Here is a 72,089-nt window from a genome sequence, read left to right on the forward strand (position 1 = left end):
ACCCCTAGAGAAAAAGGGGAGCTGTCAGGATCAGACGTCCCCGGAGATTCCTGAAGAGAGAGTTGATTTAGCACCTTCTGAGGTATGGTGATAAGGCTAGGCTGCAGCTGGTGGGGGAGGGAGGGCATCAGCTCCACAAAACCAGGTGTTACCTGAAGGGTTTCTTGCCACACCTGAAGAGGGGGTGTTGCCCAGCTCCCTCAGAGACACCAAGAGTGTAATTAAAGCTAAGGTAGTTGTTACTGTCTCCTCCCCATCCTATTTGCCCCTCCAGCTCCAAACAAAAATTTGGTTCAAGGACTTTGCCATGTTTTTTTTCTACTTGAATCCTCAGAGTTGCTGAAGAGCTCACTAGATAGGACACCAGTGGGCAGCTGCTCTTTACCCCTTGAGGGCTAACAGTCAAAGTGGCATTGATGGAGTCCACACAGGTTTGAAGGGCCCAAGACATGGCCGCCAGCTGCATTTACAAATGATATTCATCTAGACTTCTCTTGTGCTGGGTGAATTTGAGTGAGATAGGAGAACATGTGTCCATGCATAGTGTCTGAATAGGGGTCTGCAAGCTGGGTCCTCGATAAAAAAGTGCAAGGGCTGGAGATTTGATCATATATAATACAAAAATAGCTGGCATTAGTATATATGGATGTGTAAACACAAACAGATATACTTATAAATATGTTAATAGCAACAATAGCTATTCATAATTAATAGTATAATTATTAATTATTAATGGCCATTAATAATTAATAGTAATAATATCATTTATATAGCACTTTAAGGTTTGCAAAGAGCTTTACACATAGATAATTTTATCCTCCCAGCAACCCTGGGAGTTGATGTTATTGCTATTCTCATTTTACAAAAGAGAAAATTGAGGCACAAAGCAGCTAAGTTGGCTAGGGTCACAGGGCTAATATACATGCATATATGCACATATATACATGCTGTTCGATGTGTAGGTATATGCGTGCATTTACACATATAATACATACATTATATATACACATACATACATCTCTATACCTATCTGTTTCTCTCCCTCTTTTGGTCTTGATTGGTGGTTTCATCACTGCCCATGCAGATCACAACTTGACTCCTAGCCTTACGGGATCAACGAATAAATAAACATTTATTAAACACCTACTGTGGTCCAGGCACTGCTAAGCACCGATTACACGGGGACATGGAGAGTTCAGGTGACTTGCTCAGGGTCCCACAATTAATCTGTACCATAGGCAAGACTTGAGCCCAATGGGCCATGGTGGTCTCTCAGAGATATAAAACTTAAACATGCAAGGTGCTTTACAGACATGATCTCCTTTGAACCTCACAACAGCTCCGTGAGAAAAAGGATCACAGATCTTTTCACCCCTCATTTGACAAATAAAGAAATTGAGGCTTAGCAGAATCAGGTTATGTGCCCAGAGCCACACACAAAGTACCAGAGGTAGAATTGGAACTCAGGTCTTCTGGGGTCCAAGTCCAATGCTCTACCATGTTTTGGTTCTTCTCCCAGATACCCAGACTCTTGCTGGGTCATATCTTGTGTGTGTGTAAGTGTGTACATGTATGTATGTGCATGTGCATGTGTGTATGTGTATGCATGTCTTAAACTCTTGATGCCTGTAAGGTAACTGGGTGAAACTTCAAACATATCAAAGAGTATTATGGCATGTTGGTGAAGGACATTGATGAGGGCACAATTCTCCTCATGGAGGTCAGCAGTCTTTATGACCATGGCCTCTTGTTAGCCCTCTGGTAATGCCAGCAGAGCCCAGGAGAAGGAGTCCAGGCATTGGGTCCAGAGCCTACAGCATGATGGTGTTTAGAGCAAGAAGGGACCTTAGAGATCATTAAGTTCAACATCCTCTTCCATTGGTTTTTTACCAATGGAAGACTGAGTCATAGAGAAGTTAACTGACTAACCTAAAGATCACACATTAGCTAGATAGGACCTTAGGCATCATCTTGTCCAGTCATCTCATTTTCCTTATAAACCAAATCAAATGTGGCAATGTATGTAAAATGCTTGCAAATCTTAAAGTGTTATGTAAGTGTTAGCTGTTACTGCTATTTTACAAATGGAGGATATGACTGAGGCTCAGAGGAGTCCAGTGACTTGTCCAAAGTTACACAAATAATAAGTGTCAGAGCTGAGTTCTGAACCCAGGTCTTCAGAAGCCAATCTAGGACTCTGTCCATGGTACCATCCTGCTGAAATCTATGAGCCTCAGCAAGTCACCACTCAGATCCTCCTTTTGCTCATCTGTAGAATGGGAACCATAATGCTTGGATGGTCAAAGGTAGATATTGCACTGGGCAGTTGTGAGGATAGTTCTTTCTTACCTTTAGGAACATGAGCTATCGCTGCTGAGGGTCCTGGAGGAACGTGGAGTCTTTCTAGAGTGACCTAACTCTGGGACATCTCCTTGGAAGTCTGCATTCTTACCTGTGATCAGCAAGTCTATGGAAAGCACACTGAAACCTGAAAAGAAGAAAAATCATAGTCATAACTCATATTTCTATAGCACTGTGATTTCTGTGAAGTAACCCTATGAGGCAGCTAGAACAGGTATTTTATTTCTCCCTTTTTATTTCCTTTTTATTTGCCCCTCCTAGTTCTGTTCTGAATTTCTAGACCTCGATATCAGCTTCAGCTGCAGTCTCACCCTGGAACATCTCTCTTCCAGACTGCCTCCTTCTCTTTTTAGTGAGAACCTCCTAAAGCTTCCACTTTGAGGAGGATCCCAAGCTGGACAACCTTCCCTCCCAATTCTCATTCTGACTTTCTAGGCTTTGATACTATGCCCCAAGATGGATACCCTCCCCCTCTTCCCCTTTCCAGCCTCCTTTTATGTGTTGTCTTCCCCCATTAGAAAACAAAGTTATTGAGAGCAGGGACTGTCTTCCCTTTTGTTTAAATTTCTATCAAATTGAAATTGTTTCATAAATGCTTGTTGCCTTACTTTACCTTTCAATAGATTAAAAAACTGAGGCCCAGGGAGGTGAAGTGAATTGTCCATGGTTACAGAGCTAGTAAATTTCATAGACAGGATTTGAAGACAAGTTCTCCGACTCCAGTTCCAGCAGACTCTTCCTTATGCCATGGTTCCTAAAAAATGGGGAAAAATTAATTGATCATGGACTGAAGCTTAAGGTTTCTCATACATCATATGCTCACACAGAGCATTAAAAAATATTTTGGCTTCCTAACTTCTCACAAAAATATTGTCCTCTAAATTTATCATAGATTCTTGAAAGTGTTCAAAAAGAAATATACTTTGGTCTATTCCTTGTTCCTGTAAGCCTCGATGTTCTATTGTTAGCAGATGGCCCTAACACTTCCTGAACCTATAAACAGATGTGTGTGCAAGCATATACACATCATTATGCACACTCTTCTTGTATCTGTCTAACCGTTTATGGTTCTTTCCTGAGAAAGAGGAAGTGACAGACATCAAAGAATAAACTCAAACCTCACAGCCTTTATACACTGTGAGGCAGGAGTAGGTAATAAACCCGGGCAGACTGTCTTCCCATTGATGACTGTTGCTGCCTGAGAGAAGCATGCACCGTGCTATGCCTCAGGAAAGTTTTGCAGAGAATCTCATGAATTCAAGCAATTTTATTTTCCTTTTGCAGCAGTTACCAAAAAAGGGAGATTTATTTCATCATTGCTTGTAAAAGATCACTGGGTCAGAGCTAGAAAGGACGTCTGAGGTCACACACGTCCACTCACTCATTGTAGAGATATGGAAATGGAGACCCCCAAGAGGTTTAGGGACTTTCCCAGGATCACAAGCTAGTATTTGAGGCAGAACTTGAACTCAGGGCTTTCAGGGACTTCAGGTCCAGGACAGGATCCATAAAGCACTTTAAGTTTTGTAAAATACTTGACCACAAGTTATCTCATTTGATTTATATGTACATATAAGGAATTGTCCAAGGTCACCCAGGTAGTAAGTGGAAGAGTTGGAACCCTCTGATTCTTCACTCAGCATTCTTTCCCCTGAATCTGAACTCGGTTAAAAGCAGCCCCCTCTCTTCACTCCCTGCTGTTAGTAATGTGATTGCCAATCTCCTCTTTCTGCTTCAGTTACTGCATGTGTGAACCAGAGAGAGAATCTGGTTTAACATCGTGCAAACCTCTTTGCCAAGGGAGCATTGCTATATCTCATTTTGAGACCAACTGAGGCAACCCCAAACAGCACAGTCAGGAACAAAAGTCACGCGGCATTTCAGCTGAGCCCTTCCATGCAGCAAAGAAAGACACCTCCTGGGAGACCCAGAGGAGAACACCAGAGCTCTTCATGGAACTAGTCTCCTTTTTCTTCTCTTTTCATTTAAGAAAAATAAGATCCATATGGTGCTAATAAAATGAGCTAAAACGTGGTTTACAAAAGGCACACATTTCAAGAAAACAGAGACCGTGTAGAGCAGGGAAGGGGAAAGAAAGAAAACCTTCATTCAGCGCCTACTGTACGCCAGGCACTGGGCTAAGGGCTTCACAAATATTATTTCATTAGATTCTCACAACAGCCTTGGGAGATAAGTGCTATACTATCTTCATTTTACAGATAAGGAAACTGAGACAGGTTAAGTAACTTGCCCAGGGTCATACAGCTGGTAAGTGTCTGAGGCAGGATTTGAACTCAGGTCCTCCTGACTCTAGGTCCAGTGCTCTATCCACAGCTAAGCCACTTTGCTGCCTGATGCCATGAATTGTTTATTTACATTTTGACCGGCACAAAGTACTGATTTCCTTCCAGAGCAGTAACCTCTAGAGTTACTGTCCATGTGGATGCCCTCTCATCACTGTTTGCCTGGACAGCCTTTAAGAGTCATGGCTGAGTCCTTGATGATCCTCTTGTTTTTTCCTGAACACATCTCCTGACTCTAAGCATCTTCACTGGCTGCCCCAGGGCCTGGAATTCTCTCCTTCCTTATCTCTGTCTCCTGGCTTCCCTCGCTTCCTTCAAGTCTCCATTTAAATCTTATCTTCTGAAAGAAGGCTTCCCAGTCCTCAATTTTAATGTTCTCCCTCTGACATCATTGCCAATCCACCCGATATAGAGCTTGTCTGTACATAATTGTTTGCATGTTGTTTCCCCATTAGATTGTGAGCTCCTTCGGGGCAGGGACTGTTGTGTGTCGTTGTTGGTCGTGGTAGTGGTCTTCTTTGTAACCTCAACACAACACAGTGCCTGGCATACAGTAGGTACTTAATAATTCCTTGTTTGTAGAATAACTGAGCCAGAATAGCAACTGACTGAAAGAATTCTTTAATTCAGTTCAATTCAACAGACATTTGTTAAATACCAACAATGGCAGTCTGTACGCGCAGAGACCCCACTGGCTTTCTCAGCTGTGATGCAGCCACTATGTGAAACATGCTGGAAAGATGATTTCTGGGAGAATTATGATGATGTCTAAGGGAAGTGCTTTGGAAAGTCCTGTGGAACATGGTCAGACATTCCGTAACTGGTTCCAGCCGCCAGCCATGGGGTCAGGAGCACCCTTTCCCTAGCGGCTGCATTCTCAGAACTGTTTGTGTCTTCCAAAAGGCCCCAGTCAGCCTCCGCTGATTTACAGAGGTGATATGGCCTTAGGGCCTGCTTCCCCTTGGAGGCTGTATGGTACCCTAAAACTAGGTCTCAGTTCTTGGTCTTTTTGTCTGTTCTTTTTTCTGTTCTAGGAGAAGAGAATGGCTCTTTCACGACTGCATGAGGTAGAAGGGTCTAGAGAGTGTCTTGCCATTCTCCCATTCCAGGCTGGATTTTACAGGCAGCCCAGCATCAATGTCCCATGAGCAAGAACTGAACTTTTCTACCCCTCCTAGTACCAAATGAAGATGCATCCTATAGTGATGTCAACTTTGGATGTGAACTTGGTAGAGCCAAGGCTATGTAGGAAATGAACTGAGTTTTGAGCCTACTTTCCCAGAGAATGAGTTGGTAGAGGAGAAAGTGTGCCCCAGACGTACTGGGGAAAGCTAATGAATTTTAATGGTCAGCTATGTGATGGATGCCCCTAGGTCACTAGCAGTTAGGGAAGAGACCTGGAAGACCACCTGCAGGAGTCCATGCTTGGATCTTGAGTCTGTCTGGTCGGGAGGAGGAAGGAGCTGGGCAGGGGACACATCACAACCTGCTTTCATCTAAGTAAATGCACATTTTAATCTCCTTTTCCTTTTGAGCTGGATTTGCTATTTCATTGGCCGCAGGAGCCTCCTGGGCAGGAAACTCTCTTTCCCCCAACATGCAAATGGGTCCCTTCTCCTTAATCTGGGATCTTAGCTTCCTGGGGATGTGAGACATTAACTGACTTAATCAGGGTCATTTAGCCAATGTGTGTCAGGAGTTGAATCCAAATCCTCTTGACTCTGAGGTCAGACTTTCATCTATTACACCTCACTTCCTCCCAAGTCCAAAATATAGACAAAGAAATTCAAAGTGCTTGGGGGGAATGGTAGAATACCAATCTCTGGAGGTATCAGAAAAAGCCCACTGGGGAAAGTAGCCTTCAGAGGAAGACCATTTTTGTAAGGAGTCTAGGGATCCTAAGAAAGAACTCTCAGAGAACCCTTGCCTTCTAGAGTGGTTAACTGACTATTTCTTGCCATAAGTATACCAAAGCCCTCCTCTTTCCCCCAAGAGGATCATGTCCTCAGCTTCCTTAGCTCTGGCCTTCCTGTACTTTGTAGAGTTAGAATGTGATGGAGTCCAGTGTGTTGGTCCCCAAAGGGGTCATCACCACATGAGAAATCAACAATTACCATTTGCACAACAGCCTGGTGGGGTTGCTGTTCTGATGTGGTGCTGTCTGTCTTGGGTAATCTCTCTGTCCTCCTCCCCTTATGAAGACAGGCTGACATATCTGGGGCAGACAGAAAGCAGAGATGACAGCATGCTCAGACTTCCATGGAGGCAGCAGCTCCACAGGAAAGATCATTTGTGTAAGTTAAGAGAAGAAGACTCAAAGTTTAGATAGATTTAAAATTGTATTTCTTTTTTTATTTCAATCCAGTGTAGCAACCCAGATCAGTCAGGACTGTTAGATTAATCCTTAGTTCTAGACTTTTCAGTGGGTTTGAAAAGTATGTTCTTCTAATTTCATGCTATGAATTTAAACTGACATCCTCTCTCCCCAAGGCTTTGTCCTGCGCCAGTGAATATGACAACCTTGGACCCCTTGTTGAAGGATTCTTGTTTCCATTTTTCTGGGGGATCTGAGTCCTTCACAACTTTGCAGAAGTCACTTTATCCTTCCAGGGACTAGCCTCCAGTCTCTAGGGGTGGTTTCACAGATCATTGGATGGTACTTTTTGGACAAAATAATTCTCCTCTTCTCTCTTTCCTCTCCCCTCCTCTCTTCTCCCTCCTTCCCTCCCTCCTCTCTCTCTCTCTCTCTGTCTCTGTCTCTCTCTCTTCCCTCTCATCTCTCTGACCCAGCTTTTTTACATCTTCTGAGACACCCCACCCCCCCAACTCCATAGTCCCAGTGCTAACTAAACTTTATCCTGCTTGTGTTTGGAGAAAACAAATTCCACATGCACAGATAAAATGACCAATATGAGTAACACAGAGAAGCTTGAGACAATTTGCTTGAATCGATGTGGAATGCGATCAGCAGAACCCAAAGCAACGACTACAACAATGCAGATGAAAATGATCCTAAAAGGAAATGGAACTCTGGTGACTGAGAACAGAGCAGGAAATATTCCTTCCTTCAGCTGCAGGGGAAGAGAGCAGAAGATATGCATTATCAGAGAAGGTCTCCGTAGTCTGAGTTTCTGCTTCATTCCTGAAAGTGCAATGTAAAAACTAGCAATTACAGGGTAGAGCATTGCACATCCATCCAGATAGCTAGGATTTTAGAGGCAGCTAGCTGGTGCCATAACACACTGAATATTGGACCCAGAGTCAGGAAGACCTGAATTCAAATCTGGTCTCAGATACTTACTAGCTGTGTGAGCCTGGGCAAATCGCTGAACTTCTGTTTGCGTTAGTTTCCTTCTCTGTAAAATGGTACCTAACTTCCAGCATTGTTGTAAGGATCAAATGAGATAATAATTGTTAAGCATTTTGTAAACCTTAAAGCACCGTAGAAGGACTGACCATTATGAATGCAAACTAGCTACAGTAAATGATAGGGATAATAATAGCCAACTTTTAAATAGTGTTTTACAACTGCTAGCTAAAACCATTTTATAAAATGAAGGGGACCGGCCTCAGTGACCCCTGAGGTCCCTGCCAGGTCCAAATATATGGTCCTAGAAGCCTATGAAATTTTTAGGAAGACAATCTCTTGAGCAGTAATGACTCATCTGAATCTGTTTTTTTTTTCCTTTCCTTCAATACTTTTCTATACCAAGCCAAGGCATATGAATGCCTGCCTTGTTTCAGCGGAAATGATTTTTACAGAAGGGCTGGCTAGGTGCCTTGTCTGGAAAGAGACATTTCCTCATGAAACCAGGACATCTGAAATCAGATTTTCCTTACTCAGTAGACCATACACTCTTCCTATATAATGTCAGCTCCTTAAAGGTTAGAACTGGTTTTTGTTTGTTTGTTTGTCTTTAAATCCCTAGCACCTAGTACAGTGCCTGGCAATCACTGATGATTTAAGATTTATTGGATTGATTTATTTTTCCATCTCAAATCTCTTTTCCCTCCAGGTAGGACCCAGCCATCCTTTTAAAATGAACCTAGATTTTCTATTAGGTACTAATTCTGCAATCTGAGTGCCTTCTTTTGCTTTTAAATTGTATTCTTAAAACCCCCTGACCATTAATCACATCACTGACATAAAAGTTACGTGGGAAGCCAAGAGTGAGCAGGACCCTCTAGTGCCCTGCCTTTTAAATGTGTCTGGGAACTCCTAGGGGATGGACCCATTTTGCTGACCATGGCACTCTGAAGGGAAAGGCATTTCTCCCAGTGAATATACGGTAAATTACACAGCGAGTGAACGTTTTAAAATTAATACTGGCATTTCTGACCTGTCTTTGGCAGCTCTGATCCTGCTGAAAAGGAACCTCATTTATGAGTTAGGCAGCGAGGAAGGCCAGTGTTGGAGGCTGTAAAGCACTTTCCAAGCTTGATTTAGTATCGATTTCATGTCAGGCTAACTTGACTTTAATATTTAAACAAAATGTTTAATGTTTAAACAGCTTGATTTCCCCTTTTTTCATTTTTTCTGTAGCTTAACCTATTGTTAACCATGTAGAAATCTGGCACAGACTGCCAGAGTCTGACTGAGGTATCTTTAACTGGACTCTCTGTTCTGCCATCTTAATGGTGCCATGAAGCTCATTCCCTTCAACCCTTCCTTCTGGGTTTTCTGAACACCTCTCATTCTGCCTCTGAAGATCTGGATACAAAGCTTTGGGGGTCACACTTAGAACTAGAAGGAGCCCTGAGACACTTCTCCCCTCATTGCCCATAGTCTCTAACCTTTCTTTTGCATCACAGTAGTAGTTTGGTGACGCCTATGGACCCTTCTCAGAATCATATTTGTAGATGCATGAAATAAACATTCATTGGATTACAGAGGAAATCAATTCTATTGAACTTCAATTATTCAATTACATATTTAAAAAACAAGTTCATGGACCTCAGGTTAAGAACACCTGATCAAACCTAACCCCTTCATTTCTTGGGAAGACTGAGAAAGAACCCTGAACCTCAAGACAAGAAAGATCCTGGGCTTGATCCCTGCCTCTGACACTTAATCACCACCTCTCAGTGCCTCAGTTTCCTCATCTTCACAACAGTGATCTTTCTATTGACATAGTATTTCAAGGATTTCAAAGAGTAGTGCATGCCTCCCTGAACCCTGTGAAGTGGGCGCTATGATTACGTTAATCATAAGTGGTTAATCATAAAAATCACAGAGGGTTTTAAGTGATGTGCTCAGGGTCACTCGGGTGGTAAATGTCTGAGATGAGATGATGACATGTGGAAAGTGCTTTGGGAATCTTCCAGCACTCATTACCGTTGGAGATGACATCCAGGCAAATGAAGCCGCTTGTCCATGGTCACAAAAGGAGGAACAGGAAAGGCTGGAATTCTACCCTAGATCTCGAGCTGCTCTCTGCTCACCCTTGGGGCTCTTGCACACATATGTGAGCTCTGAGAAGTTTGGAGGCCGTGCTTTTCTGGTCTAGCCTGGTTTTATACATACTTCTAACAGATGGGATTACATTTTGCCCGCTGCATGAGATGATTTTTGTTAGAGTCTGGAGTTTGAGAACAAAGCATGGGCCCTTGTTGTTTATGGGGCCACCAATAGGTTTATAAATAATAATAATATAAAATAAATAGAATAGAATAGAATAAATAATAAATATAGATACAAACAGAACAAATTCCTGAAGAATCTTACGTAACTTAGCTATTGACGGTCACTTCTCCTGGGGACTTCAGGGCAAGGGGCCTGAACGTCCAGTCACTGAGTGGTCTCTAGATAGATTAGACAGATGACGGAAAATCGATGGATGGACAAAGATAGACACAGAAAGATTCAGACAGCAGATGGATCGATTGATAGATAAATAGATAGATGATTGATGGGTATAGATAGACAGACTGACAGACATAGAGAGTCATTCAGTCTGTCAATGGACATTAAGGTCCTACTCTGTGCTAGGTAAATACAGGTAGGTAGAGCATTAATTAGGTGTTTACTCTGTGCCAGGCATGGCACAAGGTACAGAGGATAGAAATACAAGTAAGGAAGACAGACCCTGTCCTCAAGGAGGACACTCTAAGGAAGGAAGACAGCTCATAGAGGACTGGGAAAGCAGAGGGGACAAGGTTTGTAAACGGTGACCTGGTTCCAGGCAAACATAAAGATGAAAGCTCTGCAGGCTGAGCCCAGAACAATCCCTTCACTGAGCCAGAGACCTCAGAGCTTTCAAACTCAGTTCAGGTTCAATGGGCATTTAAAAGCGAGCTGTGGCCCTGAGCATACAGGACCAATGGACCCTACCCCCCACCCCAAACAAGCCCACATTCCACTGGGGAAGGGAACATATTTCTTCAATCTCTTGAAGGCAAAGTTGTCCCCACCACTCACCTCCATCCCTTTCTGTCTTTGAGCCTGCCCTGAGCCTGCCCTGGATTCCTGGGGAGATGTGGGGGGGAGGCCTGCAGCCAGTTGACGTGATGTTTAATGTGAGTGTCTGCACCTCAGAAATGAGCAAATGCTACAAATTGGGGCTTGATAGATTTTTGTTGATTGTTTAGACATAAGAAAGTGTTGGGAAAATATCAGTAATGCAGATAAATAACAATAATCATTAAAAGTTAACCTTTTTTTAGAAGAGGATTTTTTTCAGAGTACCCACTGTTAAACCTTTACCAGCACACCTCAGGCTTCTCTACCTAGGCCACAGGCCCACTCCCACCTTCTCTGCTGCTTTCCTCCTTAGGATCCCCCTCCATCCATTCTCCAGGTTGTTTCTCCTGTCTTCCTGACCCTGAGAAGGTTGTACTCCTCCCCTCACTTCATGCGTCACTGTAGCTCCCAACTCCCCTCCTCACAGAAGTCTCCAACTCCTGATCCAAAGGGCTGAACCATTTTCACAAAAGAGGGAGAGGCATTTTAATGGCTAAAATAAGCACGGTACAAGATCCTCAAGAAGTCACTTTATCTGTGGTACTCTGGGCATAGAAGTTTGTCTCACTGGCCTCTATTTCCTCCTATGTTGAATGAAGGTATTGAACTGGTGATTTTTAAGGTTCCTTCCCATCTTAAATCCTAGAGAAGAAGGAGAGTTCTGTGTTAGAGATAGTGTGTCCTAAAGCTTTTTGGAATCAAGAGGACCTGAGCTCAGAATCTGCCCCTCACTCTTGCTTGCTTTGTGACCACAGACAAATCACCTCTGAGCTTATTTTCTCATCCGTAAAATGGTCCTGATACTACCTGTTGTATCTAAGTCATGCAGTTGTCATGAGGCTCACATGGGACCTAAATGCCTTGAAATGCTGCATGCTCCTGCGATTATTGATTGAATCCCGACTCTAGAGCTTATTAGAAACCTGATTCTGGGCTGGGACTCCTTGTACTCCCTCCCTCACTAGCTATTCTAAAGAAAATATTTTGCAAATCCCAGGATCACAGATTTATGCCTGTCAGGGACCTCAGAGGGGCTACTAAGTCCAATTCCTTCATCTTAACAAATAGGGAAACTGAGGTGGATGGATTAAGTGACTCTCCAGGGGTCATATAGCTAATGGATGTACGAGGTTGGTTTGAGTCCGGTAAGTCTACCTTGATGGGAGCTCACAAGCTTATATTCTCAGGCAGGATTAGAGTGAGAAAGGGCCTCATTTTACAAGAAAGGAAACCGAGGCTCAGAAAGCTTAAGTGGCTGGATCAAAGTCACACAAGGTTTAGGGATCAGAAATGGGATCTGAACCTAGGGCCTTGTGCTCCAGAGGCAGGGCTCATAAGAAAAGGCCTAAGAGAAGGAAGGGTTGGCGCAGGGAAAACAAAGGAGTAAAATCGAGTGATTGGAATGGAGAGGAAAGTGAGTCAAAAAGCAGCAGGGCTGGAGGGGAGCTCTTACTGCATGCCTCCCATTCATTAGCTGCTGATCTTTGGGTCTCTACCTCCTACCCCCCCAAATCACCCCAGCCATAAGCAGTTTGCTGTGGGCAAATCAGAGCCATGGTCACCCCCATGTGACTGAGCAGACTTGGCCTTGCCATCTTGTTCTCTTTCCCCTTCAAATGATCATGGCCAGGGCCAACTGCCACCAAGGCTCCCCGAGCCCTGCCCTGATGGATGACAGACTGATTTATCAGCCATAATAAGGTTCTGAGAAGTCTCCAAGCCAGTGAAAAATAAAGGTTTAATGACTGAATTACAGATTCTCTTTCTGTGACTGAAAATAATATCAGACCCCCGGCTCCAGTGCCAGACAGATTACATAAGCCCAAGTTAAGTGGGAGAATAAAAATGAGTGATTTTCTTCCTTGCCTTAAATACAGCATTAAACAGGATGCCCTTGAATTCAGCATAAAGTAATTTCCTTCTCCCCACTAACAGCTAGGGGGCATTGCAGATGCAAATAGAGTCAGTTTTGCATTTTTAATATTCTCCATCTCCATAATTCACAGCCTCAGCTTTGGAGATGTTATTGCTGCCTCTTCGGTGCATTTAAATTATTTTGACCCCTCTGAACTTACACTTTGAAGTTTCACATCAGCTACTAAGATATATGTCTTCATATATAGGGTAAAGGGAACTTCCTGGGCTTTCAGCTCTTGAGAAGAAGCACGAGCAAGTACATCGCTTCTGATGTTGACTCAGCCTGGTCAACTCTCACCAAAGTGGGCAGCTAGTTAATGGGGTGGCTTTTACAAATTGTATTTTGAAAACCAAACTGATAAGTTGCTGGGCTGGTGTTAAGTCCTGCCATTAAGGCTTCCTTTAGGCCTATACTTATCTTGGCCTTGGGAATATGCCCAGTACTTGACTGACTATCACAGGATGGAGAAAACACTCTGCTAGGTCAATACCACTTAATTTGGGTTAATTCAAGCCAAATCCTCTCTGCCTGTGGTTCTTTGCTTAGAGATTCTCTTTAAGCCACACATTCTCTCCAATGAATTGAGGCCTCAGGTGAAACAGATATCCTACTTTGTATAAAGCAAATGCCAGTACCAGTGTTCCCATCCCAGGGTTTCAGGACTGGCTGGGATGGGGTGGTGGGAGTGGAGGGAGGGAAGAGGGGTATTATAGTTTTGTGGATTATAATTTCTTAGAACCATCTAGGGATTGCTAACTCTCTCCCTCCTTCTTTCCCTCTCCCTCACTCTCCCCTTCTCCCCCCACCCCCAATTTTCTGGTTATTCTGTGATAATGCAGTGAGCGTGTTACATCGTGTCAGTCTTCAGGAATCCTTTGACACCACTTCTAAGATCTATAAAAAACACAAGAGCCGAGGGAATAATAACCCAGAAGGTGCTGTGCTTGATGAGCATGCCATATGACGGCAGTCATATTGGCTTACTGCCTTTTGAGAACCTGCTTCCATGATACAAAATCACATGAAGCCACCATGTAGGAAGGGAAGGGATGATAGAGTTGGGAGAGTTCAGGAAGGTAACTTCTCTTACTTTTTCCACTCTTATTTATAGGGCAGTAGAAATGACCATGGCATTCCAACAGTGTGAGATTCATGACCCCAAAACAGTATGGTGTGATGGAGTGTTGGTCTTGCAGTCAAGGGGAGCTGGCATTCAAATCTTCCCTCATACTGGGCAAATTACTTAGTTTTATAGAGTCAATTACTTACATCTATAAAATGGGGATGATAATGATAGTACATCACAGAATTGTTGTGAAGGTGTGGCTAGGTTAAATATATATGTACACACAAATATGTGCACACACGCACACACACACAATGCTTTGTACACCTCAAAGCCATTATATAAATGTTAGCCATTATTACAGTATTTTCCACAGTCCAAGTCCATGAACCATCCGCAGTTCTCATCTGGGGTCTCCAGTCAGCGTGCACGCACTCATCCTATTGTTTCAGCAGGGCATGTTATTTAATTCTTTGACTTTCTAGTTGGCTCTTGCTGTGGGGGATGGAGAAGAGAGGGGTCCACAACTCCAGGGATTCCACAAAGGGATGATTGTGTTTTAGAGGAAGGAAATGGAAGTATTTTTCTGACAGTCTAGAGAGCTCTCTGGGACCCTTGGATTCTAAGAAAACACAAGCTGTTATCTTTGGGACAAGATGGGATCAGCTGCCACTTCCTTCTTGAGACCAAGCTGTTTGCTTTGGACAAACGAGGGTAATAAGACACAGGGCTTCAGCTCCTCTCCAAAACCATATTTACATTCCACCACTAGTTTAAACTAATGGGGGGAGAAGGGTTCTGCTGGAATGATAGAATGTTTTTAAAGAGTTTTATTATTTTATTTTTCATATGCACATATGTGTATACATATATGCCAATACGTATGTGTATATAGAGACATATGTGTATCTATATAAGAGAGGAAACTCTCTTCTCCTTCAAATCAGCATCAGCTCTGTGTCTTACCAAGTCACTGAGATGTGAAGGCCCATAAGCATCATGAATTCACAGAAGGGACTTTAGAAGCCATCAAGTACAACCCCTTATTCTAGAGATGAGGAAACTGAGGTACTCATAGAGAAGTGACTTCCTCAGGGTCACACAGCCAGTAAGTGTCAGAAGTGGGACTTAAATCCAGGTCTTTCTAACTCCAAGCACAAGCTCTTTATCCACAAAACCATAATTGTCTATATGTATACAAAATTATTTTTAAAAATTAATTTTATTGACATCCTTTATTTTTACATTCCCTATATTTCCCAATATATGTCCCCCTTTGTCTTCCAGAGCATCATCCATTATAACAAAGAGTAAAAAAGAAGGGGAAAAGTAGTTCAACAAAACTGATTGGAGCACCACAGTATCTGACGTCATATGCAGCGTCCCACGTCCATCATCCTGGATTTCTGCACAGAAACGGGCAGATACCTTCTCTTGTCTCTTCTTTGGGAACAAGCTTGGTCATTATCATTTCTCAGCATTCAGTTTTGACTGTTTTGTGGTTATTCTTTTCCATCCCATTGCTGACCTTGCTCCATAGTTTTCCTGGGTCTGCTTACTTCCCTTTGCATCAGTTCATATAAGTCTTCCCATGACTGTAGTCATCATCTTCATTACTTCTTCCACAATAATACTCGTTATATTCATGTGCTGTAGCCAGTTAAGCCATTCCCAGACTAACAGACATTTCTTTCCAGTTTCCTTTCCTTTTTGTTTTTTTTTTTTTGCTACTACAAAAATTACTGCTTCAAATATTTTGGTAGGGAGCCTGGAGTAATGAATAGCAAAGTAGCCTCTGAGGTGAGAAGACTTCTATCCAAATCTCTCCTCTAATATATCCTAATTATGGGAATGGTCAAGTCACTCAAGAACACTCTCAGTGTTCTAGGCAATGTTCTAAGACTATACATTGCAGAGGAGGTGCCAAACTGCATGAGTGGAGAGGATTTCCTCACCTGGGAGTTGCTCAATGTACATATATCAATGAAATTACAGTTCCATTTTCTATCCTATGGGAGGGTTTTATTTTTGTTGCTGACCTCCTTGAGGGATATGCTTAATAGTGGAATCTCTAGATAAAAGAGTATGGGCACCAGCGTCATTTGCTTTGGAAACTGTATGTTGCTTTCCACAGCCATTGGTTTTTGTCCATTAACAGTGCCTTAGTGTGCATGTTTTTCCATATGTCCTCCAACATCCACCATTCCTATCTTTTACCATCTTTGCCAATGGGTAGGTTTGGGGTGAACCCTCAGAGTGGTTTTGCTTGTACATCTCATTATTTACAATTTAGTATTATTTATAGCTATGTGTAATTACTCTTTCATATGGTTGTTAATGGGCACCTAGGTGGCACAGTGGGTAGAGTGCCTGAGACCTGAGTCTGCATCATTCTTAACTGTGTGACCATGACGAAGTCTCTTCACCCTGTTTGCCTCAGTTTCCTCATCTGTGAAAGGAGCTGGAGAAGGAAATGGCAAACCATTCCAGTATCTGTGCCAAGAAAACCCCAAATGGGGTCGAAGAGAACGTGACATGATGGAAACGACTGAACAAGAACAAATGGTTACTAGCTTACATTTTTCTCCTTTTAAACTTTCTATTTGAGTGCTTTGGCTGCTTTTCTCCTGGGGATATTAAGGACTGTGAAGGGAACCAGAAAGTTGTGGCTGTCTATTGTCAGGGAGCGCACTTGTATAGGGGGCACCAAAATGCCCCCTAGCCAAGGGACTTTAGGAATCTGCTTTAACTAACATACAAAAAAGGGTATTAATAATGTATAACAATAAAATATAATGATAAAGGGTACTTTTAATTAGTATGATAACAAACTGCAACATTTTCTTCCTCTTAATGATTTGAAGACAGCTTTACTTTAGTAGCTTAGACATGATCCTTTGCAACCTTGCTTCTCCCTGTTTAGCAGCCCTGGGGCCCCTTTCCACAAATACTGGGAAGGTGAGCTTCGGATCCGGTTCTGCCAAAATTAGGACAAGTTCTGTGTCATTTCACCTTTTTCTTTCCATCCTCCCTCCCTCCCTCCCTCCCTCCCTCCCTTCCTTCCTTCCTTCCTTCCTTCCTTCCTTCCTTCCTTCCTTCCTTCCTTCCTTCCTTCCTTCCTTCCTTCCTTCCTTCCTTCCTTCCTTCCTTCTTTTCTCTGCCTCCCCCCTCTCTCTTTCTCTCCTCTCTCTATGTCTCTTTTTCTGACTGTCTCTGCCTCTCTGTGTCTACTATCATTGACCTTCTTGAGGACTTTTCTAAGATCTTTATACACAACCCTAATGCCTCATTCACTTGTTTCCCACTTACAACTTTGTGCTGAATGCTGCTACCTAAATAACCCACTGGCACCTCAAATTCAACATGTCTAATATGGGATTTGCCATCTTCCCTCCTAAATCTGCTATTCTTTCAAACTTCAGTCTCTGTTGAGCATGCCATCACCCTCTCAGTTTTCCAGGTTTATAACTTAAAGCTCAGGGAATCCCAGAATTTGAGAGTTGGAAGAGACCTCAGCGTCCAACCAGACTACTGCTTACCCAAGGGAAATTCATCCCTGATTCCTAGCTTGCCTTGCTCCATGTCCAATCAGTTCCTGCTGCTTCTGCCTCCACAGTACGTCTCACCTCCATCCCCTTGCCTCTCATATGGCCGTTCTCCTAGTTCAGGACCTCATCATCTTTCCCCTGGACTGTTCTTCCTAATGCACAAGTTTGACCAAGGTGCTCCCTAGCTCAAGCATCTTCAGTGGCTTCCTATCACCTTTAGTATAAAATACAAAGTCCTCCCCTTTGCTCGGTCCTTACAGCCCTCCACAATCTGGTTTCTCCCTGCTTTCCAAGTTTATTCCCACGATGTCCCTTCACATTCCATGCCTCCCAGTCAAACTGCTCCTCATTGTCCCCATGACTGGAATGCTCTCCCTTCTCATCTCTGCTCCTTAGAATCCCACCTTCATTCAAGGCTCAGCTCATGGACCTCTGCTTATTGGAAGCCTTTACAGAACCTTCTAGTCATCAGTGCTCAATCCCTCCTAAAAAATGCCACTTATTCTACTTGCCTCTATAAAGCCTGCATCCCCCATCATAATGTAGATTCTAAGAAGGCAGAAGGGATGTTCTGTCTTTCATCTTTGTGAACAGTGCCTGGCACATAGTAGGTGCTTAATGAATTTTTTTTCAATTCATTCATTCATTTGTATCTCTAGCACCTGTCACAATGTCTGACACATAGTAGGTGCCTAATAAGTACTTGTTTGGTTATAATAAATAGCTCAAAAATAAAGTTGTTCTACTCTGGTGTGAATGAATGGCCAAGTACAGAGGAAAGATCACTGGCTTGAGAACAAGGAGACCTGGGCTCAAATCTCCCCTCTGACTTGTACGATCCATGTGATCTTCATAAAACTACATTCCCTCTATAGGCTTCACTTTCCCTATTTGTAAAAATAATGAGATTGAACTAGCTGCCCTCTGAGATCCCTTCTAGCTCCAAAGTCACAATTCTTAAGCTTGAACTTTGACTAAGTGAATTGCTGTAAGCCAGGGATACCTGTGTTTCAGTTTTTCCATAGATCTCAGTGGTTGTATTTCTAACCCTTCAAAGATTACATCCTCATCCTCCTCAGTGGCTTAGAAACTTTCATTCTCAAAGAGCTTTCATCCTTTCCCGTAATTCAATCTCTCTATTTTCTATTCCCCTCACATCTTCTTGCCTCTTGCTAGCACTGAGATATGTAAAAATGTCATTTTCAAGATGCCACATCCCTAAAGTGCCTGTGACCTTCATGCCACCTTCACTGGGCGCCCAGCTCCAAGTCCTTGCTGCCCACTCACCGATCTGAGTTTCCTGTCACCCACAGGCATTCGTGAGCCTCTGAGGGAAGTATAGGTTTCATTTGGCATACCCTGGACACTGTATTAATGGGCAAGGACCACTTCACCTTTCATTCTTGAGAGGGAGGGAAGGATGGCAGATCTCAGAGCCAACAAATAGGATTCTATTTGGAAATTCTGTGACATTGGGATAGATGGTCAATGACCATGATGGAAAGGTCACTTTCTTCTTAGAACTCTGCCAATGCATGTGTCTGACTTCTGGAAATGCTGGAGTGCTGCACTGCACTTTCAAATGCTGATCTTTACGTAGAACCTTTGAATATTTATCATAACAATTGAACAACCCTGGCCCCTCCCCACCAACCCACACTGAACTATCCTACCTCTTAGAAAGTGTTAAGTGTATCCTGGACTTTTCACCATATTTTGTACAGCTCTTAGGAACTTATTATAGTCCAGTTTTCTTTTATTATTATATTATAAAATATTATTGGGGCAGCTGGGTGGTGTAGTGCATAAAGTATCAGGCCTGGAATCAGGAGGACTCCTCTTCCTGAGTTCTAACCTGGACTCAGACACTTACTAGCTGTGTGACCCTGAATGAGTTACTTCACCTTTGCCTCAGTTTCATTATCTGTAAAATGAGCTGAAGAAGGAAGTGATAATCATTCCAATATCTTTGCTATTTTTGTTGCTTTTCAGTCATGTCTGACTCTGTGACTCCATTTGGGGTTCTCATGGCAGAGATCTTGGAGTAATTTGCCATTTTACAGGTGAGGAAACTGAGGCAAATAGGGTGAAGTGACTTGCCAAGGATAACAGTAAGTATCTGAGACCAGATTTGAACTTGGGAAGAGGAGTTTTCTCGACTCCAGGCCTGGTACTGTATGCATTATAGCATCCCCTAGTGGCCACAAAGAGTTGGACATGACTGAAAAAAATTATGCTGAGTTCAGACTCCAGAGCATCTAATTATTGCCATACGACATTGAACAAGTCCCCTAAATGCTCATTTCCCCATTGATAAAGTAAAAGGACTCTGTTTAGATAATCTTCTTCCAGTCTCTAATGATTCCATGACTCCAAGAGCAGTGTTCTTTTTCATGATGGACTCTTGGCTACATGAATGAAGGTATCTGTACCAGCCAGCTCCTCCCCAGTACTAGGGTAATCATTCTGATTTGGAAGAGCAAGGCCTAAGATCTAGGGAAGCCACATTAAGCTTACCCTGATGGCGGTTTGGTGGAGCATCCCATATTATCTGCACTGGGACAAGACCCTTATCAGAATCATAACTGCCACCATTTGGGAGCCAGTGCGAAGTAGTCATGAAAGTGTATTTTAAAACAATTGTTAGGAGGTGGGGAGACTCTGATGGTGGCCTCCTTGGGGAGACCTCAGAGCACTGCCCTGCGAGGGAGGAGAAACTGGAGTAAGTCCTGTCAGAGGAAAGATCCCAGGACACCATTACTGTTTAGGGGACCAGAGGCAAGAAGGAACAGAAGACCTTGGCTGAGATCCTGAGACACAGCAAGGCTGCTTCTCAGAAGGCCATCCCTTCGGGAAGTATCAGAGGAGGGCTGGGAGCTCATCTAGTGTGAACCTGGGCACCTTCTAAGTTTCAGTGACCTGGGACATCTCCACTCACCTCTCTCTTATTACGCCCTCATCCCCTGTGATATTTTAAGGGAAGCTTGGCCTACTTTTAGGGTTCTTTCTGCTATCTTCTGATTTGTCCATAATGTGCCTGTAGTGATAAGGGAAAAAAAGTAACTGGCAAGAAAAATGCAGCGAAGCGTCCCTCATCACCTGGGCCAATACAGCTGTCTTTGTGTCCCGTCCCGCCCCCCCCCTCCCCCCCAGCTCCCCTGCAACTGCCACCAGTAGGAGAGTGAGAGTGAGCCTTTCGAGCCTTTCGGAGAGATGAGATGGAAACACCAGCGCTGCCGATATTTATTTCATGACTCTGCTGTCACTCACTGCATTAAAGGTTATTGTTTTAATGAAGTGCTTGAGACAGGAGAAATAACTTTGGCCTTCTGTTTTAATTGATGGATGGTGTGTGGAAAAATCAGAAGGCTTCGTTGAGGCCACCATTAAGACAGCAGATGTACGCAGCTCAGGAGAGATTTGTGGAGCGGCTTCAACCTTTAAGGGCTGAGAATAAATGGTGGTGATATCATTATACCCGACGAAGAGAAACTACAGCTCTTGTGCTCTCTCTCTCTTGCTCTCTCCATTCTCTCCCCTCTCCTCTCCTGTCCTGTCCTGTTCTGTCCTGTCCTGTCCTCTCCCCTCCTCTCTTCATTCTCTCCTCTTCTCTCCTCTCCAATCCTCCCCTGTCCTCTCCTCTCCTCTCCAATCCTCTCTTCTCTTCTCTCCTCTTCTTTTTTCTTCTTTCTGTTTCTCTCTTTTTCCTCCTCAATAGAAATGATTTAAATAGCATTCATTTTCATAAAGCCATTTGTGTCTAAATCAAAGAACTTTTTAAAATGACTGCATGGAATGAGGGGGTTGATAGAATGCCTGAAGTGTACTGTGCATGGGTGTTGGAGATATTTCCCCAAGAAAGGTGCCCTTAGAAAAGATGTTAGCAAGAGATATCAAGGCCACATTGTGCATTGAGAGGCAGGGTGATTCTCTCATAGCTCCAGGGTAAGGTTGTGGTGAATGATGAGACCCATGGCCTCATTACAATTGATCTTCACCAATTTCTAAATGATCTAGGAAGGTCTTGGAAATGAAACTGAACAAACAGAGTTCTTTGGGGGAATGCTACATAAACTATCAGAAAAAGAGGCAACTAGATGTTGTACACTTCCTGGCTGTCTGGCCCTGGGCAAATCACTATACAGACAGACAGACAGACAGACAAATAGACAGACAGACAGACAGACAGACAGACAGACAGACAGACAGATAGATAGATAGATAGATAGATAGATAGATAGATAGATAGATAGATAGATGGATGGATAGATAGATGGTAGTTAGATAGATAGATGATATTTAACTAAATGATAAATGGGTAGATAGGTGGATGATTAGATTGCTACACAGACAGACAGATAAACAAATAGAAAATAGATTAATAGGTAGGTAATTTGTTAAGTGCTTACTGTGTGCCAAATACTGTGATAAATTTGGGGGATAGAAAGAGAAGAGAACAAGGTCCCTGATCTCAGGGATCTTGAATTCTAATAGGGGAAGAGAAAACATAAAGGGGAAATCTCTGTTTGCCTCAGCTTCTTCCTTCATAGAACAAGAAAGCTGGACTCCCTGGCATCAGTTCTGACTTCATGGTGCAGCGTGAGCTGCTCCCTTTTTGCCTGCATCCTTCACCACTTACACCATATTCTTCAAAGTGAAACACACATGTGAGCTGTTGCTACTCAAATGTTACTTATTTGGTCTCTACAAACTACAGGAGCTTCCAAGAAATTTTCAGTTTAGGATGAAATTTGCTCCACCTCACTGTGAATTATGAATTGGAAATCTGAAAGTATAAAAGAAAATTAAAGTGAATAAAATTGTAAAAACATGGAAAATATGCATCTTTTGGGGTGACCAATTTCTTTGATTCAATATCAAATGGAATAATCAATGTAAATTATTCGACAAACTTGAAAGGATGGCTATCATCACCCTCATCATATTATTAATTATTATCATTATGCCACCTAGGCACAGTGGATCGATCAGTGGACCTGAGTTTTAACTTTGTCTCAGACACTTACAAGCTACATGACCCCAATCTCCTTCAGCGTCCATTTCCTCATCTATAAAATGGGGATAATAATAGTACCTATCTTACAGGGTTGTTGTAAGGATCAAATGAGATAACATATGTGAAGTGATGGCTATTATTGTCATCCAACAAGCATTTATTAAGCACCTACTAAGTGCCAGGCACAAAGACAAAAATACAAGAGTCTCTGCACTCTTGTGGGGGTTGGGGGAGGATTGGCAAGGTACATCTTAGAAATTCTCAGATGAATTTGGAATAAATTAAACACATTTTTTTTTTGTAACTTGGGTCTCCATGAGGGAATGAAATGACCATTGGAAAAGGAGAAAGAATGGTAGTGTTGGCCATGGGGATTTTGGAAGGCAGCTTCAGGATAATGCGGCTGGTAGAGTGGAAGCCAGCTTTCCTGGAGAGAATGTGAGCCTCCAAATGCACAGAACCTGGCTTGAGCTCCCTTGTTTACATTTCTTAGCAGGGTGACCCTGGACAGCTCTCCCGAATTCCCAAGGTCTCCAGCAACAAGTCATCTACTACATTATCATCATCTACGTCAACAACATCTACTTCAGCTTTTCTACAAAGTCAGAGACTGGTTGGATTAACTGAAGCAATTTCATGTCTTTGGGGAATTCACGGCACTTAGATGATCCCCTGGAGCACAGATTTGTAACCAGAGAGACCTTCACAGGTGAGCTGGTCCAATCCCCCTCATTTTATAGGGGATAAAGCTACAGCCCCCTGAACTGTTGAGGGACTTGTCCCAGGTCACAAAGACAGATAGGAAGGAAGGAAGGTGACTTTTCTCCTATTTGTATGTTTTAGAGGAAGTAAAGAAGAGCGAGGCTAGCTAGGTAGGACAACATCTTGGAAAATGGAAGAAAAAGGATATGAACCAGGATTTCTGAAAATGATCATTGCTATCTGGCAGATTCTGGAAAGATTAGCATAGAAGGATAGTGAAGGCCTGTCCACTGCCAAGAGGTGGCTCTAGGGTTGGTAGTGTTAAATGAAGAATGGTGCTGGACATTTTCAAAAGGCAAGAATCTGGCACTCCATGTGACTTATTGGGTGCAGGGTGCAGAAAGACTGAGCTTGACCAGATTTGGGGTAAAAAGACAGAACAGAAAGTGTTTTCAGAAAGGGGCCTGGAATCCATTTACTTGTGCTTATTCTAGCTGGCTTGTTGGTGAGGTTGCGACAAGATCAATGATTCGGAACTATTTAAAAGTAATTGAAGTCTCCTATTAAATATGATGATTTTGTAAGAAAAGCTCACTGAACTATCCTGTCATCCTGCTGGCCCTGATCTGGGGACTTCCCAATACTGGCAATACAAGGCCAAACCTAGCAAAAACAATGCCAGCAGGAATGTTTCCCATTCATCGTGTCACATGCTTTTGGAATAACATCCATCTGTCCAAAAAGGCCCAGTCTTGCTTGGACAGCAGCTTTCAAAGCCCTTTGCAAACTTTAATGTGATATAAAAGTGCTGGTATTCATTATTATTTGAATCCTGATTTCAAATTTCTTGGAAATTATAAATTTCCAAAATTACTATTTTTGAGACCATGAGCAAGTGATATAACCTTATAGAACATCAGTTTCCCAGTCTATAAAATGGGGACAATGGCTCTAATGCCTCATTGGGTATTAGAGAGAAAGCCCTCTGCCAACCTGAAAGTACTCTAAGGAAATGTTCAAATTGTTCATAGTTTAAGGGCAACCAGGACTCAAGTTTGGTATTTGAATAAAACTCTCCTTGTTGGTAAAGAGAATGGTTACTGAATGCTCTGAGAGGGAAAGGATGGGGGTTTTCAGACAAATTAGGAAAATAAGTGTACTTCAAGGGTTGGCTCAGGGAAAGAGAAGGAAGTGGGGAGGGAATGGGCAGGAAGGGGTGGAGGAACCAAGTGATTGGACTTGAGGGAGGAAGAAAAAAAATCTAATTGCACAAGTATTGGAAATGAGCCAGGAGATGTTCTGGAGCCTGTTTCTGCAGATATGGATTGTCTCCTTCTATTAGAATATAAGCTCCTTGAAGCCAGGGTCTGTCTCTCTTTTGTCTTTGTATGCCCAAAGGTTAGCACAATGCCAGACACATGGTAAATGCTTAAAAATGTTTTTAATTCGTTTATTTAGTCAGTCAGTCATATCCTGAGGAAATTGTGCTGTCAAGCAAAAGTCCCTTCTCTGCCTTTTGAGACCAGAAGGAAGGAGACCACAGTCTCCTTTGGGCAGGAAGGGAAACAAGCTTCCATCTTCTGGAGAACAGGGTAGCTGAATGCCAGTGGAGATGGTGTGTGGGAAAAAGCACTTGTTGGAATGACTTCTCCTGGGTGTCCTTCTTTATCTGTCTGTTTGTCTGTCTGTCTGTGTATGTGTGTATGTGTGTCTCTCCCTCTCTCCTAGGAATTTTAATATCTTCACAGCTTCCTGTCAAAAAAGGACAAACCAAGGTCACAAGAGTTATCCATTGCCGTTCTCCTTTCAGATCAAATAAGATAACATTTTTGAAGCTTTTAGCACAGTGTCTATGTTACCTTTCAGTCTTTTCAGACTTGGAGTTTTTTTTTTTGTCAGGGATACTTGTCATTTCCTTCTCCAGCTCATTTTATATATGAGGAAACTGAGGCAAACAGGGTGAAGTGACTTGCCCAGGGTCCACAGTTAGTAAGTGTCTGAAGCTGGATTTGAACTTAGGAAGATGAGTCTTCCTGATTCCAGACCTGGCACTCTATGCACTATGGCACCACCTAGCGGCCCCTATGTCTATAGGTGCTTAATTAAATGCTTGTTGTTTTTCTTTCCCTTCTACTTCTCCTTCAAAAAAAATAGCAAATATCATATTTCAGAATTCTTGTCAAAGATTTACATTTCATTAGAAAGGAGTCATTTTTGACACACGAGTAGGGGTAGGTGGTGTACTGAGTGAGAAATTTGTCCTCATAGTTTGTGATGGCTTGTGAATATTCCTTGATTATTTCTTTCTCAAAAGCAGAATTGTTTTTGGTTAGTGGGATGCAGCCTTTACCGGTGCCTACAAGCAAATACTCCCGGGGGAAAGAGTCAGGATTCTCAATCGATAGGAACTGTTGCAAACTTAATGGTTTCTGATAGAAGAAAGCAACCAGTCAGACAAAAGGAGAAAAGTGACCAGTCTCAGTACCAGGTGAGCATATATAGATTTAAAGGAAAGGAAATACTGGAGCACTCCCCAGTGCCATGAGAACTGACTCACCTCAAAAAGATGTCATAGTGGGATCCAGTGAGAACCTATCCTTGCCTCTTCTCTATCCACTCCAGAGTCAAAACTCCTTGGGTCAGAAAACTCCAGAGAGCTTGACATTTTTTACCTGTAAGTAGACACAGACTGAGTTTAATGGAAACAGGTAATTTGTAACTCAGACAAGCTTAATTCAGCTGTCTAATTTGCAATGAACTTGAAGATGAGCCAATGAATGCGGTGTGGGGCACAGGCAGCTCCGATACTTCCCAAACTTGCGTCTCTTCTCTCACCCCCAAATCAAACACAAATCTCAGTTTTTCCCCAAGTAGATATGTTTGTACCTCTACACCAGCACCAATAGGGTCAGGTCATTTTAGGCTGAAAGGATCCCTGGATGTTTTTGTGATGATCACCCTAAATGAACATTTCTCCAAATACTGCACATATTAGTCATTCTGTTATGTGGAAATGTCTATCTATTGCAATCACAAATGTTGCACATTCATTCTCTGTGCCAGCATCCCAGAGCTGCTGATCACCCTAAATGGATATTTCTCCAAATAGTTCACATATCTAGCCATTCTGTTATTTGGAAATATCTCCCTATTGTAATCACTAATGCCGCACATTCATTTTCTGTGCCAGCAACCCAGGGCTGTTAGCGGAGGGGCCTCCATCTGTAAGAAATCAAATAAGTCGATTTCATGGAAATTGAGTAAGGGGGGTTGGAAATCACCCTTTTCCCCTCCCCAACACTTTCCAAATTAGATCATCCTTCTGTTTTATATAAAGTAAAACAATGATTTTGTCAAATCTTGGAGTCAGTACAAGAGAAGGCAGTGGTAAGTAAAGAGATGACAGATAAAAATTTGTGTATATTTTCTTTGATTCAGTCCTATAATTTTATCAGTGCAGGACAGTGACCTCATCTGGTTTTGTATAATGACACACTCAGAGTTGTCTGCTGATCAGCTGTGTTCCCATATGGGACAACCTCCACAGCTTTAGCTGTGGGCATAGCCCTAGGTGAAGTTATAAATTAGGTTAGATTTACCTCTGGGGCTCTGGGCATCTCCTGCCCCCCAGCTGCAGGTGCCCATCACATCACAGGGGTCACAGAGAACTCTGGACCATGATCTTTTCTTCCTCCCTTATTCATCCATGTGCACTTAGAGGCAGTATTGAGTTGTGGACCAGGACTTCTGTTACATATTGCTCAGTGACTGTGAGCTGGTTAGTCACTTAACCTTTCTGAGGCTGTTTCTTCATTGGTAAATGAGGACAAGAATATTTACACAATAACCTGGCAGGCTTGTTGGGATGAAAACACCTTAAGCAACTTAAGCATTATATGAAAGTGAATGAGTGATGATGACGCTCCATTCCCCCAAATGTCAGCTCTCTTCTGGTAACTGTGTGTGGTGGGAATTTCAAGAAACAGAGATAAAGTTTCTCACTCAAATGGGATTTATTGACAATATAGTGATAGATTAAATGGACAGACTGGCAAAGAAATAGTTAACAAGACATATGCTCAGTCTTGCTTCTCTGTCTGATTTTATCTGATTTAAGAAATCAAAGCCACACATGCAGCTTCAAACCAGGCATCTGAGTTTATCTGGGAAGCAGGCTGGTTTTGGATGGTCCAGAGTTGTTAGGGGTTGTGTGGTTTTACAGTGAGATAGAAAAATAAAGAGTGAAGCCTTGAAATGCACTAATATAGAGTGAGAAGACCCTAGGAGGCTCCGAGTACAGATAAAATTTAATACTGGGATAAGGATAATTCCTTTAGATCATACAATCCCATCAGTCACTCCAGCTGTTTCTTTATGCATGTTTCCCTGCTTCTTCCCAGTCTAAGGAGCCTACATCAATGGTCACCTATATCAAGGAGTTTAATCAGATAAATCTGCTAATGCTTTGCTGGACAATATGCTCTATCTCAGAACACCTGATGTTTTTGACCAATTAAAGCTGTACATCTCCTTAAGCAGGCCATGAAGAAGTGACCCTGGAGACGGTAATGTTAGGACTGTAGTAAACCAGGAGGGGAGATGGCATTGGCTGCCTGCTCTGCTTATGCATAAGGCCAGTCCTATGTTGTTAACATCCATGCAGAAGCATGGCTAAAAGGACTACTATTTGACTAATTTGACCAATATTTCCTCAGGGGTCTGCTGCAGTCACTCCTCTTAAGATCTATGACTTTGGCCATTCTTTGTAGAATCCTTTCTCTTGGCAGCTCCATTCCTTTTCTCATGGGGCTGCATTGTCTTTCTGATTGATGTACACCAGGAGGGTTGGTGCTGTTGCTCTAAACAGCCAGAACATAGTATTGGAGAGTACATTTCAGTCTATAAACCTCATTTTTCTTCTGCCTGCTTGGTTGTCTTTCTGAAGAGATTGACCACCATCTGCATGTGAAAAATCAAATGGGTGGAGGATAGCTCTTGACCAGATTTTGACATGCAACGAGTGGGCATGTTTACCTAGCTTTATGCCTGGTACATCTTGTTGTTCAGTAGTTTCAATCCTGTCTGACTCTTCATGACCCCATTTGGGGTTTCCTTGGCAGAGATACTAAAGTGGTTTGCCACTTTCTTCTCCAGCTCATTTTACAGAAGAGGAACTGGAGGCAAGAGGAGGCAAATGACTTGCCCAGGGTCACCCACCTAGTAAGTGCCTAAGTTCAGATTTGAACTCAGAAAGAATCCTCTTGACTCTAGGTTTGGCACTCCAAGCACTATGCCGCCACCTGGCTGCTCTAGTACACAGTTGGCACTTAATAGAATTACTTGGTAATTAACTATAGGTGGTATGTTCTTGTAAATGAGTGGTTGGTGTAAACCAGCTGCAACTCATGACTAATAACTTGCTTGGGAAAAGTTAGTCAGTCAGTGAGCATTTATTAAGCACTTATGATGTACCACACATCGTGCTAGATCTGCAGGTACAAAGGAAGGCAAAAACACAGTCCCTGTCTTTAAGAAGCTTACCTCCTAGGGGCACAAAAGGAATCAAGAATACATAATAGCAGAAACAGAGATGGGTCAGTCATGTAGCAAGCGCAGGACAGCCCAGGGATTACATAGGTATGCATGAAATATGAAAAGACCCCGAGGAAGATCTGCAGCACATTGGGAAGGTTCTCCAACGAAGAGTTGTAGAAAACCAGCCAAAGAATAAATAAGAATCCCAAGGAATAAGAAAGTGTGGCTGGTTTGTAGTTGTTCTAGTGGTAGAGGAAAGAATCTCACCTGCCTTGGTGAGATCACAGTCTCCCTAAAACCGGGAACTGAGGAGATAACTGTCTTGTTTAATCTCTCTCCCTGATCCTCTTACCCCATCACATGAGTCTTCTCTGGTATCTGTGCTGTTTTCTATCACATGTGACATATGCTCTGCTCAGGGAGCTCTGAGCTCATTTCAAGTAGCTTTAGTTCTGAGACCTTATAGCTTGGTGATCACATTTCATCATCTGACTTAACTTTTCTCTTGTCTGGCAAGGGCCCACCAATGAACCCTGATGAGTTTCAAGAGGGAAAAAAAACCTCCCCAGGTTCACATGTAAATTCCTTTATGAACCTGATTCCTATATGATGACCAGAGAAGACAGTTTTGGTGAGCTGTCGGGTGGAGTTGGAACCAGAAGAATCAGAGATATTCAAGGCAGAGTAATCATCTACCATTAAAAACTGATAGATTTCGACCTCCTTTACCCTGTCCCCATGCAATCCTTAACTCTGTTACCACATATAATAGAAAATTGCCTCATTAGGTAAGTTCTTTTTTTTCTGTTTTAAATTTAAACTTAACTTTTTTTCTTTTTTGTAATTTTTTATTTTAAACTTAAATACAAAATGAGAAAGGAAAAATATATTACCATGTACGCAGCAGAACATGAGAGGATTCGGTATAAAACAATAAATTTCCATTTCAAGAAAACCTATATAATAACTAATACACATTGCTTTCAAAGTTGCCCGACTTTTCTTTGTTTCCTTGTTAGTTTTCTTTTGTCGTCTGCTGTATACTTTTACTTTATTGTCCTCTCTTACCCTCCCCCAAGAAGACTACATTTAAATGTGAATACACACACATATATGTACACATACATATACCTAGATATTTATAAACATGCACATGAATACACTCATACACACATATAGAAGGCTATACTATGCTTATTTCCTCCTATCATCTGTTTCTCTGAAGGTGGATAGCATCTTCCTTCATAAGTCCAAGTCTTTCCATGTTTTTCTAAATTAACTAGCTCATCATTTCCTACACAGACATATTCCAACCCAATTACAGCCTCTCTGAGAGATTGTCTATGAAAGTTTCCTTCCCAATTTTCTGCATTCCTTCTATTCTTGGCTACATAGGTTTTATTATACAAAAAATTTTGATCGAAAATAATCAAAATTATTCATTTTACACTTCCACAGTGCTCTCACTTCATAATGTATTTTAAGGTCTGATACTAGATCTACTTCTTTTATATCTTTTTTCCCTGATTTCTTTGAAGTTCCTGACCTTTTCTTCTTCCAAGTGAATTTTGCTATTTATTTTTTCTGATTTGGTAAGATAATCTTTTAGTAATTTCATTGGGATGACATTGAATAAATAGATTAGTTAGGTAAAATTGTCATTTTTAAAATCATGTTGGTTTTACCTACCCATGAACAATAAATATTACTTCAATTATTTAGATTTGAGTATATTCATATAAAAAGTATTTATATAGTTCCTTTGTCTGTTTTGGCAGGTGTGCACTCAGATATTTTATACTGTTTAGTTATTTTGAATAGTCTAAAACAATATTGAATAATAATGTTGACATATAGTGCAATTTCTCTATTTTTCTCTTTTGATTGAATCTATTTTAACTTTAACATTATCTGAAATCATGATTACTGCCCCTGCATTTTTTTTTACATACTAATTTCTATTCCTATCCTTTATTTTATCTTTGTACTTCTCATTTTTATAATGTTTCCTGAAAACAACATATTGTTGAATTCAAATTTTTAATCTGCTCTCTATTTCCATTTTATGGGTAAATTCATCCCATTCACATTCTAAGCTACAATTACCTGTATATTTTCCTTCTTCCTATTTTTCCTTACTATTCATTTCACCCTACTCTATCCCTCTTGCTCCTTCTGTGCTTTACTTCTGTCTGCAACCTTTTCCTCCTATTCCTTAACCTAGCCACTCCTCTAAAAGTCCCTCCCTTATCCACACTCCCCACCCTATACCTTTGCTGTCTTGTTTCTTTCTGAATTTAGAAGACTTTTATGCACATATATATACATATATATATGTTGTTTCCTCTTTAGCCTAGTCTCAATGAGAGTAAAGCCCTCCCCTCTACTAACTTCTTCTACATTGATTGTTCCCTTTATGCCTCATTAGTATGAGATAATTACTCCTTTTAACTCTCCCTACATAGTTTCATATTTTGAGAATATCATACTCAGCTCAGCCCAAGCTTTTCTGTCAAAGCACCCAAGTGATGATGACAGTCATAAAAGGACTGCTAATGTTTTCATATATGAGAACTAAACAATTTGACCTTATGGAAAGTCTCTTATAATTGGTCTTTAATGTTTACTTTATATTTCTCCTGGATTTTATATATTGAATTTTCCCTTAAGTTCTGGAAGTTTTGTCACAAAAACCTGAAAGTCTTTCAGTTCATTAAATGTCCATTTTTTCCCATTCCAGATTATATTTTGCTGAGTAAGTTACCCCTGGTTATAACCACAGCCCTTTTGCTCTAAGAGATATAACATCTTAAGAGCTACTATCCTTCAACACAGCAATTTCTAGGTCTTGTGCAATCCTTATTGTAACTTCATGATATTTAAATTGTTTTTTTCTTATTGCTTCCAATATTTTCTTCTTAACTTGGATGCTTGAAACTTAGCTATGATATTCCTGTAAGTTTTCCTCCTGGGAAACACATTCCCATTGAAAAAATCATCATAATAAATCTGCATAGTCAAGCAAAGCTGACTGCATCTGCACTGACCACGTTCAAAAGCATGTGTCTCATTTTGCATTCTGAGGCCATCATCTGTCAATCAGTGGGGAACGTGCTTCACCAATGGTCCTTCAGATTGTAGTAGCATTGCCTTCATTGGCATTCTCAAATCTTTCCAAGTTGTTGCTATTGTATAAATTATTCTCTGGTTCTGCTTATTCACTCTGCATCAGTTCATACAAATCTTCTCAGTGTTTTCTGAAAGTCCCTTTCAATCATTTCTCATGGTTATCAATTGTTCAGGACCTTTTAGAGAAAAGATGAGGATGCAAATTACTTGAGTACAGAAACTTTAATTTTTCTCTTTGTGTCACTAGTGCCTAGCACTGTGTTCAATACATAGTAGGGGCTTAATAAGTACTTTGTGATTTAAATCTCCTCACCACCCTCCATTTGAATAAAGACAAAGGGATAATGGAGAAGAGAAATTCTCAGAGAACTATTTCCACATGGACCCAATAGGATCATAGATACTAGCTCCAAAGCCTCATTTCCATCTGTCTCAGGTCTTTCAAAGAATGATTCTACTTTTCTTAAATCCTAACTAGAAATAACCCAGAGGAGCTGGTGGAGTTACTCAGCTCTCTCTCTCTCTCCCCACAATTTGTCATCTTATGTACATTGATGATAATCAGAGGACTTGTAAAACCTATCTTGCCCCACCATTCAGCCCCACGTAGCCAGGTTGAGAAGGACAGGCTTGGTGGCATGAATCTGTCCTTGATTCATTTCTAGGAATGCAGACTGGGTCCCAGGCCAGGCTCTTGCAGCATGTTTCCTCCCCTTATAACAGAAGAGTCTTAAATAATGACAGTTTGCTCATATTTGAAGAGAACTCTATTAGTAAAGAATGTTGGCAAGTCTCAGACCATCAGGCCTTGGAAAAATGAGCAGCTGAAACTGATTTGAGATCTCCTCCAGGACTGACCTTTGAATACTCTTTACGAAAGACCATAAGATCTCATTTCAATCTCCAAACTGCTGGCTACCACATTTTGTCTTTTCCCTCTGCTGTTTTCTGTTCAGGGCTTGACACAATGATCTCATGCACTGAGAGCTCCCTAATTAGCTAGCTTTGAATAAGCATGTGGGAGCTTAACCTTCTCATCTTTTGAAAGACACATCATTACAGCTCTGCATTATGATCTGGGTCCAATATGCCACCAGCGAATCCAAGCCTTCACTTTTGCTCGGGTCTGGGAGGGAGTAGGAATCTCAGTCTTAGAAGTCTCAAGAGACCTGGATTCTAGTTCAGGCCCTGCTGCTCATTAACTATCTTGGACTAGTCATAAACTGATTAGGCGTCAGATTGTTTTATCTGTAAAATAAGGCTGATCAGAGAATCATAGACTTTTGGAGTTGGGAAGAAAATTCCCAGTGGCTACTGAGCCTAGCCCCAAACCAACGCAAAGATCCTCTCCTCAGGATGTTGAGCATGTGGTCGTCTGGCAGCTGCTTGACAGCATCCTGGGGAAGGGGAGATTTGCTGCTCCTAAGGTTGCTTGTTGTACTTTTGGGCAACTCTAATGATTGAGAAATATTTCCTGAACTCAAAACTTAAATCAGTTTTTTTTGCAGGTTCTGTTCATGGTTCCTGGTTCTGCCCTATGAGACCAAGCAGAAGACAGACATTCAACTGCTTGAAAATAGTTTTCATGATCCCTGAACCTTCTTTTCTGTAGGCCAGATGTTCCCAATTCCTGAAGTTAATCCTCATATGACATGGACTGAAGGTCTTCCTCTGGATATTGCAGTCCTTCACATCAATATTCTCTGAAACTAAGGTGCCTCAAACTGAATAGAAGCTCCAATGATGGTCTGACTGGGGCAGAAGACAGTGGGACAAGATGCTTTTCCAGTCCTAACTGCTGTCATCCTTTCTTTGTCATCTCTTAAACTAGGTCCTTGGTTAATCTTGTGTGGAGATTGGATGATTACAAGTCTGTCTCTCCGTGTGTGTCTGCACCTGACCACAGGTGTAACTTTGTAACTCTTTGAGGTGGGACAATAAAACTCTGGTGCTGTCAGCTTTCTTCCCATTTGAGTCTGGGAGTGCAACTTGAACATGTAAATGGTACCCAGAGGAGCCAAAAGAGCATTAGGCTGAATTATCTTCCTTATTGGATTAGGATGTGCAGACACCAAGCAGATCATTTATCATTTGTCAGGGCTTGGGACTCTTTTGGACACCCAGCTTTATTAAAGGCTGTTGATTAAATACTTTTTAGTTTGATCACAAAGCAAGTTGGCTTTGTGAAATCTCATTTGCACAAAAGGGATGCACCATATTTATCTTTACTACTTTGGGGTTAGAAAATGGGAGAAAGCTCTTCTTCCATTCAAGGCAGGAGCAAAGCATTGGTTCTAAACAAGAATATCTATTTTATTATCATTTTTAAAAAAAAGTTTATTTTGATTCTGAATTTAATAAACACTAAATAAATCAGATGTTTTCATGTGCAAAGTAGAACAGAAAAAGGATTGCTTTTTCTTTAAAATATATAACACATTCAACGTGAAACTTTCAAAGTTGTCTTCTTTATCTGTGCTTCCTTTTGACCTTCTTCTACTTTCCTTTGAGCAAAAAAAAAAATCTTTCAATAATTCTCTTTCAATAACTTCCATTGCACTACCCCCTCCAAATGGAAAAATAAAAAAGGAAAGGAAGAAAAGACAAACCATCACAACAAATTTATATAGTTAAGTAAAACAAATTTCCACATTAGTCATGTCAGAAAATGTGACTTACTCTGTACCTTGAGTCCATGCCCTCTTTATCAGGAAGTTGGTAGCTTGCTTACTCTTCAGTCTCCTGGAATTAAGTACATTGACCAGAGTTCCTAATTCATTCAAATGTCTCTTTCTTTACAATACAGGGCATCCCAAAATCTTAATACCTTTTAAAAGGTATTAAAGCTTAAAACTGCCTCAAAACTTTTCCAAAATATTTTGACTAGCTTTCCATATGGTTTGCAAAACATGTTTATCTGGTTGCCTCTTTTCATAGTTTGCATGAGAGCTGGAATGAAGCCCACCTCTGCCAGGAAAAAGAACATTTCTAAATGACCCAGGGTTGTTTCTGGAACAGAGTCCCCTGGCCTGCCCTGTTGGTCCAACTCCGAACTCAATCAGAGCACTCAGCAGAGGGACTTTCAGCAGCTGATCTAACAAGTTGCTGGATTTCCAGGAACAACACTGATTTTCTTCAATATAAGGAAAGAATTGTTTTTTATTAAAAATCACTTCTGCTTTATTTATTGAAAGCAACAATCGCCAAGTGAGTGGAAATGTGTGAGCCAGACAACCAGGAAGGTCTGTCCTTTGTCTCTAAAGATGTTGCTACTTACCTGATATTTTGTTTGAATTTTTTTTAAGTTCAACTATACTTTCAAAATTTTTCTAGAAAATACTATCAATGTTATTTCCCAATAATCCTACCCCAAACAGCCTTCTCTCATAATAAACATGTGGTTAAGCAGAATAGAGCCATTGACCATGTCTGACAGAAAATACTTCCTTCTAAGAAATTAAAGCTATCTATAGTCATATGAAAAAATGCTCTAAACCACTATTAATTAGAGAAATACAAATCAAAACAACTCTGAGGTACCACATCACACCTATCAGATTGGCTAACATGACAGAACAGGAAGATGATAAATGTTGCAGAAGATGTGGGAGAGTTGGAACACTAATTCATTGTTGGTGGAGCTGCGAGCGCATCCAACCATTCTGGAGAGCAATTTGGAACTATGCCCAAAGGGCTACAAAAATGTGCATACCCTTTGACCCAGCAATATCGCTTCTAGGACTGTATCCCCAAGAGATCATAAAAATGGGAAAGGGTCCCACATGTACAAAAATATTTATAGCAGTTTTCTTTGTGGTGGACAAGAACTGGAAATCGAGGGGATGCCCATCAACTGGGGAATGGCTGAACAAGTTGTGGTATATGAATGTAGTGGAATAAGAAATGATGAACAGGAAAACTTCAGAGAGGCCTGGAAGGACTTATATGAACTGATGCTGAGTGAAAGGAGCAGAACCAGGAAAACTTTGTACACAGCAACAACCAGAGTGCGTGAGGAATTTTTCTGCATTGCAATGCAAGGACCTAAAAAGTTCCCAATGGACTCTTGAGGCAAAATGCCTTCCACATCCCAAAAAAGAACTATGGAATTTGATTACGGAATGAAGCAGACCATTTTCTTTTGTATTATGTTTTGGTTTGGTTTGTTTTATGACTTCTCCCATTCATTTTAATTCTTCTATGAAACATGACTAAGGTGAAAATGTATTTAATAGGAATGTATGTGTAGAACCTATATAAAATTGTATGCTGTCTCAGGGAGGGAGTGAGGAAGGAGGGAGAGGGAGGGGAAAAAATCAAAGATATATGGAAGTGATTGTGGAACCCTGAAAACAAGTAAAATAATTTAATTAAAAAAAAGAAAATACTTCCTTCCATACAGGTGAATTCACCATCTCTCTACTGAAAGGAAGGAGACAGATTTCATTACCTGTTTTCCAGAGTCAAAACTGACCGTGGAACTGCTTTTTCTAGGAGTGTCATTGGACTTGTGGCCATATGGAAATGATGCTTTAATTTAAAGAACTCATCAGACATTCTAGCTTTGTGACTCAGGCAGTCACTTGGCCTCTTTCTCAGTCTCAGTTTCCTCATTTATAAAAGGAGAGGGTTGGATGTGAAGAATCTTCAAGCTCTAAATCTATGATGCCATGTTTGTCTCAGTGTCCTGGGGCTCTAAATCACAGAGGAGTTGCTGCTTGACTTTGGTGGAAGGAGTGCCCACTCTACATGGTCCCCATGCTGGGGAATTTCCAGGTTCACCCAACCACCCCCCCAACATTCATTAAATACATGAGGCTCAATTTAATGGTCGAAATTTCACACAGTGAGTGGGAAGTACATCAGGATAGGTCTGTGCTTATGTAATTGAATCTCTGTTTCATCAAAGATTAGTCAGAAAGTCAAAAGTGTTTATTAAACACTTGCTAAGGCTAGCAAGGCAAAACCATGGTTCCTCCAGGAGCTCCCGTTCCAAAGGGAGATACCTTGTACATGCTGGATAGACATAGTGTAGATGGATGGTCATCCCAAAAACGAGACCCTGTGGTGGGGTGACCACAAAATGCTTACAGTCAAGACCTAGGATTTCAGTAGTTGACCACTTGTTGAATTTTAGGATATTTTATTCCTGGATTTTTTCTGGAGAATAATGGATGGGATTACCTAAACAGCATTATGTCATGAACCTCAGTCCCCAAGAAAGAGCCCTTTGGAGAAAGATATTCTATTTGTCACCAGAAGACTCCTGGCTCTGTCTTATTAGCTGAGTGATTTGGGGTAAGACCCCTTGGCTGGGCCTCAGTTTCCTCACCTGTAAAATAAGGGGCTTGACCTCAATGGTCTATAAGTCTCACACTCTAATTTCATAGGATTCTAAGGAAGGTCCAGAAGGAAGGATCTAGGCTTTCCCTTTCCTCTGTTTACCCTTGTGAAAGAGTGAGGAAAATTGTCCCTAAATCCCATATTTTCTCTGAGGAAGCACCTTTAAATAAATGAGACCCAAGGAGCAAGTAAGAGATTTTTAAAAGTCAATAGTCAGTGGTTGGTACCTGTACTGTCACTGGGTACTCATATTCCAAATGCTGGAGAGGATTCAGTCTTGGATCCTGACTCCAAGCCCATGGAGGGGGTGGGAGTGCAACATGGTGGGTTCTTTCTTGTCCCTATGGCTGGCCCACTTCAGGCTAGTCTTCATGGGTTCCATGTTCTAGAGCACTGGATCCTGGGAGTGCTGGACTCATAATCTGGAAGACCTGGGTTTGAATCCTGACTCAGATGAGCAAGTCATTTAACTTCCCTGACTCAGTTTTCTCAACTGTAAGCTAGATCCAATGACTGCACCTACCTCAAACAGTGCTGGGGAGGTTTCAATGGAACGTTTTTGGAAGCCCCTCGCAAAGTGTAAAGTGCTGTCTAAAAACCAGCCTTCACTGCTCCTTTGACTATGAGTTAGTTCCCAAATTCTGTTCCACTTACTTGCATTTGCAATACAGTCTCTCCTCCCTGAGGGGGCTACACCTTCCACCATCATCGCAGCTCCTTTGTGGGTGTTCTTTGAGGTCAGAGACTTTCTTTTGGCTTGTATTTCTACTCCCAGGCTTGGCACACAGTAAGTGCTTAATAAATGCTTATTGTTATTGCTGTTCTGCTTTTAGAATTCTCTTCCTTCAATAATAACAATAGTTAACATTTATCTAGCATTTAATATGTGCCTTGCACGATGCTAAGTGCTTTACAATTATTATCTCACTGGATTCTTACAACAACTCTGAGATCTAGATACTATTATTATCCCTGTTTTTTAAAGAAGAGAGAACTGAGGCCAACAAAGGCTAAATGACTTGCTCAGGGTCACCCATTTAAAAAGTATCTGAGGATGGATTTTAACTCAGGTCATTCTGACTCTGCGTGTAAGTACTGTAGCTGGTGTATCATCTAGCTGCCTAAGAAAGTGAGATGTCAGTGGAATTATTTGAATTCACTCTTTTTCTCTTATGCTCTTAGAGGAAAAAGCTACAGGTTGGATTGTTTTCTAAGAAAATGGTGATGTTCATTGGCTGACGCATATCTAGTAAATGAATGAAGGATGAACAAGATTGCCCCCTCCCCAAGGTGATGAAGCACGTGAGGAGAGAACGACAAGAAACGTGAAAGAAATGGACTCATTCAGTTACTGCTCAAACACAAAGAAGGATTGGAGGTGAAGACATTTTGAAAAAGAAATGTGTGGCCTGAGTCTCATGGGCTTTCACCCTCATACCTTTCTCACAACAGAATGATTAATTCAGAGGAGGAGAATCGTTTTCCCTCTTGCTCATTATTGTGACTCTAGGATCCTGGTTTTAAGAACTATGGGAAATATTTTTTTTTACTGACTACCCACAAGAAGCCTTAATTACATTCTTCCTTGAAAAATACGAACAGAAATTCGAACTTGGTCCAATCCACCACCAATGGAAAGAATGAAAGTCATTTCATGTTTATTAGATGTGTGGGGGCTTTAAAATCATGGACCAGGCATTTGTAAGCATCTTCAATGATTCAGACATATTTACCTTATTCCCAGTCAGACCCTGGGCAAATGAACTCAGAGTAGATGAGAGGCTGACCCATATAAAGAGCCGGTGACCTTCGCTGCCACCATCATGCCAGGAGAGAAGAAATGGATGATTACCCAGGCCTGAAAAGGTGATATGCTCAAAACATTCAGACTTAATATAATGGGCTTACAGCCATATGCAATGTTCTGGAAGGAATGTAGTGGGACCAGGCTAGCGCAGGTCTCATTGACCTGGAGTCTATGAATTTGTTTTTTTTATTATTTCAATATGATTGCTTTCCTTTACAATCTTATATGTTTAATTTTGTTCATTTAAAAACATGATTCTGAGAAGTTATCCATAGGCTTTACCAGTCTACCAAGTTTATGGGGGAAAATAGATGAACAACTCCTGTGCTATAGATGAGTTGGCAGCACTGAAATAATGATAAAGACTATGATGAAGAGGACGCTTTTGGTCTGGCTGGTCTGATGGTATGGACAAACCTCTGTGAAAGTCGGGGTCATGGAAGTAGCTTGCCACATCTGGAGAAAAAGGGGGGCCTGTCTGGAGGCAGTCATGAGAGCCTTTTTTCCTAGCTTTCCTAGGGTCCTAAATCTAGAAATGGAAGGGACCTCAGAGTCCATCTACTGCAACCCTCTCATTTTTAGAGTTGAAGAAACTGAGTCCAAAGAGAGATGAGGAGCTCTGTCTGGTGTCATTTAGATAGGAAGCATCAGAAGTGATTCTGTGATTCTCAGGAATGGGAATTGAACCCATGTCTCCTGATTCCTGAGCCAGCACCTTACCTTGAATCATTCATCTTTTGGGATGAGAATGTCCTCACCATACTACACAGCTTCATTCTACCCATAAATGCAGTCTGATTTACAGTCATTCAACTCTGTATAAAGACCTTCTCCTCACAACTGGTAGTGGAGGAAGTCAACTTCCCAAGTATCAGTTGCCTGGACAGGAGGAAATATGGATTAGCACACTTCAGCCACTGGATCCAGCATCTCTATTGTCACAGCAAGAAAAAAGCCCTTTTGGTCTTCCTCTGCACTAAGAGGAAGAAAAGGGGACCTGATCGAACCCTTTTACATGACCCTGCTCAAACCATGCCTAGAGCACTGTGTTGGGAGTGCTAGAGTTAGGAACACAGACATTCACATCTCACCTCCAGCCCTTCCTAGCTGTTTTTGGGGCAGTCACTTTAATCTCTCAGAGCCTCAGTTTCCGCATTAATGGAAATGAGGATAATGTCACGTGCGGGACCTCCACGTGTGGGGTTGTTCTAAGAATCTAATCAGAATATCTGTGAAACCTTTTACAAACCTTCAGGTTTTATATAATGTCTATTATCACTGTTAATCATGTATCATTTTGGAAAAGATACACATGAGCTGAGCATGTCCAGAAGAGGGAGATGTGGACAGTGAGAGGCTTAGAGAAGGTTACAGATGAAGACAGAATGAAGGACCTGGGAATGTTTAGCCTGAAGAAGGGAAGCCTGGGGGAGTGGAGAGGGGGGAAAATAGCTGCTAAATATGGCCATTATGGATAACGCTGTAAATCATGCCCACATTGGAAGGATTTAGACTTGTTCTGCTTGACCTTAGAAGGCAAAACCAGGTGCAATGAGTGGGAATTCACAAAAGCAACCAATTCCAGTTCACCAGGAGGAGAGCTTTCCAATGGTGGAAAGGGCTCCCCCTCACTGGAAATCTTCAGAGACTAGAGTACCATTCATTAGAGATTATCTAACAGGTACGAGTTGGACTCAGTGGAAAAGGAAGTCCCTTTCATCCCTGAGGTTATGCAAATCCGAGGGGCAGGACTCCATATTCCCACATGGAAGTGCTTGGGGAGAAATATGCCCCACACATTCAAGGCATCATTATCCTCCCCACCCCACCCCTGCCCAAGAAGAGAAAGCCTGACTCCAGACCAATAAGCCAACTTCACCACTCTACACCACAACTGAAGCTTGCCATTGTGTTTAGAAGAAACCACAGCACTCATTACCGGGACATGCTGGTTTTGACAGCCCAGAGATGCTTTCTTATAGACTAGCCACAAAATTCTTAATTAGGTTCTTCCTAGAAAAACAGGAACAAACATGCACGCTGGGTCAAATCCACCATGAATGGAAAGAATTTTTCCAAGAAGTGGTCAGATACTTTGCAAGATATAGTATCTTCAGGCTTAACTCAGAGGAGGAGAGAACTCCTGGCACACATACTCTAAAACTCCATTGGATCTGAGATTTCCTTATGTGGATACTACTTCCAAAAACATTTGGGAGGGGTGGCTCTTTCATGCCTCACCATAGATGGAGGTGAACCTGTGTGACTCTGGACGTTTCTATAAGGCTGAAGAGCATTTGAGGCTTCATGTTGTTCTCAGCCCAGACAAGGAAAGGGATCCAGTGAGTAGTGATATCCCAAGCACATCTGCCTGCCAGTCAAGTAATAAGGTCCCCTCATCATCATCTGGTCACAGGAAAAGCCTGGGCTTGTTTTCTGAGGACCAGCCTAGCTAAATAGAGTCACTCATCACCAGTGAGCAGGATGCTTGTGCATGACCTTGGGCAAGTCACTTCATCTCTGTTTGCCTCAGTTTCCTCATCTATAAAATGAGGATAATAATAGCACTTCCCTATCAGGGTTATGCTGGGGATCAGATGAGATCATGTTTATAAAATGCTTAGCTCAGGGTCTGGCACATAGTAGGTATTTAATAAATCTTTCTTTCCTTCCAGTGAAGTAATATTTATAGGGTGCTTTCCAAACCTTACAATGCTATATAAATGCTAGCTGTTATTGTCATTATCATTATAATTCATGAAAAGTTGCTTGGGGCACCCAATGGTTAAGTGACTTGCCCAAGGTCACACAGCTAGTAAGCATCAGAGGTGGCACTTGGGTCCAGGAATTCCTGACTTGAAGGCTCCTCTCTTACCACTTCACCACACAGCCTCTTTTGAAACAAACATGTTTGGTTGATTAGTCGTATTCTATTCCTCATGACCTCATTCGGGGTCTTCTTGGAAAAGATCTTGGAAGGTTGTGCCATTTCCTTCTCTACCTCATTTTGCAAATGAGGAAACTGAGGCAAATAGGGTGAAGTGACTTGCCCAGGGTCACACAACTTGCAAGTATCTGAGGTCAGATTTGAACTCAGGTCCTTTTGATTCCAGAGTCAGTGTTCTACTCGCTGTACCACCTATCTGCTCCAGAAAACAAACATATTGTCATTTAAGAAGAGGTTGTTGAAATTTGAATTGGATCCTTGTGAAATATTTCTTTCCTATCTGCCCTTCCAAAATGAGCCCTCCTTCTATCTGTCAGGGATGTGAAGATGATTGTTTCATGTCTTGTAAGAGAAAGGTTCACTGCTCATCCCGGTACCACCACGTATCAGCACCAATGAACAAGTGTCTTTATTTGACTTCTTGCTTAGTTATCCAAAGCAGAAGGAGCTGGTCTGCTGGTCCAGCCAAGGAAACTCCCACTGCCAAAGCTGGACGCTGCAAAAGAGCACCTGTGCGGTTTTCAGGGGCGGAGACTGGATGAGGGAGAAATGAGAAATGTATCCCTCTATTGTTACAACATAATGATGAATTACTTTTGCTTTTTTCCAGCCCCAGCCTCCGAACCTCTGTTCACCTCCATTATCTGCTCTTGGTCTCTACAGGCACATTACCATACTAATTCATTGTGTTATACAATTTGAGCAGCCAAATGAGCTTACCTTGTGCCCTCTTAATAGTATTTGCTCTTAATGCTAGCTTCATAGGATGCATTTTCCAAAGCAGATGCGTCAAGGAAATGTTTCGAAACTCAATTTGGTTTTTAAATGACGAGTTGTCTCCCTAATTAGCTAGGTACAGAAAAAAAATCAGAGTGCTGTTAAAAGTGTATTGTGATCAACGACGAGCGCAGTGACAGAGAGGCCCCCAGTGCCCAGGGTGATTAGAGGCTTTGAGGAAGGAAGTCGTAGACTACAAATGAGTAGGCTCCAAATCAGAGGCATCATCCTTCCATTTCTGCAGAAAGTGATAGATGACGTGGGGATCAAATTACTTGGCTGGCTGGCAGGTGTGCTGAGATGTTACTGCACATCCCAAATCCTGGCATATCACTTCTTTGCCTGGGGTGAGGACAATAGCTTCAGAAAAAAAAAAAGACCAGGGAGAATACTATGAGTATTCTCCAGCGGTATTAATAGAGGCTTCTGCTTCATCCCTTAAAACTATCACTGTACATAAAACAAGCCAGTATATGCATGTGTGAACTTCGGCACTTTTTAATAATAAATCTAGTCTTGAAGTCCTACCTGCTCTGATCATGGCGGGGCAGGTCCACTTGTTTCTGTCAACTCTATGAATGGAGGATCATTTGGCTCTGCACACTGAAAGGCACCAGAGGTGGTTAGAGTGATCCTGCCATAGTGTGATTCAACATATGATGTCCACTGCTGGAAAAGATAACAGATGCCTAACCTGGTTTTGGGGGTGAGATGTTAATGTGTGTTTGCAGATATGGAAGTTTATGATTTCCTTGGTACTTTTTTCTCTTTTTCCCTCTTTTTTCACTATGGCTCCTCTCATGCCTCACCTTGGTGTGGAGGACGCAGGATCGGAGTTGGAGGGGACACAATGTAGACCCTCCTTTTGTAGATGATAAAACTGAGGCTCAGAGAAGTTTAGTGCCCTTCCCAAGATCTTACAGACAGTAAAGCTGTACAAGTGAGATATTGGTCCTGATTCCCTGAAGGGTATGTCACTTTAATAAATTACAAGAGATCCTGCCAAGGTAGAAAGGCTTGGTGTGTGCACCTGATCATTTTGGCCTAGCACCATCTTTTGTATGAAGGCTTGCTGCCCTCCTTCCCAATCCACCTTGTATTTGTACTGTCTATACTTACACATGTACTTGTTCTCTCCTGCCCATTAGACTGCAAGGTTCTTGCAAGTAGGTGCTTATATTCCTAGTGCCTACCATACTGTAATGCTTGTTGATCGAGTCATTGTGTATGATCCAAGGATCAGTCTAGAGAGCCCTGTTAACAGGCTGGACATTCTTTGTTCTCCAAAGACCCCCAATTTTCCTCACCCCTCAACATTTGCCCAGGCTGGTACACTGACTCCTCCTTCACTTACCTTTCTTCCCAATCTCTACCTATGGCTAAACAGTTGAGTGCCACACTACCCTCTATTCTCTTGGTGACTTGTCCTAGCCCTGCTCCCACCGTGGCAAACTCCAAGCTTGGATCACTTCATTCATTCCATGTCTGAATGTAGCTAGAGAAAAGGTCACATCTAGGCAAACAAGCTAACTGTATTCACCACAAATATGTGTCCTCTAACATCAACTAGGCTCTCACCGAGGATGAGGCATTCCTTTTACTCCTTCCTTGATTCTCTATCACACGCCCTTTGGTAGCTACATTAAACTTTCTCTTCACTCTTCACTTCCATGTCATCAACTGCCTTTCAGATATTTTAAACTGAATGCCCCATAGACATTTCAAACTCAACATGTCCAAAGCAGAATTCTACCTTTCCACTGCAAACTCACCCATCTTCCATACCTCCTTATTTCTATTGAGGGCACTACTATCCTTTCAGTCTCCCAGGTTTATAACCCTGGCTTTGTCTTCTAATATTCACTCTCCCTCTTCAGTTGGCCCTCCTCATTCCCTTATGACCCATTTTCTCCCACTCTGATGTCATTGACTCTCATGAAGCTTCTCCCTCTCTTCTTTCTTCTTTGGGGACTGGAGGGGCTAAGTTTGACTTATCAGTAGATAAACTCTGAACTCTGATCTACAATAACCTACTATATTTAAAATGCATTCTATATGAATTATTTGGGACCAGCCATAATATTGGTATGATTTCGCTCTGTGACATCTGTGGTGATATATGTGTGCTTGCACTGATGCTAGGCTGACTCAGAAAGAGTGCCTTAACTAAATGAAGCTGATTTGAACTCCTCATTTTTAGTGAGTTTTTTTTTGTCATATCATACACATTTCCTCACTCTCTTCTTCCCCACTCCTCTCTCCTCTTTTTAATTCTGTTGCTTTTAAAAATGAATATCACTTAGGGGGATATGCAAAAGTTATAGCTTTGTGGAGCACACTTCAATGACTTTTAGAGATATTGCAATGGCTGTTGCCATGGGAAAGTCACTCATTTCATAAGTCTTTCTAGCATACAATTAAACAAGATCAATTACATTGAATTGCAAAAGAAAGTATGTTTGACATTTTTTTAAAAGCCAAAAATGAACAAACAATTGCCACAAAACAGCCTGATTAATTCTCAGAAAAAAGCTAACGACTTTTAGAAGGAATTGGCAGTTAGAGAGGGGTTGTCACTGATTCCTCTACAGTTTAGTGCAGGCAAAAGGAAACAACTGAGGAACCACACCCACAAAGAACAAATATTTGCAATGAGTGTGGAAATTTTAAAAAGCAAGCTGTTGAAGATTAGAAAAATGTAAATTTTACTGATGGGCTTCACTTTTTTACTTATTTTGTTGTTGTTCAGTCACATTCAACTCTTCATGGCCCCATTTGGGGCTTGAGGCAAAGATACTGGAGTAGTTTGCCATTTCCTTCTCCAGCTTATTTCACAGATGAGGAAACTGAGGTAAGCAGAGTTTAAGTGACTTGCCCAGGGTCACATAACTAGCAAGTGTCTCAACTTGAACTTGAACTCAGGTCTTCCTGACTCCAGGTCAAGTGTTCTATCCACTGGCCCACCCAAGGCAATATATTAAAGACACTGTTCAAAAGAAGTCCAGTTGAGGCTGTTAGATCAGGACATCTTCATCCGATTGTAAAATGTCTACTCCTAAAAAATGTTTGAGTAATTTTTTTAAACTTCCAGTGGATCTGGAAATCTTGTTTCTGGGGAGGGGATGATGAACTCTGATAAATATATTGACATACTGAGCAGCAGAATTGTTCTATAATTATAGAAATTATTAAATGATGATTAATCAATTGATCAGTATTTATTAATCACCTAATATATGCCAGGCATTGTGCAAAGTGCTAGCGATATAAAAATAAAGTATGATACAGTTCTTACTAAAAATGAAGCCATATTCTAATGAAGAAAAGTATATGTAAAAATATAGTTAACATAGATAAAAAGTTAATACATATACATATATACATTTTGATGTATATAGCCATTTTCAGTCATATCTGACTCTTTGAGACCCCATTTGGAGTTTTTTTGGCAAAGATAATGGAGTGGTTTACCATTTCTTTCTCTAGCTATTTGCATTCAAAAATACCTAGTAAGCAAATACAAGGTAGTTTGGGAGAACAAGGTACACCAGCAGCTGGGGGTATTGGGAAAAGTCTCATGTGGAACAGGAACATCAAGCTTGAAGCCCCCAAAACTCCCAAATGTGGGTCAAATCAGATGACCAAGTATTGCAGAAATATTGAACAAAATAAATAAAAATATAGTACAACATAGATAATGTTAGTTTGTGGTTTTCTAAGACAATGTTCAGTGGTAGAGTCCATTTCCACTTGAATTTGACACCATTGATTATCCTCTGTGAAGTTATTCTCTGTGAAGCAGATAGAGGTAAGGAAGGTATACAGCCTGGTAGAGGGAATGACCCATGCAAATGCACAGAGATGGGAGATAGAGTTTTGTAAATGAGGAAGAATGAGAAGGTCAGCATACCACAACATGGCTTTGCACCATGTCTCCACCATGAAAGGGCCAGAAATGTGTCTAATTCATCCATTTCATCCCTGAGTAAGTCACTTTAACCTCTCAGGATGCTAGGCAGCTCCCTAAAACTGTAAGTTGTAGAGAAGGTGCCAACCTTCCCTAGTAGAGGAAGTTTCCTTACCTGGGAGTTTCAAGGTAACAATGAAATCCTAGGTCCAGTCCCTATGGACAGGATTCATCCCCATGTGATGAGCAAGCATGAATGTGTTGCTAGCTACACCATTAGAGGCAACAGCCACATTGAGGAGATCACAGATCCATTGACATGTCCACACTCACCTCCGCAACCTCACCATATCAGCCCTCCCCTGGTTTCCTCTGCCTTTCTCTCCCTAGAGCCTCAGCTCCACAGACTTAACATTTTGAAGATGCTACACCTCCTTCCCTACAAAGCCATTCATTCACACATTTCAAAATGCTTTAATAACTAACTCATTAATTCCTCCCTCTCCAACCCCCCTCCTCCACTTGACACACGGAGTTCTCTCTGAATGATATGTTGGTCCTTAGGCTCGATTTAATTTCACCCGCCTTGCCTGGGTGGGGGCCATCATTTACATTGGCCTCATTTCCCATGAATTATTACTCCGATTCGAACAAGTCTGAATGGCCCCATCTCCAAAATGACATCTCCCGGAAGAGAGCAAAAAACCTATCCAGAGGAGCAATTATTTTTTTCTTTTTTAAAAAAAAGAGGTTTAAGGATCCAATGATCTTATAAATAAACACAGCAAATTCAGCTGAGGACTGAGATGGAGACTTTGGAGCTAGTTTATAAAAACGTGGAATTGAATGAATTTAGGCAACTCTGAGAGCGAGGCAGTCACAGCCCCTCCAAGGAAAAGGATCATGGTGGGAAGAGGGAGATCTTCTTTACCCAGGATGTTCATTCTTTAATCCCCAGTGACCATCCCTCCTATGTTCTGTCATTTTGGGACCTTCTTCAGCAGAAATGTGGAGTTTCAAACATTTCTACCCAGAAACTACAAGCAAATTAGGAGAGCAAGGAATAGTTTATCTGTTAAATCTATGGAGAAGAATTTATGACCAAACAAGAAATAGTGAACATTATGAAATGCAAAATGGATAATTTTTATTACATTATAAAGTTTTTACACAAACAAAGCCAATGCAACCAAGATTAGAATGATGCAGAAAGCTGGGAAACATCTTTTCTGCCAGTCTCTGATAAAGGTCTCATTTCTAAAATATATAGAAAACTGAGTCAGATTTATAAGAATATAAGTCATTTCCCAATTGATAAATGGTCAAAGGATACAAACATGAAAAAACTTAAAGCTATCTATAGTCAAACGAAGAAAAATACAAAAATTACTATTCATTAGAGAAATGTAAGTTAAAACAAATCTGAAGTACCACGTCACACCTATCAGGTTGGCTAACATGACAAAAGAGGAAAATGATAAATGTTGGGGAAAATGTGGGAAAATTGGAACACTAATGAATTGTTGATGGAGTTGTGAACTGATCCAATCATTCTGGAGAGCAACTTGGAACTATGCCCAAAGGGCTATAAACTGTGCATACCCTTTGATCCAGCAGTACCACTTCTACATCTGTATCCCAAAGAGATCATAAAAAGGGAAAAGGACCCACATGTACAAAAATACTTACAGCAGCTCTTTTTGTGGTAGCAAAGAATTGGAAATCAAGGAGATGCTGATCAATTGGGGAATGACTGAACAAGTTGTATGTAATGGAATAAGAAATGATGAGCCGGTGGATTTCAGAAAAACCTGGAAAGACTCGCTGAGTGAAGCGAGCAGAACTAGGAGAACATTGTACATAGTAACAATAACATTGTGTGATGACTGACTTTGATAGACTTAGCTCTTCTCAGCAGTGCAAGGATCTAAGACAACTCCAAAGGACTCATGATGGAAAATTCGGTCTATATCCAGAGAAAGAACTATGGAGTCTGAATGCAGATTGCAGGAGACTATTTTCTCTCTCTTTCTTGTTTTTTCTTTCACATGGTTTTTTCCCTTTGTTCTGATTCTTCTTTCACAGCATGACCAATGTGTAAATATCTTTAACATGACTGTACATGTATAACCTATATCAGATTGGATGTTATCTTGGGGAGAGGGGAGGGGAGGGAGGAGAAAAATTTTAGAACTCAAAATCTTATAAAACTGAATGTTAAAAATGAAAAATAAAGAAATAGGTCACTTTTGAGAAAATTTAAAATATATATATATTTTCACTCAGGCTGGCTGGTTTCCCCGGAACAACCAAGTGCTATATGGTTTAAGCTGCCCTGACTCCATTTTTAGGAGCACAGGGAGAAGGATAATTTCCTAAACAACTGAAAGAGCAATTGAAGGGTAACTTTGTTGAGTAAGCAAGAATCAAAAACAAGTCGAGTCTTCTTCAACCTTTTCTCTCACATCCTTTGCTCTTGGTGCCCTTGGCAAAGGGAACCCCCATTGCTCCTTTCACCTCTTGTCCCATGGAAGGCAGGGGATGCTGGGATGGAGATTTAGTAGCTGCTGCCACTATATGTTAACCCCCCCCCCCCCCAACCATATGCGATAGATGTGATCTTGTCACAAACTTTAAATAACTTTCCATCTTAGAGTAGCTTGAACCTCCAGTAAATGCTGGGGGCTAGAGAGTGGGGGAGACAGCCCGAGGAGATTTACAACTCTTCCAAATACCACGTGGCATAGTAGGTAGAGCTCCTGGTCTAGAGTCAGGAAGACCTGAATTCAAACCCAGCCTGAGACACTTACTAGTTGTGTGACCTTCAGCAAGTCATTTAACCCTATTTGCCTCAGCTTCCTCATCTGTAAAATGAGCCAAAGAAGGAAATGGCAAACCACTCCAGTGTCTTTGTCAAGGAAACCCCAAACGGGGTGGTGAAGAGTCGGATCTGACTCCAGAACAAGAACAAAAGCTGCCCCTCTGATATAGCAGCATGCTCTGGGGTTCTTCTTAAACTGTCCTTCATACATTCTTTTTGAGGAGAGTCAGGCTCATTCATCACCGGAGGTCTGCACTTCCCATCTTTACTCTTACTCAGTTATTTTTCTTCCTAAAAATATATTTCTTAGTCCTCTAATAAAAACAACAAAGGGGAAATGGCCAGTGTTTGAAACAATTTATTTTAAATGACCTCAGAAGGCAAATAAAACAAGATGAAAAATTTTATTGGTTTTTATGAGGCAAAAAGAGAAAAGGCTCATGATGTGAGTGATGGTTATATGGAGGGCACTGATAGCGACCCCGCCTTCCCTGAACTAACTTCATCACGACATTGACCCTGAGTCAGCTACTGAGGACTGAAAGGAATGGGGGAGGGGTGTCGGGGAGGGGCAGGATGAAAGGCACTTTGTAACAAGGTCAATTTGTCGAGGTACAGATTCCTCTTTGACTCAAGCTTTTGTTGTGTTTGGGAAAGGGAAAGAAACTTCCTCCTAATCCCGTGGTCCTCAGAGATCTGAGGCAGGATAGACTCTGTCTTTGGGTTGGTTGTTCTTTAGACCTTGAGAACAGGGATTAGTTTTTTCATTTATTTGTATTTCTCTTATCTCCAGAGTTTAGCACAGTATCTGGCATAAAGTAGGTGCTTAATTGAGTAGGTGCTCATTGACTTACTCAAGATCTGCAGCTGAAGGAGGCAAAGCAATGTGGTTGGATTTGGCTACCTGTTTATGTGAAAATGGAGGTGTATTCTAAAATGGCATAATTAATATCAAGAGGAGGAACCCATATTGCCCCTCCATATACTACAGAGCTTCCCTTCAAGGCTTTTTAAACTTATCCCTAATTCTGACTCTTCTCTGTCTCTGTCTCTTTCTCTGTCTTTGGCTGTCTCTCTATCTCAGTCTCTCTCTGTGTGTCTATGCAAAGTCAGCAATTGGAGTCTTGGGGAAGAGAGAGAATTAGAGGGAGCAGCTGGATGGTGTCACCAACCTTGGAATGTGAGAGAACTCTGGCAAATGCACTTGGAGAACAGTTAAAGGAGATAGGTGAGGAGGACCTGGAGCAGCAGGCTGGGGTTAGGGGACCCTGGGGAAGAGTCTGTCTTGAATACCTGGTTGTTGCACAGTTAAGGAGTGGAAGGTTCAGACTGTGTGGAGGCAGGCTGCTATGTTCTTCACTGAATTCTTTTCCTTGGGTCCTGATAGGTTGCAGTGTTATAGGGCCAGAGGCAGAGACTTCTGGTTCCAAGTGTGAGTGGGTCACACAGCTAGGTGGCACTTCAATGGATAGAGTACTGGGCCTGCAGTCAAGAAGATTCGTCTTCCTGAGTTCAAATCTGGCCTCAGACGCTGCCTAGCTGTGTGATCCTTAATCCTGCTTGCCTCAGTTCCTCATCTGTAAAACAAGCTGGAGGACATGGTAAACCACTCAGGTATCTTTGTAAAAAAAAAAAAAAAACCCAAATGGGGTCATGAAAAGTCAGACATGACTCTTCCAGTGAGGTCCCCAGTATTCTTTTTGGAATCTTGACAGGAATTTGCAGAACTTTTGATCCCTGTTGGCAAACAGTTTGAATACGATTCATTAGTGCTTGACCACAGCCTTCTTGATCTGTTACCTACAGATGTGCCTGGTGTGCCCAGAGTGCCCAGAGAGCCTCCTGCAGTTCTCCATAACAGTGATGAGGAGAGCAGCAGGCCATGTCACATTCAGTCAGTACAAATCTTAGCTATTGGTTTAATGGAAAATTATTGATACCTCTTCTTTTTTATCTGCATTTCCCACTATGTCCTTTCCACCCTCCCGAGGAGCCAATGATTAGAACAAAGAATAAAAAGCAGGGGACCGCCCAGCACAACCAACCACCACCCAAAAAAGAAACTCTAACATGTATGTTAGATGACCTCTTGGACAAGCCATTTAGTTTCAATGGGTCTTTTAGAAAAGCTTATTTATTTATTACAATTCAGCAGCATAGGTTTTCTAGCATTAAAAATCAGCTACAATGTAACTGAATGAGGAAGCCCATTGATTAGGAAACATCCAGTTTTGTGATTTGTTCAGTGTATTGACCCAGAGCTCAATAGATGCTTAATGTATTGTGACATTAGAATAGAATGTATCCCCTTAAAGATGGGAATATCAATGACGGGCAAAGATCTTCTCAATGTTGGCTGGGTATTCAAAGAGAGAAAGAACCCATCTGACTTTGCACCTCTGAGGAGCAGAAGGGGCAGGAGTCTTCTCTTTTGAGGTCAATGACAATTTAGGACCATGACAATGTCACAGTATTATTTTATTATTATCTTTCCACTTACATGGTTGTAGTCAAAGTGCATCCCTTTCCTGGTTCTACTTGCATCACTTTTTCCTCTGTCATTTTTAAAAGAAATTTAGTGATTTCATGTCCCCTGCAGACTCTAGCTGATATGGACAGTGAGAATGTACCAGCCACCCCTTGCAACTTTTCTTTTCTTTTATTCTGCGAAATGGATGCTTTGATTGATATTATTAATTAGTGAATTGCATCGATAATAGTGGGATTCCAAAGCGTGGAATAAATTTCCCTTAAAATCTTGTAGTAACTGTAACAATGTTTGATTTTATTAAATACAGAATTTCTCAATTCATGCTGAATATTGGCAAACAATTACAAATACACATCAAAAGAACATATGATATTAGAAAATCAAGGTAGATGTTTGGAAGTTCCCTCGGTTCATGTTTGGTTCATGTTTGTTGGTTTTCCAATTTGCCTGAAAATACAAAACAGCTTAAACTCTTGGTATAGTTTAAAGCACTCCATTTCCTCTAATTGTTTTTAATTATTTATAATTGCACCCTTTAGTACTCACGGGGAAAGTATGGGGGTGGGGATTGGGCAGAGGGGTCCTGGGATCAGTGCAAGCTCTGCGAGTCCTAGAATAGAGGAGTACTGAGCTCCACTCCAAACTGGGAATTCCATGGTACCATAAATCAGATTCGAGATCAGGGAACCTGGGTTTTTTCCTAGGTTTCCCACTTAGGCATTGAGGTGGCAAGGACCATGGATAGCAGGTTGGGCTTAGTGTTGACAATGCCTGCTCTTAAATACTGTCTCAAACACTCTCTAGGAGACTAAATAAAGGCTAGAGAAGTAAGCAATTTCTCATAGTGACACAGGCGCAAGTGGCCAAGCCAGTGTTGGAATTCCAGCCTCTCTGATGCCCGATCCCAGACCCCATCCCTCACCTCCCAGAGTTCTAGCTTTCCTACCATCAACATCACCCCAGGACCATTACAGATGAGGAGGGATATGAGCCTAGGACTCTCAGAGTCTAGGCTTTATTTTCTTCTGTTAAATGAGGGGGTTGAAATGAATAATTTATAGGTCACTTCTCAGCTCTAGAGCTATACTCTTATGATTATGGAATGGGAGAGTTTTCCCTAAGAATTCTAAGGCAATGGTAGATACATCAAGACTCCCAGATCAGAGGAGACAGCTAGGACAAATATATCTTCTGTCCCGCCTTATTCAGAATCCTTTACAAAATATTTCAGAACTTTTCTGAGATAAGTGCCAGCAAACCTTGAATGAGAAAGAGGCACACCTGTACCCAGGCTGGCCTCCCATTTCAGCTCTGATCATGAGATGCTCACTTTGAGGAAGCAAAGATGAAAATGCCCACCTGGTTTAGGCTTTGTTTGCCAGTCCCTCAGTGCTCCAAAAGAGTGGTGCCTGTGGGGGAATTCCAGGGGCATGTGACAGGTTCTGTACTTCAGTTTATTTTATCAACCACAATTGGATCAAAGTCTCAGCAGCTGTCAGGTAAAACATATAAGCTCAACCCAGAGCTGCCCAAGCCAGGGAACACTAGAAAAGAAGGAACCTTAGACTATGAGCTCCTTACGAGCAGACACTGTGGGGTTTTCCCTACCTCACAGAGCTGAGCACAGTGCTGGGCACACGGCAAGCACTGTGTAGATGTTAGTTATTATTATTAGTTATTAATATTAGTTATTATTATCACCACCATCATCAACATTATCATCATCATTATGATCATAAATTATCATCACTGTTATTAGCAGGCATGAAAGCCTCATTTTTAAAAAATGCTGCTCAAAGATGTCACATACAAGTCATCACCTTCTCCATTTGCTAACCTGAGACAAAATTCTGCTTTTCCTCCCCTAGTTACATCTCTGGCTCCCCTTTCTGTAGCATCTTAAGGCTCATTTGATTTTCCTTGCCCTTCTGAGGGAGGTAATACAAGCATTATTATTCATCTTTAGCAGAGGAGGACCTGAGGCTTGCAGGGTTCATGGGATTGTAGATCTTTAGCTGAAAGATCATCTTGTCCAAACCCTCATTTTACAAATGAGGGACTGAAGGTCAGAGAAGTCAGTTGACACATTCAAGGTCACATGGGTAGGAAGGGGCAGAGATGGGATTTCAGCCCATGTCTCCTCACTGCAGGGTCAAGGCTACTTCTGTAGCATCTTGCTTGTCTATCTCTCTTGAGCTCAGGTCTTCTGAAACCTTTATCAGTTCTATCTTTTCAGAATATAATAGGGCATACACCAAATGTTTGCTTTTCTTATTTGTCCAAGGAAAATTTTGCAAAACAAAGCCATGGTCTTCCTCCCATCTCTATATACACCCTAAATATAGGGAGGAGTGTGTGTGTGTGCATGTGTGTGCATATGTGTGTGTGTGTGTATGTATGTATGTATGTATCTCAGGTTCCCATGGTGCTTGGGGTTGAAAAAGTCTTCATTATTAGAGAGCTTTCTCTTTGTACTCTGTTTCTCAGAAGAAGCCTGTGGGTTCCTCAATGGTTGAGTCATCATGCACTGATTGGGCAGTCCCTTTCCACTGAATACAAAAGGGGAAATTCTAAGAGACGATCTGGTACAAGAGATAAGCAATGAGAAAAAATTAGCTATATTAGCCATGTCCCATGCTACAATAAGTTTGGGAGGAGAGAAGCAAGGGAGCCTGGACCTTTGACTCTGGCTGTACAGTTTACCTCTTCCATAAATAAGGATTAGAACTCTACAAGGGACTTAAACCTGGGTTGAATTTAAATCCACCCTTTTTTACATAGACTGTTAAAGGAAGTCACCTTTGGAAGCACATCACCACCACATATGTCCTCCATATATTCTTCAGAGCAGGTCAAGGGAGGGAACAGTAGCAATGACGGTGGTATCCAAAGTAGGTGAGTATCTCCAACATTTCTAAGATGTATCACCTTTTTCCAAGGCAAATGCATTCATGGCTAGAAAATGTTAATGCTTAGAGGAAGGCTGCTCCAGGGAGTGGGTGGGAAATGCCAAGTGAGCTATTTGTTCATCAATTCCAGTTCTGGGCTCTTCTATTATAACTGCTTTGCATGCTCAGAACCAGGCAAGATGTTCCCGTGGAGACAAATAGATGGGCTGTTTATTTACTAGGGGGCAACAAATGACATTTCTGTGTCTTTCTCTCCTTTCTCTCCTCAGCAAAGATTTGTTTTAGCCACTGGAAATGTCATTTTTTTTCTCAGAGTGCGCTGGAGCTAAAGTCAACAGCAGTTACTTTGATTTAGTGGCTAGGCTCTGGGCTGGATCTCAAATGTTCACGGTCCCTCGGCCTCTGTGATGCGGTGACAGTGGGGAGATGCTGGGAGGAGAGGATTTGCAAAGCCTAAAGTAAATTTCAGATCTGATTTAACCAGGCAAGGGATCAAGTCATGCCTGTCCCAGAAGGCAAAGTTCACAAAGGACTGACTAATGAGCTCCTTTGGAAATTACTCATGGAACCTTGTTGTTCAGTTGTTTTGCAGTTGCAGCTGACCCTACATGACCCCATTTGGGATTTTCTTGGCAAAGATACTTGAATGGTTTGCCATTTTCTTCTCCAGATCATTTTACTGATAAGGAAACTGAGGCAAAAAAGGGTTAAGGCACTTTTAAAGGGTCATATAGCAAAGTATCTGAAGATGGATTTGAACTCAGGAAGATGAGTCTTTCTGACTCCAGCCTGGTGCTCTGTGCACTATGGCACCACTCAGCTCTTCATGGAATCCATTTCTCCTTATTTATGATCCCTTTGGAATGTCCCTAAAAATAAATGGAAGATGAATTAAGACTTTTCCAAGGAGGTAAGATCCTCGAGTTTAATTCCTTCAATTTGCAGATGAGTAAACTGAAGCAGCCTAGAAGTGAACCTGAGTTGCACAGACCAGAGTCTGGATTCAATCCTCTGATTCCAGGAACAGCACCCTCTCCTGGGCTTTCATAGCCTATGTCAATCTCTTGCCCCCATCTCAACCTACTATCACTGTACACATACAAATGTGTGCAGGCTCCATCTGCTTCAGCATCAGTTGGGCACATGACTTGCAGAAGCCTGCCCAGAGGGCAGAAAGTATCAGACAGACCTGCCAGCCCTACCTTGGCCCCCAGTTTTCTCACTGGTTGCTGAATGGATGGGTGATAGAAAAGCCTCCTCTGCACTCCTCCTTTGTGCAGCTGAGGTCAAATGATCCTCAGATGATCATAAATCAGGCTTTGCTTTGCCCTCCAAGTGCCTAGCACAGCACACCATAGCCAACCCCTCTGGACTCAGCTTTTTAATCAAGAGCCTTGATTCCAGAGCTGGAGGCTTGGACAGCTGACCCATCCTGGGGCTTTTGTCTTTCACATGTTTATCTCAGGTTCATGTTTGTTCTTACAGCCTCCCAGCCCAGAGAGTTTCAAGGGTGTAATAGTGGCGCTTGCAGTTATTCAGTCATGTCTAACTCCTCATGAACTCACTTGGGGTTTTCTTGGTTTGAGTGGTTTGCCATTTCCTTCTCCAGCCCATTTTACAGATGAGGAAGTTAAGGCAAACAGGGTGAAGTGACTTGTTCAGGATCACTCAGCTAGTGTCTGAGACTGGATTTGAACTCAGGAAGATGAGTCTTCCTGACTCCAGTCCAGCACTCTATGCACTATGGTGCCACCTAGCTGCCATAATGGGTAGGGTGCTTCCATTTTATTTCTTTTCTCACAAAAATAATATATTGTTAGTTTTGGATCAGATGCTGCACCCAGGACTTCTCCACGGTGTGCATGGAGGACCAAGCTTCACTTTCATTTACTCAGATTATTTTCTCCTCTTTATAGAGGAACAATAACTAGATTCTTCTTTTTTCTTCTGCCCAGTACCGCTGCTGTGGCAGAGGCTCTGGGTTCTGATTCTGCCTCTTCCATTTACTATATGTGACAAGCAAGTCCTGGAACCTTTCTAGCACCTTTCTCTGTAAATTGAAGTCTTGAACTTACTGGCTTCTGAGCTGCTTTTCAGTTCTAGGTCTGTGAACTGTGAGATAAGTTCCTTAACATCATGAGGACTCTATTTCCTCCTCTGTAAAATGGGCTGGATGATCTTTCAGGTTCATTTCACTTCTAAATCTCTGATTCTGTATCTACCACCCAACCTCCAAAAGAAAGAGTCCATGTTGTAAAGTTAGAGAGAAGCTTGGTTTTTAATTCATTTTCATCCTCTCCCTCCACCCCCTGCCTTGTATTCTTTTAAGCATTTAGTGATAACTGGGGAAGCTCCTCTAGATTGCCCCTGTAGGTCAATCCTCTCATTTGTAAATGAGAAGACAGAGGCTAAAGTCACCCAGATATAAATGTCAGAGGGGTGGTATGAGCCCATGTCCCTGAAGATGGACTCCATGTTCTTTAAGGAGAATACACTGAATCTGCTGGTCGTCAGATGTGGGAGTCAGAGGTTTAAAGTTTGAATTCTGCTTTGTCAAACACTGCCTGTGTGGCCTCAAGCAGGCCACTACCCACCTGCTCCTCAGTTTCCTCATTCCTAAATTGAGAGCATTGAACAAATTGTCTCTATTGCCCCTTCGGCTCTAGCTCTTTTTCCAATGAATCTCTCCAAGTCTCAGTTTCCCAGTCTGTAAAATGAGGGACTGGATTAGATGACTCTGAGGTCCCTTTCCAGCTCCCAATCTAAGATCCTACATGAAATAAGCACTTTGAATTGCATTATGTTACTTTGCTCTCAACAATATTTTTTTTTTCTGAATCTTTTCAAGATGTCCTCAACTATCTCATCTGGTGCTCTCCTATCCTCTGAGTCTCTGAATTGGGGATCTTCAGCATTCTTCATTCCTCTGTACCTAGACTATGGAGAAACAAGGCTGCAGGAGGGTCAGAGCAGGAATTTTAATCCTACACCATGACTTTCTTCATCATAATTCACATTTACTTAAGGCTGAAAGGTTCACCCAGAGCCTTATTCTCAGCTGAACCATGGAGTTGGTAGGGGAGGGTCATTGTTATCATTGTACCCCACTTCCCAACTCCATCACATATGCCTGGGGTGGAGGAAAAGCTTGTCCTGAGACGCCACATCCTCTGCTGTGCATGTGGAAGAACTAACCACTTCTAAGGCTGGTAGGAGTTGGAGGCTGTCCATGAGACCATTGTAAGATGAAGCAGGCTTGGTCACTGCTGTGGGTGCACCTGGTAAACATCCAGGCCCTCAGGCAAATCCCTAGGAACAACTGACCAGAAGTGTGAAGAGAAATCTAGGCTATAAGCCCCAAGACTTCAAAAATGCAATTTCTTTGCTGTCACAAAGAAGAGTCCCCCTGTTTACTCTCCTGTTGTTCTCCCAAGTTCCAAAGGGACACAGAGAGAAAAGCAAGCAGGCAGGAAAGGGCTGGAGAGTCAGAGCTCCTGCCTTTGCCTCTGGCTTCTCATTGGGCATCCAAAGAGCAGCCTTTGGAAAGTCTGCAGTTTATCTCTGGTCACAGAAAAGGCAAGTGTCCAGAGAGCTTGATGAGGAGAGAGGAATCACCACCAGACAGCCCCCTAGTAAGAAATTGGAAAGTGAGGGTCCAGGGAGAGCCAAACAAGCCAGGCTTGGCATGGTCTGGGGCCAATGTGGGGATTCGTTTTTACCTCTGGCACTGTCCTAACCTGCACATTCTTTCCAGCTGAGCTCGTCCTTGGCTGATGGTGATGGGACCAGGGGAGCTGGGGCTGAGGAGGAGCCAGGTGGAAGATGGGAGACTTCACCCATGTCTGAGAGACAAACAATTAAACAAAGGAGGCACCGAGTGAACAAATGAGAAAGCAGCCGTTGAGGGACACTTGATTTCATTTGGGGAGACCATGGGACAGAGGTACTGGCCTCCTCACAGCAGTTGATAGAGAGAGGTGGGAGGCTGAGCAGCAGCCCACTGAGCATTTGGGGAGTTTCCTGGCTCACCTTCAACCCCATAGGCCTGTGGGCTGTTAAATCTCACCAGCCCTAGTTTGCAAACAAGCAGCTTGAAGGAACACACGGCTTCTGAGGCCTGAAAAGAGATTTGTAGAGGTCTTTGTATCTCAGTGGGAAATGAAGCAGAGGCTTCCCTGGTCATTTGGGTACTTGGGGCAAGCTTCACTTGGGGTTCAGCTGGGACAGGGGAAGTCCACCTTTAGATACTGAAGAATTGGGGACACTTCCTAGCCCATCTCTGTGTACTGGCAAGTGCTTTTGCCCCTCACCTCTTCGTAGAATCCCTGGCTTCCTTCAAGGCCCAGCTCTAATCTCACCTCTTGCAGGAGGCCTTTCCTTGTTCCAGCAGAACTCTTTCTTTTCTAAGGCTGTCCTGGATCTATTCCACATATATCTTGTCTCTCCCTTTGGAGGACATCCATAGTGGGGCAGGGGGCAGGGGATTTATTTGCTTTTTTTTTGTATCTTTGGGGCTTAGCACAGTTACTGATACATGGTAAACACTTCATAAATGCTTGTTAAGTGACTGATGGATTGCTATTGAGTGGGGTGAGAATGATTAGGCTTCAGCAGAAGGAATCCAATTCATTTCATTAATTGATGAGCCTTTGTTTGTGAAAACTGAGTGATAAATAGGATGAAATTGCAATGTAGTGTTACTCTGGGCAGCCCCTCCCTAGCTCTCACAAACAACCAGCAAGTGAATGGTAGCGGACACTATGTCTCCCGTGCAGTACAATTGGCGGCCCTGTAATCTCTAGTGATTTACCCCAGCCCCAAGACTCCATAAGATGCATGCTAGTGCTAAGGGACACTTCCTACCATGCAGGTAGTCAAGTGCCATCCCCTTATCCTCCCACAAAAGCCAAATAACATTCATAAGTATCTCTCAGTCAAATCCGCCATGTTAACTCCATCTCAGAACTTGGCATCAGTTTCATTGGCCTTTTAGTCTGTCACTAAAATTTTTCTGGGGTTCCAATTGGTGAAAGGGGTATGAGAGGTAAGGATTTCCTCCAAGCCCACCGGTCATGAAGAGAAATAAAGGAAACTGGTCGGCATTCCCTGCTGATTTTCTGGAAAAGGCACAGAAAGGAATGCCCATCTCTTCTCTTGGAGCATGAACAGAGGGGCAGTCAGGAGAGGTGGTCTGCAAAAACTTGAAGAACCTTGGAGACGCTGCAGAAAACCTCCTGCTTTGTCGGATGGCTAGGATTTGTGTTTGGGTTTGTGCTTTCCCTATTTGTTTATATCTGTTATTTAAGATCCGGAAGAAGATGCCTGAGACTCCAGGCTGAGATAGAGGTTTATTTTCCAAATGATTGAAAAGCAAACAACTACAGATCTCCTCTTCTTTACCCTTGGGATCACGCCTAGTGATGGATGCAAGGAAAACAAATGAGGTGGCACAGCACCATCCTATGGGTCTTCCATGCCTCACCATCCTTGGCAGCCCTAACACAAAGAAATTCCCTTCCATCTGCAGTGCTTTTGGTGCCTTCTGACAATCCTAAGGATGGTAAAGGGGTCTACTGCACCATGAGCGCTAAAAAAAGACAAATACAGAGAGACTGAGAGCTCGAAGGGACCCTACCTATCCTTCTCCCTCATCTTAGAGATGAGGAAACTGAGATCAGAGCGTTTAGGTAGATGCTCTGCCTGAGGTCATACAGGCAGTAAGCTGGAGAGTCAGAATTTGAACCCAGGTCCTCGGATTTTAAATCCACTGATCTTTCCACTGTTTTGCAGAAGATCACTGTAATGGTTACACTATTAACCTATACCTCCCCCCATCCTACCTGATCTGTAACAGCCAGGACAGGGACAGAGCTTCCCAGAACTTGCTGGAACCAATATCGATTGTATGCTACTTTTCCCCTCCATAAAGCAGCATTTTCATAAAATAGAAGCTCCCTGAGGGTAAAAATAATTTCATTTTCATCTCTGTGACCCCAGCCCTAGCACAGAACCCACAAACACATAGTACTTGATGATTGATTGATGGAAATTCTAGTATTTCTCTGATGTTTAGGCAGTCTCTTGAAAATAAATTAATTAATGTCATGGTTGATCTTTATAGATTATGACAAATAGTGGGAAAGCATATAATGAATTCAATTTACCAATTGTAGCTTTTGGAATGAAAACTGGCAGAAAGGCATCTGGAGTTAGTTTGTGCTTTTGATTGATCTGTCCGTATCGCCCCTCCCCCTCTCTTGCCTTGTTTTTGTAAGACGGGTCCTAAAAGTGGGTCCTACCAGTTTAAACTGAATGGAAACAGATGATATTGGCTATCCATTTTAGGCTCTCAGATGCTCAGAATCCAGGAATTTTTAGTCAAAAGGACTTTTTTTTTAACCTCACTTTTCTGCTTAGAATCATGTTGTTTGATTTGGTCCAATCCAAGAAAGATTTATTAAATGTCTCTTATGTGACTGACCCCTTGCCAAGTCCTGGGGACTTAAAAATAAAATGAGCAAATAAAATGGTCCCTGGCCTCAAAAAGTTTCCGTTCTTTCCATTATTTTTTGACAGGAACCTCTTTAGAAGTAAATTCAGAATGAATATAACATCGATCCAAATGGTTTTCATGGAGAAAGTAGAAGTTAGGGACGGGACATTAGGAAAGAGGAGACAGTGAGCTGAGCTTTGAAGGGAGATAGGAAGTCCAAAAGGCGGCCATGAAGGAGGGATGTCCAAGGTCACACGGGGACCAAAGCAAAAGGAAAAATCATCTTTAGCCTGAGGGTTCTTTCTGCTGTGTCATGGTGGCTCCCTTAGGAGGCAATAAACTTAGAGACTTAAGTTCCCTTGGACTTTCAGCATTCGGGGCTGGAAGGGACCTTCGAGGTCATTCGACCCAATCCCCTCCTTGCAGAGATGAGGAAGCAACAGCCAATGGAGGCCAAGGGATTGGCCTGAGGGGTCCTTGAAACATCTGTGAGAACAGCTCCCAATCAGGGCTCTTCTATCACATCTATGATGCCCAGTGGAAATGTGGACTGTCCAGCTCAGTGCCTGATACATAGAAAGCACCAATAAATGCTTTTTCTCTCTATTGGAGTCAATTCTCCATTATCTCCATTATCCACACATATGAAGCAGGAGCTGGAACAGAGAAAATACCAAAACAGAAAATAATTTTTAAGTCTATTTGCTGAGAGATGTATTAGTACTGATTATTTTGGACTAGCAAATTGGCCTTTCTAATGATATTTTACTTTAGCTAATTTTCAAAAAGTATATTACCATCAGCAAGAGTGGTAAGACTGTTCTTATGGTCAAAAATTATTGTCTGATCGAAGTGCTTTCACTTCAGCTAATATCCAAATTGATTTGCATTCCTTGAGTGTGCTAACTGCCAACATGATTAGTAGGTAAAATGCAGCTCCGAACTGGAATTTTGTGGTTGAAAATCCATCTAGTGGGTAATTTTCAAGTGAATAATCAAGGGATGTCAGTAACGTCAGCTGCAGAAACCACATCAAGACCTGACCTAGTGAGAGAGGTGGAGGTTCCTGAGAACCTGACTGAGGAAACAGATGCTGAAACCAATAATGTCCAGCTGCTTAACAGCAGCCCTGAGTTTGAAGAATTGACTGTGTACCTCTGAACCAGCATATCTTCCTGGGTAAATCAAGGAAGTTGGGTGAGTAGATCTCTACTACTCCTTCCACCTTTGACATTCTGTGATGCACAGTGATTAATGATGCTCAGGGTGAGCTGCAACCTAAGGTGGTTCTATCTCCTCACTCTCCACTGCTCACACACCATTTACCAAACTCCTGGGTCTTAGTTATTGCTGGATGTTACTTGTGTTTGTGTATATTTGCCTTCATGTTCTTGAAAGTGGGGTTAGCTGCTGCCTATAGGTCAAGAGATCACAGGGTCCAAGATCAGAGTTCTAGAGTTGGAAGAGATTTTGAGGCCATTTTATTTTAAGCCCTCTCATTTTAAGGATGACATGACTTGTCCAAGGTAGTGCAGGCAAGGATAGGGATTGGAAGCGTTGATCCTTTGATGCCAGACTTGAGTTTGAATCCTATTATCTCTCACAGATATGACCCTGGGCCAGTCACCTGACCTCTGAGCCTCAATCTGTAAAGTGCAGGAATGATGTGCATCATGCTTTCTCATCAGTGCTGTTGGGAAGAAAGTGTTTTATAAAACTTAGGATGCCAAATTAACAGAAACCGTGGTTGTTTCTCATCACAGAGGTGGGACAACACATTCTTGGAGAATAAGGATCATATCTTCTTTATCTTGGATTTTCCTCACATGTAAATCTGATCATGTCTCTTTCTCTCACTCAATAAACTCCAGTGGTTCCCTATTATCTCAAGGTTCAATGATAAACTATTTAGTTTGGCTTTCAAAGCTTTTGCCCACCTTGGCCTTAACATGCCTTCCTAGTCTTAGACATTTCTTGCTTCCCCATGGACTACAGTCTGGCTATATGTAGTCTTCTTGCTATTTTTCATACATGGAGCTCCATTTCCTATCTCCATACCTTTGCCCTGACTGTCCCCCATGCCCAGACTGCTCCACACTTCCACCTGTTAGCATCCTCAGCTGTCTTTCAGATCCTCCTCAAAGCCATCCCTGGTCCTGTGCTAGTGCCTTCCTTCTCTCTCTCTCTCTTTTTTAAAGCCAAAGGAAAACAAAGTTTAGTAAAGATTCACCATACTGGGTTGATTCTTAAGGAGGCTAAGCATTTGTAACGCTTGTATTAAGTGGGCCAGATAGAATCTCAGCTAGACAAGAGTCTGAGATGGATTGAATCTGAGTGCCTTCATGGAGGCAAGATGGAACTTAAATACAGAAAAGACTGTAGGAGGGATCTGGGGGTGCTCTGGTCGTCTAGGGTGATGGGAGGAGGGGTTTAGGTAGGGTCTTGAGGAGAAGTCCAAGGAGGGTCTCAGTGGGACTGGGGTGACTGGTCAAGGGTTGGAAACAGCTGGAGGAAATCAGGAGATATCAGACAATGGAAGGCTTAGGTCAGAAGCAGATGGGGCAATCCAGAGGTCTTGAAGGGAACGATCAGTACCTTGGGGTGAATACAGATCAGATCTAGGGAGGATCTTGATGGGAGTGGTCAGCAGCCTGGGGAATGGGGTTTTGATAGGATCAAGGGTGGGGAGTGCAACTGAAACCTGGGCACAGTGATAATGAAAAGCCCATGGGCCTCAGGAGACTGCCAGATCAAATGGGAAGATTAGATTTAAGAAAACACAGATTAAGTGGGAAGATTCAAGGGGAGTTTAAGGAGGTTCCCAGAACCCCATCATTCTTCCCTCAAACAGATTTGGGCCCAAATTCTTTTGGGGTAAAGGGTGAAGGGCTCAGCTTCTGAAACCACTTCGTGCTGGCTGGGGCATAGAGCTGTCCCTGTCTCAATGGGTCCTGTTCAAGGGGTATGTAGCCTGAGAAGTCATCTGGAAGTTGATGGCTTGCACTCTTCCAGTCTTGGGAGAATTTGAGATTATCAGTTCTTCCCAGTCAGGGAACAATAATGTTGAGGTTCAGGGGTGTGCTGGGGACCCCAAAATGCTGACACGCCGGGTCTTGCTCAAATGAATTTGACACAAGTCTTCTTAAAGCCAAAGAAAAACAAAGTTTATTAAAGATTTGCCATACTGGGTTGATTCTTAAGGAGCCTAAGCATTCCTAATGCACATATTCACAAGTGGGCCAGAAAGAATCTCAGGTAGCCAGAGTCTGAGCTGGTTTGAATTTGCGCCCTTCCTTCTCACTTCTATTTATTCTGTACTTACTTCATTACCCTTTAGGAGGGGCACCACTATTCCTAACGTCATCACTGGCATTTCTAAAGTGCTTTAAGCTCAGACAGCATTTCAAATGCATTCTCTTTCTTGATCCTAACAATAACTCTGATAGGAAAGTACAATTATAATGCCCATTTTATAGATGGGGAAACTGAGAGAGATATTAAGTAATATGCCTGTGGTCACCCAGCAAACAAGTGCCTAAAGTAGGATTTGAACTCAGATCTTTCTGACTCCAAGTTCAGCATATATTCACTGTGCCACCTGATGCCCATTTTGTTGTTGTTGTTCAGTCACATCTGACTCTCTGTGGCCCCATTTGGGGTTTTCTTGGCAAAGATCCTGGAGCAGTTTGCAATTTCCTTCTCCAGCACATTTTACAGATGAGGAAACTGAGGCAAATAGGGCTAAGCGACTTGCCCAGGATCACCTGCTTAGGAAGTGTCTGAGGATGGATTTGAACTCAGGACGATGAGTCTTCCTGATACAGGCCTGGCTGTCTCTCCACTGTCGTGCCCCCTACTTTCCCTGATGCTTATTTTACAGAAGAGGAGACTGAGGGTCAGACACTTGCTTAGTTTCCCATCACCAGTAAGTGTCAAGAGTGGGGATTAAACCAGCTCTAAATCCAGCTCTCTGTTATGCTGCCAGGAGTGAATCTCTGTCAAGGAAAGAATTGTCATTTAGGATGAATGTAGAATGTAGAATTATCTGTATTTTATATTCTGTTTTCAGAAGTGTCAGGGACTACAAAATGATGCGCCTTATGAGGGAGCCCCCAAATCATCACAGCCCAGGGTTCAAGTCCTCCTTCCAAACCCAAGTGAGAGAAAGTGAGGAGGATCCCCACGACATTGGGTGGACTCCCTGGGTAAGTATTTGGGAGGTCCTGGGAGCAAATTTCACAGGATCAGCAGTCAGGGAGGGGTTGTAATCTGCCTTGTCCAAGTGAACTACATTGATGAAATCCCACATGCATTTGAGTATTTTGAATGTTTATCATTATGAGCTGCTTGGTATTGGAGTAGAGAGCTGGCTGGAGATAAGAAGACTGGTATTTAATACCTGATTCTGATACATACTGGCCCAAGGTCTGTGTGACCTTGGGTAAGTCCTTTTTCTTCTAAGTACCTAGACAGCTCTCTCTGAGCAGCAGTAGAACTGTTTCTTCCTGGACGTTCCTTATGCTGATGAAAGCATAAATCTGCTCCAATAAGCCATCATAATTACTAATATTGATCATACTATTATTAGGAGTTGTAACCGACAGAAAAGTTGATCATTTCTGTATTCTCTTACCTAGGACCCTGTAGCCTATATAGTAGGGCTATAAACAGGCAGGAACGTAGAGAGAATTCTCTGAGACAGTTGCAGACTCTTCCATATAGGAGAACTGAATTTTGGGAAAAGCAGGTCTCTATCAAGGCACCTTCTTTCTTTAGTTTCCTTTAGTATCCAGCAGCCCAGACTGTGAATCCTGTCATTCCATCAAGGTGATTGTCATCATTCCTGCTTAACATTTCTGAGGCATCATGAAATTAAAAGAGGAAAATGAGAAGTGTGAAAAGCTACCATGCACCATTCATAATTAATGATAATCATGATTTGATGAATACATTAACCAAGTCTCAACTATAGGCATTTACCATTTTTTATAGGAGCTGGTGGTGAATTAAAGCCGTTGACAGTCAACATTAACCTTTTTGCTAATTCATTTGATGTAAATTAAAGGCATGTTCTGTGGTCGGCAGCTTTAGCCGAGTTCTCTCATCAGGAAGAAATTGATGCAAAACACCAGGGCCACTGCTGTCATTATCATACCACACTCTGTGGTGAGAATTGGGTGAAAAGGTGGCCATCCTTAAAATCTCTTTTAGAGAAAGAAAGAAAGCTATGCAGTAGATATGCAGCTCTGAAAAGGACTCAGCAAGCCCCCAAATCACACACACACACACACACACATGCATATGTGTGTATTTATCTATCTGTCTGTCCTACTACCTACAACCTTGCCCATGTCTCCTCCATCCTGAAAAAACAAACCCTCACTCCATCCGTCCATCCCTGCTAACAATCACCCTCTTTCCTGCCCTTCATGAAATCCTTGAAAAAACTATCCTTGAAAAGCTAATCTACAATGAGTGCCTCTACTTCCTCCACTCTCACCCTTTCTTAATCCCTTATAGTCTGGCTTCTGACCTCATCACCCCACCAAACCTGCTCTCTCCAAAGAACTAATGGCCTCCTAGATGCCAGATCTAATTTTCTTTTCTCCATCCTCGTTTCCCTAGCTCTCTCTGCACCCTTGACTCTGCCAATCATTTCTTCTTCTTTGATGTTCTTTCTCTCTTTTTTTTGGTAAATTTCTCTCTTGGTCATTCTCCTACTTCTCTGACTGCTCCTTTTCAGTCTCTTTTGCTGGCTTTTCCTCCAGATCACACTTTTTAACTCAAGGTCTCCTTCAGCATTCTTTCCTGCTGCTTCTTCTTTTCTTTCCCTATATTACTTCACTAGGTAATCTCATTAGCTCCACCGACTTAATTATGCTGATCATTCCCAAATCTACTTTTCTAGCTCCATTTTTAAAGTCAATCAATTAAGCAATCCACATGTATTTTTAAGCCTCTGTTGGATGCCAGGACCTGTACTGGGGAAAAAAAACATCATTTTGTTCAAAGACAAAAAAATGAGACAAACCCAATTCTCAAGGAGCTACTACTATATCATGGAAGACAATGTCTATACTATTATACATATAATACGTATACTATATATACAATCACTGTATATTTGTATGCATATAATATACTTATGAAATACAGCTGTAATTTAAGTACAAGGACACTTGATTGCAAGGGGCAGAGGATTCAAGATCCCAGTGTTTGCTAACTACAAAAAACATTTGCTTTGTTAGCTCAAAATGCTGCTTTAAAAGCACCCCCCCTCCTCAACACAGCCTCTTCTCTGAAGGAATTAAATTCAAGAAAGATGAAAAGAGGAAAGAGCAGAGAGAACTTGTCTGATGATCCCGGATCGTGAATATCATGCAAAGTGCGAGACAGAGAGATAGATGCTTGCCACAAGTGTCTGCCTCTGTCATGGCAGCCAGCCAGTAGTGCTTCCAATGGAAGAAGAAATTTCCTGTAGGTGATGAGATTTCTATTTGTCAATGGCATACTGCTGATTGCAATATGCTCTGGAACATCTAAATTAAGCCCACAATCACTCAAAAGAATCGTAGAATTTGAGAGCTGGAGGGGATGTAGCAACCATCTCGCCAACCCAAAAATGAAAGGAATTGCCACCATAATGTACCCCTAGTGATCTCTCCTTCCTTCCTTCCTTCCTTCCTTCTTTCCTTCCTTCCTTCCTTCCTTCCTTCCTTCCTTCCTTCCTTCCTTCCTTCCTTCCTTCCTTCCTTCCTTCCTTCCTTCCTTCCTTCCTTCCTTCCTTCCTTCCTTTCGTCCTTCCTTCCATCCATTCTTCCTTCCTTGCTTGTTTGTTTACTTTTCAATGGGTGGGGGAGGCAGGAGGGAAAAAGAATGTTTGATAATTGGAAAAAATTTTTTAAAAAAGCCATCACAGGAACAGAACAGGCCCCTCAACCCTTTCTCCCCCACAAACCCATTTATTTCTACCATTCTTATTGTTATGCCACATAACTTCATCTCTTGACTCCCGTTTTATAATCTGAAAAAGCAAGTGGATTGGATTCTTAAGAGAAGCTATGTGATTGGTGAGAAAAAGTTGAATTTGGAGTCCAAAGACTCGAATTCAAATACCGGTTCTGCCACTTGCCCACTGTGTAACCTTGGGCAAAAATCACTCGCCTTTTCTTCATCTATAAAATGAAGGATGTAGACCCAATGTACTCTGAGATGCCTTCTGGCTGTGCTCCTCTGCCCCATCCACTTTGAGGTTGTATCTTGTCCTACAATCTCATTTGGTCACTACAACTACCAGCCATAGGTAAACATCCCTATCTTCCAAAGGAGAAAATGGAGGCTCACACAGGTTGAATGACTTACTTGACATCACCCAACCAGAAAGGGGGAAGAGCTCAATCTCGGACTTCTGACACGTTCTATAGTGCTCTGACCACTGTGCCACACTCTCTTATTGACCAAGAGCTCAGTTTTTAGCATTTAAAGATTGGGCTCCCAAGTAGAGAATGGAGCATTTAGCCAAGACAACCCGCAGAACCTGATGGAAGAATAAAGGTAAGGAATTCAAAGGGAGCATGCCCTGTGGCTGGCATGGTGGCAACTGGTCATTTATCACATGAATACTGGGTTGGGTGGAGGTTGAGTCACATCCGAAATTGCAAAGGCTTCCTCCCCAGCCTCTGAACCTTGAGTGAGCTTTTAGACATTACCATTAATTATTTAGACTCCAAAGGCTGCAAAACCATCTTGATTCATTGGCAAACTGACAAGCATATGGCGTGCTTTGCAAACCCCTCGGTTTCTGTGGAGAGAAGGAGAACGTTAACTGCGTACAAATTCTTTGGGGACTTTGCAAACCAAGCCCAGTTAACATAGCTTGCTGCTATTACCTACTAGTAAGCTTGGGTATAGATTTTTGAAAAGCTAGCTAAGAGCAAGACCTTTCTACAAGCCAATGACTGGGAAGGTTCAGAAGTGTAATGACCACCCCAGGAAGAGGGATAGGGGGTTGGACCATTCAGCCCTTTGACTGAAGGTCTGGGGGTCATATGGAGTCAGTGGGTTCTTTTGTAGGGTGCTTTGAAATACTGTTCTGGTGCTGCCTGACCTTCTGTCAGCCTAGACCTACAGTCCCTGGGCATGTGGCTTTATCAGAATCAGTGTCGCCCCCTTGAATGGGGGAAGAAGGGGGAGAGAGCAGAGCAACAGGACTTTGGACCAATAGACAAAATACTAGACTGTAACGGCCCCCAGGAAGTCGGAGAGGTAGAGACTGAGATAAGGCTAGGCTGAGAGGGAATGTCAACTAGAGGACACTTTGAACAGAGAAAATTCAATCTATTTTGTAAAAAACATTCATTAGGTTTTAAATATATAATGCATATATTTATTTTAAGTTATTATAAATATGTAAAATAAATATATTTATATTTAAAACTATTTTACTTAAAATTTAAGAAAATATTCATTAAGTTTGAAATTTAGACTTGCATATGTTTATCTTCAATTATTTTAAATATAAAACAAACCTTTTATAAGATTATTTTTATTTAAAATTTAAGACACATTTATTAAGTTTGAAATATATACATCCATATGCATTTATTTTTAATTATTTTAAATGCAAATATATTAAACAAACATTTCTTTTTAAAATTATTTTCATTTAAGAAGTAAAAAATTATTAAGTTGGAAAAAATACATGCATGTATATATTTATTTTTAATTATTTAAAGTACAAGTACATTAAACACAAATGTAGATTCATATTTTAAAATTATATGCAATTTTTTAAAGATTCATTAAGTTTTAAGTATACACATATATGAACAGATTTAAATAATTAAAATATAAGTATATAAGCACAACATATTTATATTTTAAAATTATTTTCATTTTAAATTATAAAATATTCATTAAGTTTGAATGTATAGTCATTTTAAATTATTTTAAATATTTGGCAAATTCATATTTATATTTGAAATTATTTTTTAAAATTGTTTAAAATATTCATTTATTTGAAACATAAATGTACGTACAGTTTTGTATACTTAATTCTTCTCATCCAATATGTGATAGCCATCTCACCGTAGACCTCACCATGGCCCCTTGGTTAATCCTTAACCTCATTTACTTGAAGACTGGCAGCTTCCATGACTTGTAACTATACCTTGAAACCATTAGAAGAATATGGATGTTAAAAAAGATGGGAGTTTCAGAGAGAGGTATCAGGGGTCATTGATAGAACAGAAAGATTTACTGAAGCAATGAAGCCCATTGTCCTCCTCCAGTTCAATTCTGGACACAGCTCCTTGTTGATTTGTAAGACGATGTTGGTCCAACATATACACAGATGGACAAACGGTAGAAGTTGTCTGTCATCTGAGTATCACGGTTTGGACAACAGACATTCTTCATCCACTTGTTTTTTTTTTCTTATACCTTCTCAGGCCAAATTATTTTGAGTTGTATAAATAAGTCATCAAAGAAATGGATGATGAATAAGAAGAGGAAAAAATTTTTCGTTTTCCTGATTTTCTCCAAGACTAGGCTAAATGTCCACCATCGGCAGAATGCTTCCCCGCTTCCCAGCCCCTAGTGTCTCCCCCTCCACAGTACTTTCCATTTATTCTGTTTCTATCTTGTCTGTACATAGTCATGTTCACGTTGCTTCCACCATAAGAATAGGAGTTCCTTGAGGGCATTTTTTATATCCCAGTGCTTAGCATAGTGCCCAGCACATAGTAAGCACTTAATAAATGCTTGTGAACTAACAATGCTGGTCAATAAATTATGCACTACCTACTCTGTGATGTCATAACAAGAGAAGACAAGGTGAAGAAGGCTTCCAGCAGGCTAGACAAATCATCCTCTCCAGATGGGGGAAAATGGGTAGAATCAACAGGATGGTCAGGTAAGGATGGATCTCCACATGCATCATTGGAGGGAGTGTCCACATCGAGAAAATTGCAGCTGCATTGAAATATCAAGTATGACTGAACCTGGACACTTCTCAGCCTCAGTATCCTCATCTGTAAAATGAAGAAATTAAACTAGATGACCTCTCAGGCCTCCACCAGCTCTAACTCCTTTGAGTCTAGTTATCAGTCTACTCTATGAGCCCACATGGGTGGTTTTATGTAGCAGGAATAAGCATAGAAAGGAGATGATGGATTTCATCTTAAAGGGGAAGCCTTGTCTTGTTTTGGCAGCTGATTAGAGATGAGGGAGAAAGAAGAGCTAAAGATATTTCAAGCTTTCTAGCACAGGCAGAGGGGTAAATAAATGCCACTGAGAGACAGGACAATGTCCAACGGATGGGCAGGTTTAGACAGAAAGATGAAGATTTTAGATTTCGATGTTGAGGTGCTGACAGGACATTTGGATGTCCGGAAAGCTGTAGGAAACACACACCATTCTGGTGTTGGGAGAGAGCCTGGGGACAAAAGATGTCACCAACTCAGGGGTTTAGTCAAGGTCACAGAGAGGGCAAAGGCACTCAGTGCAAAGAGAAGACAAGGATAGAATCCTGGAGCACACAAGGGTGAAGGACTTG

At 41.8% G+C, this 72,089-nt stretch overlaps 2 long non-coding RNA genes across 4 annotated transcripts; one reads left to right on the top strand and one right to left on the bottom strand.

The window, feature by feature from the left end:
- Positions 1-1,781: 1,781 nt before the first annotated feature.
- On the top strand, positions 1,782-15,580 carry LOC140531076 (uncharacterized). 2 transcript variants are annotated; one of them, XR_011976260.1, is made up of 3 exons: positions 1,782-2,019; positions 2,356-2,575; positions 15,396-15,580. It is a non-coding gene; the product is annotated as an uncharacterized lncRNA (long non-coding RNA). The 2 variants fall into 2 exon arrangements; XR_011976259.1 differs by lacking the exon at positions 15,396-15,580 and adding an exon at positions 4,100-4,380.
- A 5,392-nt stretch (positions 15,581-20,972) lies between these two features.
- On the bottom strand, positions 20,973-34,967 carry LOC140531077 (uncharacterized). Of its 2 annotated transcripts, none has more exons than XR_011976262.1 (3): positions 34,719-34,967; positions 25,933-26,047; positions 20,973-21,103 (listed from the first exon to the last, which is right to left on the bottom strand). It is a non-coding gene; the product is annotated as an uncharacterized lncRNA (long non-coding RNA). The 2 variants fall into 2 exon arrangements; XR_011976261.1 differs by lacking the exon at positions 20,973-21,103 and adding an exon at positions 24,748-25,127.
- Positions 34,968-72,089: the final 37,122 nt, after the last annotated feature.

Source organism: Notamacropus eugenii, chromosome 3 (genome assembly GCF_028372415.1).
Source record: "Notamacropus eugenii isolate mMacEug1 chromosome 3, mMacEug1.pri_v2, whole genome shotgun sequence".
Taxonomy (NCBI): Eukaryota; Metazoa; Chordata; class Mammalia; order Diprotodontia; family Macropodidae; genus Notamacropus; species Notamacropus eugenii.